A 72,089-nucleotide genomic window follows, 5' to 3' on the forward strand; every position below is an offset into this window, starting at 1 on the left:
AATATAGGGCTTTAAATATTATTTTCTTATTTAAGTATTTTTAATGTTAGAAAACCCATAAAACATAGCACATTTATTATATTGTGTTTACTTTTAAAGAAATTTTATATATGAATAAGACGTTTTGTAATTTTTCAAAAGTAGTAATGGTACAGTCACAAATTATTTTACAACATTTTTATAAACTATTGATGTGACAAATTCTTATTAGTTCTAATATGGGTTCACCACTAACATCACATTTTTACTTACCAATAACTATTTGGAAAATATTAAAACTATATCAACAGTTTATAAAAAAATTGTAAAATAGTTTGTGTTTGCAGTATTACTCATTTTTCATAGTCAAAATTCAATGTACAATTCTCATGAAGCAATTTTTTTATAATTAGATAACCTCAAAGTAATACTAATGTTGATTTCTATTAAACTCATAAAATTATTTATAATAATTTTAAATTATAGATTAATCATTTGCATCACTTAAACCGTAAAGGTTAACTTGAAAATAATATCAAATTATAGGCCCTTTTAGATATACACCATTATCGGTTTCTTTAAAACCTTCTCCCCTCTCCCCCGTGTGTGTGTTAAAATACTTAGTATTCAAAAAAAAAAAAAAATCAAATTATATAATTTATTATATAAGTTTTTCAAAATTTATTCTATATACATGCATTTTTATGAAAAATAATCAATTGTTACTTAAAGACTTTGCCTCCTTAATACTTTTGAAAGGTAACATTTTATTTTTTGTTGTAATTTTTCTCTTCAACTGAAACTTGTACTTATATAATTCATTTTTTTATTATTGTTTTTCTTTTATAACCTTTGAACTTAAAAAAAAAATGATAAAATAGGAAAATTTTTCTTTCTATTTTACAATGAAGATTATAACATATAAAAGAAATATATCAATAGTATATATATAAATAAACATAGAAAAATAAAATAAAGTACGAAACAAGGACAATTTATAAAAAAAATTTTAAAAAAGAATCTCTGGCAAGGTAGAGGTATTCCTAGAATCATCGCATTTTATGAGAATTTAGATATTAATAAAAATTATAATTCACGAAAAAATTTGTTATAGGAATAAGTAAATTTTCATGATTTTTATAGAATTATTAGTTCAAATTTCAACTTTTTACATAATATACACCTCCTTCCAAGAAAGGATTGGAAAATATAATTATGTAATAATTTTTTATTTATAATTCAATAATTAGAATAAATAAAAATAATAGATTCAAACTCTGGTTTTTCTAATACAAAGAGGTGGATTATGTTACTAGACTATAAGACTCTTGACATGTAATAAACTATAATTCCCACAACGTGTCAAGTTACCAATGTCATGAAAACAAAATAACAATTGTTTCATTAATAAATCTAGATCAAATTTCTAAATAAACAATAAGGTATATATACAGAGAAAATACACCCTATTACGTGTATATATTTCTCCCCTCTCACAACTGATGGGATCTATTAACTATAGGTCCCACCAACTTATGAAAGAAAAGAAGCACACTTGCGTGATAGAGTATACTTCCTTGTATCGGGAACCTTTACACGGTTTCCTAATTTGAATTATTCTTCACATTCCAATTTTCAATAAACAATCTAATCTTCTCAATGGTGATTGAGATAAATCCATGTAAAATAATTGCCCCTTTAATAAATGAAAAAGACGTTAAGAACAAAGTCTCATGTAAGATAATTGCCCCTACAATAAATGAAAAAGACGTTAAGAACAAAAAAATAAAAAAAAATAAAAACTAATATTACTTACTACTTTTATTAAATTCTTGGTTTTCAACACCCTTAAAATATCTGGCTAAGAAACATCAAATTATCCGAAGATAAGAAAAAAATGCAGTAACTTCCAAAATCCTACGTATACATCATTCGTCCTTATCCGAATATTTTAACAAGTAACCGACACGTGCCATCAACCCACAGGATAATACGCCAATGCCCCTTGTTTCTTTGCAGACTTTTGCCCAAAACATATCCATCACCGCCAGCTGTTTATCACAAAATCAAGAGGCTTTATTACAAAACCTGAGGCTTTGGTAATGGTTCACCTTTATAAATATTTTTGGGTCCCCTAAAAAGTTTGAGAAAACCCATCATATTTTCTGCAAAACCTTCATAGTTCATGTTGTGTTTTATTTTGGAAAAGCCAGGCTTTGAATATTTGTGAATTTTTGGGCATGAGTAGGTCATTGTATCAGTCAGGAATGAGAGTGATACAGGGGATGAAAGACCAGGTTTCTAAGTGTGATTCCACTGTTAATTCTCTAAGAGATTCAGCTTATTCTTCTTCCTCATCCAAGCAGGCAAGGCTTTTCTCTACTGCTTGTGATTCAGCTGCTTACAAAGCTGCAAATAGCGAGAAAATTAAGCAAGCTGAGGAGTCTCTTAGGACTGTCATGTATTTGAGCTGTTGGGGTCCTAATTGAACATCACCAAAGTTGTATTATGAGATGAGAGATTAAGATTTGTATGGCAGTCAGATTGGTGAGGAATATCCGAATATGTTAAGTAGTTTTTGTTTTTCCTTTTTTTGCTTAGACTTTTTAAATACATAGCTTCTATAATTTGTAAATATGGTTTTGTATATATTTTTAATCAGATACATGAACCAGGCTTTGTTGATTCAGAGCCCTTTCTTCTTCGTTTTGTTTAATATTGTGTTTGGTCCAAGTAAAGATCTTTTTTTCCCCCTCTGTTGAAATATGTTCGCTTTACGTAGTCATTACAATAAGGTTTATCATACTGAGCAAGATCAAGATGACAAGGTGTCCAACATGTCCACTTGTCCATTCGCTAACAATTTTTTTAAGCCATCTCATATATGATATTTGAATTAGAGGTTTAATGTTGGATTTTTACTATACTAAAAATTGATCGGTATCTTGATTTACTGATAAAGAGTTATTATTAAAGGTGTATGTAATAAATTTAAAAAATCTTAAGAGAGTTTAGTTTAATTTATCTTGTAGACATTCACTCTAATTTATATAAGAACATAATTTCATAAATATAATGATAAAGAGGGATACATAAAAAACCTCAAACAATCCGTACACCCTTACAACTCATTCATGAACAAATGAGAATTTCAGTTTCACCCCCTAGTACACTGTTTCTCTATGATAAGAGAAACCTGTTGATGTTCCACAAAGTCGTATGACATGTATTGTAGTTTAGATTTAGACCAAAGCTTGCACAAATTCAAGTACTCCACCCTTGGTCTTTACTCTTTATCACTTTAAGCCATGGCAATGTAACGAAGCACTCTAAGGTATGTGAAATTGGTGTAAATAAGTGCAGTATATCCCTCACGTGGTCATATAAAATCAAAACCATCATATATCATTAGTTCTTTATTTAAGGAGAGGAGATATATATCATTCAATCCAAAAATCATTAACTAATTAATATTTTAATCACAATGTTAACTTTGTGATGATAATAACTTTGTTATTATATTGAGTTTCTGGCTCGTAAAGACTCCACACAAAACAACACATGGGATGGAGGAAAATCCAAAATCCTGAAATTAAGGGATTAATTGGCCAGGCCTTTTTAGAGGTTTGAAGTGGAGATGGGCAAAACATTTTGTTTTTGTTTTTTTTTTTTTTTTTTTTTTTTGCTTTTTTTGTTTTTGTTTTTGTTTTTTTTGCTTTTTTTGGTTTTTGTTTTTTGTGTGTGTGGATAAAATATAGTTTTAGAGTTGTTTACAATGCAACTAGCCACCTGCATGCCAAATTGTCACGTGTTAAAAAGATGGAAGCTTGTTTTGGGGGCTTGCAAGGTCGGAAGACTTGATCATCAAACAAAGTCAGAACTCCCCTTAGTTAAAAACTTAAAATTAAAATGGGGGGCAACATAATTTGGACACGTATAAAATATGGAAGGAGCAAAATTTTCTCCTCTGAATCATATAAATTCATATCTAAAGAAGGTTTACAATAAATTCTTTCAAAATTGACTATTTATTTCTTAATCTGATAAGTTTTTATTACCTTTTATCATTAGTTGTTGTTACCAATGGATGAAGGAATTGAGTAAAGAAAGGCAAACATAATTATAACACTCTCTTCATATCCCTCACTCACGTATTATACTCACCTCAAAGATAGGATAGTATTTGATCGGTTTTTATTACCTTTATTAGTTGTTGTTACCAATGGATGGAGGAATTGAATAAAGAAAGACAAATATAATTATAACACTCTCTTCATTTCCCTGACTCACGCATTATACTCACCTCAAATTTGATTATCTTTCCATTATAAAGTCTAAAAAAAAAAAAAAAAAAAAAAAAAAAAAAAAAAAAAAAAAACTCTCTCAAGTTGATATACATTTTCATTTATTTTTATATAATTTACATCTATCTATTTTTGTATTTGCATGAGTTTGCATATATGAATGTATGTAAATGTTTATATTTATGTTTATGTATATGTACGAAGAAGTATAACTTAGTTTATTATAATTTCATTAAACGAGACTTCCTCTTTGAGATTTGTATAAATATAAAGACAAATAAGTTCCTTTCACTCTATGATTTTTCATATAGAATATGCGATTTTCAAAAAAGATTCGTACTCAAACTATAGACAAAAGGACACCGTCTCTTGAGGTTTGTACACAAGTAATAATAATTTTTATTTTTAAAAGAATATCCTTGATAAAATGATACTCCTTTATGTAGAATTATATGTTTCTTGATAGCAATATTTTCTCAGTTTCTTTATAACACAACTGCAATTGCCTTGTTTTATATGGCAATCACCTTAAGTCAAAGTTCGTTCAACTTTTTGAAATTGATATGCATTCCAACTTTTGTGGCTGTAGATAAGAAGTGTGACTTTGGAAACAACTGAAAAATCAATCTAAAAACAATCCTCAACAAGTTAATGGGCTTGATTAGCTTAGGAATAGTTAAATCTTTTGTTTAAACAGATGCGCACTACAATTCGGGAATATTGTGATGGCTACCACAAGTGATGCAGACAATTCCACTATAGCGCAACAATTGTTCATATAGTCCAAATTAGTAGATTGATCTCAGTTGATTAAGGTTCTTTATATGTATTAATTGAAATACCCTTATCTCGATAAGGCATGAACCGATCCGCTTACATGAATTGTCACCCCGAACCTTAGGATCAGTTGTAATAGAAGAATATTTTTGTAAATGCAAATCTCAAAGATGGAGGGAGATGGAGCAAGTCTCCCTCCATTCCAAACAAGCCCTTAATTTCCAATTTTCACTCATATCATACCAATCAAAGTACTATTATTTTATGGAATCAAACCAATTATAAAATACAATTGGATGACACACTCATGCATTGGGAGAGGGTATGCAGTCTTAACACAAAGACATCCAACAAACTTCACGTAGAAACCACGGTCACACACATATTTATGTTTTTGTTTATGTATAAAGTATAAACAAGCATAACAAAATGTGGGAATTATAACTGATATTCTGGTATTTAATTTTAGTGGCATTTTTAGAGTTTCCTATTATCAAGATTCAAATTTATAAAATAATAAATAAATAAAAGCCTCAGGAGAAAAAAGAAAAAAATAACATGTATTACCCCAAATCTAGCACCTAGCACTATGATTTGACCATCACAATAAACCTTAAGTTAATAATGTATGACAAAAATTGTCCAATAGAAAATGAGAAACAATTAAGGACAAGTAGCATGCTCTTGATTTTATGCTACTTAACTTCATTGACATCCTTCATTATGTTATACTATTGACATTCATAAAAAAATTTATTTTAAGAGGAGTAACAGTATAATACTAATATGTATTACACCCAAATTACACATAGAAACAGTAGCAGAGTTAGGATTTGACTTCAGGGGTGGAAAAACTTATATATGCTATGAGCGTGCACTGAAACATGTATGTATGTATATTACTTGATATAAAAAGTAATTCATATGTATTTTAGTGATATTTAATAAAATAAGAGCTACATAATAATAGCATATTCTCTATATTTTGTTTTTAAGTAAAGCGTATCCGTCAAAGCCAGTTGTTTCTCACAAAATCTAGAGGCTTTATTGCAAAACCTTTGGCTTTTGGTAATGGTTCACCTCTATAAATATTTAGGGTCCCCAAAAAAGTTTGAGAAAACCCAACATTTTTGTTGCAAAACCTTCATAGTTCATATTGTACTTTTATTTTGGAAAAGCTAGGCTTTGAATGTTTGTGAATTTTTGGGCATGAGTAGGGTATTGTATCAGTCAGGAATGAGGGTGATATAGGGGATGAAAGACCGGGTTTCTAAGTGTGATTCCACTGTTAATTCTCTAAGAGATTCAGCTTATTCTTCATCTTCATCTAAACAGGCAAGGCTTTCCTCCACTGCTTGTGATTCAGCTGCTTTCAAAGCTGCTAATAGTGAGAAAATTAAGCAAGCTGAGGAGTCTCTTAGGACTGTCGTGTAGTTGAGCCCTTGGGGTCCTAATTGAACATCACCAAATTAAGTTGTATTATGAGATGAGAGATTAAGATGTGCATTATGGCAGTCAGATTGACGAGGAATTAATTAGTTTTTGTTTTTCCTTTTTTTTTTTTTTGGCTAAGAGTTTTATATATATATAGCTTCTAAAATTTGTATATATGGCTTTTGTATATATTTTTAATCAAATACATGAACATACAAGCTTTGTTGATTCAGAGCTAGCTCTTCTTCTTCGTTTTGTTTAATATTGTGTTTGGTCCAAGTAAAGATCTCTTTTTCCCTTTGTTGAAATATGCTCGCTTTACGTAGTCATTACAATAAGGTTTATTATCATACTGAACAAGATCAAGATGACAAGGTGTCCAACATGTCCACTTGTCCATTCGCCAACAATTATTTTAAGCCATCTCACATAAGATGTTTGCTCAAATCTTAAGAGTGTTTAGTATAATTTATCTTGTAGACAGTTAAATATTAGCTATGATATATATTTCATGTTGAATATGCTTGAACAGATGCGGAAGAGTGAAGCATAAAATAGAAACACAAGAATGCAAAGATTACGTGGTTCAGCCTTACGGCCTACGTCCACGGAGGAAACCCTTAAGGATTACAACTTTATTGTCGACGCACGGCCTCGAAACGGAGAACCGTCGGGCCTTCGTTTGACCACTTGTCGTGGCAATGCTCCCGCGCGCATGGGGCTTGTTGGAGGGCCTTCTCGATGTTGGCGTGTGATGGGTTTTCGCAAAGTTTCGGGTGCTCTCTCTCTCTCGATGGAGAAAGGTAGATCTACCTTTGGAAGTGTGACAGGACTATTGGCCAAATTTTAAGGGAATTACTAAAGGTAAGTGAAGTTGCTACCAATCAATGGGTTTTTCTAAGGTGTGATTGGTTACCTGTTTCTAGTTGATTTTATTACTAATCTTAGGCTAAGAAAAATGACATTTTTCCTAATCTAATGTGGATGGCAAAAAATCTTGATTTTTGAGTCTAGAAGTTTGGTTACATGTGGGGAAGGCGTTAGGCACCCCACAACGCCTGTTCAAGGACAGTATTTTGTTTTGATAAAACCTTAATTTTCGGAGATTGGCAGTAAAAACATAATTTTGGCATTGACTTTTGGGGTTTTGCATACATGGGGGCTTTGAGGTTTGGCTTTTGAATGGGTTTGGTCCCAATCCATGCTTTCCTAAGGCATTCTGGCAAAATATCAGAATTCCACGGCGAAAATCCAGCGACATGTCACCTTACTTTTGCGGCGAAAATTAGGCATCGCTTTGCCTTAAGTGACATGGACTGTGACAATCACACCAGAAGGGGCAAGCAGGTATATATATATACATCACGCATAGTGCAAGCACACAGAGCAAGAAAGTAAATGCCTACATCTGTAGAGCATGACCCAAAATATAGGTGTAGGAAAGTAACCAGGTATCACCATACTCTAGAGATGAGGACGAATGGTACATGACATGATATACCTAATACAACCCATCTAAGAGAGAAAGGAGGGAGGAAGGAAGAGAATTTAAAAGAGTACATAACCAAATGAGAGAGGCCTAAAACTACTGAACATTGCTGCTTGGCTTATATCAACATGCTTGCATCCATGCCCTTTTTGCTTGTGCTTGGAAGACCAGAAGGGACGAGTAGGTATATATATATATATATATATATATACATCATGCACAATGCAAGCACACAGAGTAAGAAAGTAAATGCCTACATTCCTAGAGCATGACCCAAAATATAGGTGCAAGAAAGTAAACAGGTATCGCCATACTCTAGAGATGAGGACGAATGGTACATGACATGATACACCTAATACAACCCATCTAAGAGAGAAAGGGGGGAGGAAGGAAGAGGATTTAAAAGAGTACATAACCAAATGAGAGAGGCCTAAAACTACTGAACATTGCCGCTTGGCTTATATCGACATGCTTGCATCCACGCCCTTTTTGCTTATGCTTGGAAGACCGTGCCCTAGCTCCATGCGTCCTCGCTCCATATGTGTACATGTTAAGGCAAAGACAAGAATCGGCAAACAAGCAATGGAAAGAAAAGATGCAAAGAGCATATGAAGGAAGTATAAAGCAAATAAGCAAGATAGACATGGCAAGCAAAGAAACAAGAAAGTAAGTGAAGAAGTGAGAAGGCAAAGGAGCAAGAAAGCAAACAAAAGGTGGTGTCTGCGAGGGAAAAATGTAGGTTTGGATTGAATGTCCATAATTTCATTGTGTTGAAGCATGGACGGCACACTAGCAAGCAAGACTCATGCATGGACATGTAAGCAAGAATGTAAAGATGCATAGAAGGCCAACAGGTGGCATAAACAAGTATGGTAAGCATATCATTGCATGGAATGGAAAAGGGGAAATGTATGCACGAAGCAATCGGCACCATAGCGATGCATCCCGAATTATTACATCCAAACAAGACCTCATGGGCGTCGAATGTAACTACACAACCATAAACCCGCTAAAGGCGTCAAGCGTGGCAAAGCCTAGAACAAGAGAGGCTAACACAAGTATAAAGCATAGAAGCAAGCAAGCATAGACATGCAAATAGGCCAAAACATAAGAAAGAAACACAAAAGCGACAAAAGGGATACAATAGCACATGACATGACAAACATAGCCTAGGTCTAGGCACATAAACATGGCATGGAGCACACAAGCACATGAAAGATAGCATAAAGCATGTAGAGAACATAGATTCAAGCACATAGGCATGTGAAAACATAGATCTAGACATATGGGCATAGAAACATGCATGTAAACATGTAGAAGCCTAGCACATAGACATGGAAGAACATGGATCCAGGCATATAAGCATGTAAAGACAAGGATCTAACCATATAGCATGGAAATAAACACATAGACACATAGATCCAAGCAAGGCATAGCCGACAACGTCATATAAGCATGTGAGAATGTAACCCCAACATCAACCTAGAACAAAAAGAGGAACAAAGCATAGGAAAACATGGTATAAAGCATAAAGCATGTAGATCTAAACATATAAGCATGTAAGGATGTAGATTTAAGCATGAAACATGGTATAAAGCATAAAAAGGAAGGAGATTTAAGCTAGAAGCACAAATAAAGCAAGAAACATGCTAAAGAAAACAATAAATCATGTTATTCAAGCAAAAAGAGTAAGGTAAATACTAGAACAAGATCTAGAAAGTTAGAGGTGTGGATAGTAGCTAAAAGCTACATTCACACCCCTAAACTCCAAATCCTAAAGTGTAGAACCAAGGAAAAGAAGATTGGGCATAAGGACAACACCGTGTGTTTTTGGTGAAGAGAAGAATCAAGAGGTTTTTGATGTGTTTTTGTGTGTTTGGAAGAGAGGAAAAATGTGAAGAAGACGTCTAGGCAGAGAGCAGGTAGCCAAGAAGTCCCTTCTTTTCTTTTGGTTTGGAGGTGCTTGGGGCCTTTTGTAGCCCCGTCACGCTTTACAAGGCCACCGCCTTCAAATGGCCACAGATTAGTTGATCTTGATACTCCTAGAAAGATCTTGACTTCTTGTTTCTAAAAAGGTATGGAACTTGAAAATCCAACGGTCGGATCAAAAGTAATGGCTCTCGGAATTTATTGGCGCATCGATTGGTGCATTATCCCGGTTTTTGCAATATCTCGGCCGTTCTAACTCTAATTTCGACCCATGAATAGTCGTTGGAAAGAGAATTTGATAATTTTCACAATGGCGTTGGCTTTAACTTGTTCTAACAACCGAATCAAAATTAAGGTTTTTGGGTCCACTCGGATTCAACTTCGGGTCAAACTTGGTTAAAGTGGCCAAAAATCTCCGAGAAGCTCGGGTTTGATGAAAAATTATGAAAAGTGTTGTTTTGTGAGGATTTTGGCCTCGTTTAACCTTCGGTCAACCCAAGGTTGATCGGGGGTATTTTGGTCATTTTAGCTAAAAAGACACTTTGCGTGCTCTGGTGTTCGAATGGGTTGGACCATGTCATTTTGGATGTTCTCGTGGCTCCATGGAGAGAAAATAATATTTCTGGATTTTTCAGGGTCCGGCACGCAAATCGAGGGCAGACAAAATATGGTATCAACATTTATTATATAAGAGTGTAGTACAACTTGTGTTATAATGAATCATAACATGGATATATATTGTAGGCTAAACCCTAAACAAGAAGGATTGGGCTTAGGTCTATTACATTAGGCTAACATATCTCTAACATAGACATTCACTCTAATTTAAAAACATAATTTTATAAAAAAAAAATTATCATAAGAAAAAAAAAAAAAAAAAAAAAAAAAAAAACCCTCAAACAATTTGTATGCTCTTACAACTCATTCATGAACAAATGAGAATTTCACCCCCTAGTACATTGTTTCATAAGAGAAACCTGTTGATGTTCCACAAAGTTGTATGACATATATTGCAGTTTAGATTTAGACCAAAGCTTACACAAATTCAAGCAAGCTGGTCAATATCGTACTAGTCGTATTGGCTAGTAAATTCAAGTTATATCTTCTATTGTTATCACTTTGTGAAAAAATTGTTTGGTATGAATATAGTAGATACCTGTAATTTGATTGGTGAAAATTGTGAAATAGTATCTCTCCAAAAAAAAAAAACCATGTTTTGTTTTTGACCGCCATGCAAATAAACCAATTGTGCTGAAACTTGGAAGAGTGAACAAGTTAAAAAAAAAAAAAAAAACATGGTGGAAATTGATGTGGTCCTCAAGTGTAATTTTGATCATCAAAAACATGGTTGGCTTTGATCAGAATTGGTTAGGTTATGTTTGGTAACAGTTTTTGTTTTCTATTTTCAAAAACTTGTTTTTGGGAATATAAAGAAAAAACAATTTTTTTGTATTTTTTAAATCAAAAATATGTTTGGTTAGTTGAAATTAAAAAAAAAAAAGTTTTTTTGAAGAAAAAAATTGAAAATACTAAAATATGCTGTTACTAAGATTTGAACTCTAATGTTAACTCATTAAATGTGACATATTCATTAAATTAAATGCATGTTTTCATTGACTTTTGAAAATTAGAAATTGAAAACAACCTTTTGCATGTTTTTAGTTTCCTTCACAAATTGAGTTTTGAGAATAGTTTTTGTTTTCTGTCTATTTTGGGTTGTCAAACAAGTTTTTTAGTCTCAAAAATAGAAAATTATTTTTGGAAATAGAAAATAATGGGAAAAAACCGTTACCAAACATACCCTTAGCTTTTAGAAACATATTGACTATCCTGCATGATACATCCCTCCTAAGCCTAACCATTTATATTCCTTTTAACCAAAAATAAATAATAAATATAAACACTACCATACATAATAACTTTCCTTTTGTTCCTCCTCATTTGATTCCCATATCCGATATTAATCTTCACATAAGGAAAATTGCCATATAATTTGGGATTAATTGCTATGCATAAGCACGACCAAAGACCAATCTCTATTCTCTGCCAAATGAAAAAAATCTTGTATATGTCCAGTGTATACAATTTATGTGAGACTGACATGTGAGCCTTAGCTGTAGGAGCTACATATCAATCTTACATAAGTCTTATACATCGGACGTAACTCACATGTCAATTTCACATAAATCTTATATGCCAGACGTAACTCACATTAGGATTGAAATTAGCCCCCAATCTACCTGACAGTGCATTCCCAAGGACCCACTTGGTCCAATCATAAAATTGGATGTGTTCCAAATATATGATATTTACACACCCATCTCCACCACATAATGGTAACTAGCAATCAAACAAAGCCGATAAGCCTTTCTCTTCCTCATCTTCTTCTTTCCTCTACATAATCATTAGCTCCAAAAAACCAAGACAGTTTTGCTTTTAAGTGCAAAGTATGATTCTCCTGAGACCATGTAAGGGCTTCTATAACTCACCATTGCTACCCAACCCTTCCAAGCTCCAAAAACGAACAATAGCACAAACCAAGTTCGCACCCAGCAATAAGGTAGTGGCTGATGACAGAAGAAAACTTGCGGTGACAAGATGTAGCGGACAAGAAGGAGAAAAGAAGACTGAAAGGCGAACTTTCTTGAGCCTTGAGGAAGCTGGGTTGGTGGAAATTTCTGGCTTGAGCACTCACGAACGCTTCCTTTGCCGTTTAACAGTACAATCTCCCCCTCTACACAATACGAATGCAAATTTTTTATGCAGTTTTTTTGTTGAAAGTTCGTAAATGTGTAGTTGTATTTAGATAAAAGTTAAGGTTTTAAAAGAAAATATTGTTGACAAAGTATGTTTGAATAGTACTTTGAGGTGAAATTTAAATACAGTTTATTAGGTGTTGTATTTAGTGACTTTAGGTTGTCTAATAAAATTTAATTATATCTTTACATTGGCCAATGTAGAATAAAAGATATTATCTTCCCCCAAAGATAATTAAACTCAACCATGGCATAAGGCTCATTGATTAATACAATCACATAATTGAATTTTTATTCTTTACTTAACGAGTGTTTCGGAAATATAATACGGTTGGCAAACGTTTAGGCTCTTTATCCTGTTTGTAAATCTATACGGAGAAATGCAGGATAGTGTCACTTGCTAAATGGTCATATTTTACCAAACTTTCCTTGCTAAATGGTAGGATTTGAATCATAAGTATGAGACACCATAAAAAATATCATTACTGCAAAACTATCACTTAAACATGAAAACCCCTCCTTGTACTTGACTTTATGATATTTAGATTTAAAATGCTTGTTCTATGCAGATATCGTCACTGAACTTACTAAGAGTGATTTCGGAGCAAGAAGGATGCCCAATTGAGGAACTGAATGCTGGGAGAGTATGTGATTGGTTTTTGAAGGATAAGCTGAAAAGAGAGCAAAATCTGGATTCCGCAGTACTTCAATGGGATGATTCTGAGTTGCAATTTTGAGCCTTTTATTTTCTATGAGTTAAAAATGGTCTTGATCTTTCATGAAATACTTTGAATTAAGTGTACACTGTAAGTATTGGTTCGATTCAAAGCCACTAATCAATATACTTTTCCCCCATTTGAAAAGGGTAGGGAAGGATATCAGTCCGTGTGCAAGATTTTACTTGGGCATAACCATAGCTTCCTTTACTTAAAAATGGCTTGACTAGTTATTATTCATTTTGAGATGTTTCACATTGGGAAAATGACATTTCTCACAATCAGGTTTAGATGGAAGATTCATTCTCAAAAAAAAAAAAAAAAAGGTTTAGATGGAAGATGTACCACTAGATATTATCTTTGTTTTACAGGCTGATTTTCATGGCCTAGTTGAATGAAATGCAAAGTCTAGTTTTTCAAAAAAAAAAAGAAAAAAGAAAAAAAAAAAGAAGGGAAAAATGGCATATAATGCATGTTTTCGTGATAATGCTTAGTGTATAAATATGGTGGAATAAACAAGTATTAACTACTATTTTAATGGATTAGTATTAAATATTAAATACTTAAAGGGAAAAAAAGTTAATTAGAAAATGTTATTTGCATAATAAATTTAAGGAAATATCTCATGGTAATCTTGCCATACTTCAATTAGTTTAATTAATTTATATAAAATCTTGAGTTTCATGTCCGAGGGAATGTTGTTATTAAAAAAAAAAAAAGGTTAGAATATACAAAAATTTAGTAAATTTCAGTCACCTTCTCATCTCTTAACTCCCATTCCACTCCGTCCAAACGTAAGGGATAGTTACATAATTGTCATCTTTATTATATAAAAAAAAACTGCAATTAGTTTTAAATTAATATTAACGATTTGAGTTTTTATTTGGTTTTGTTTTGTTTTTGTTCATCTAGAAAGAAAATGAACAATTTTTAAAACTTTATATATTTTTTTAGTGCAATTGTACTTTTATCCAACTTATTTTAAAGTACAATAAGCCAATAAAAATAAGTTGTACCAAACAAAACTACTTAATTTCTTATATACTAAATTATTACATAGCATTGGATTTCAACGACAACAAGTACATCACCCAACTTATTCAAATCAAGTTTTGGCCCTTTTGGGTATTGAGACAAACTATTATAATGAACTAATCAAGCAAAGATAGTGGTTGATAAATATAAAGAATTCATGAAATTCTAGAAGGAGGGTTTCACTTGTGTCAAATAAATGATGATGTTGCTTCCAAGTTTCTTGCTCCAATTAGTCTCTTCAAGTGAGTATAAGTGTCTTCTAAAAAAAAGTGAGTATAAGTGTGTCAAAACCCTTGTAATTTAATGGCATTGATTGGTCTCATTTATAATGAGAATTGTGATTCAAATCTATCTACCCATTTATTGTAACAATTAGTAATTTAAAAAAAAAAAAAACCATAAATGTTAAAGGCTCATATTTTTGCAAAAGAAATGACTATTGCAACAACAAAAAAATATTGGCTTGACTACTATCAAGCGAAAATTATATTTTCTTATGAGTATGTGAGTCTCGCATAATTTATATATTTGTAAGTGATCCGCTCCATAGAACAGGCTTCAAATATACTTTCTTACTTTATACAACGAGTAAGTCCTCACGAGTATGTGTTTGTTTGTTTGTTTGTTTGGCTTCAACTTATAAGTTCAACTCTTAGTTTTTAGCTTTTATTTACAACTTTTTAAAACTACAATTTTTCCCACTTTTCTCACTTTTTCTAGGTATAAGTATGGTTTAACACACTTTTAGAAAAAACCTAGATAACTTTGTAAGTGACCCAAATCATGGAATGGTCTTAAAAGATATAAATATATATATATATATATATATTTATATATATAATAATTATTATTATTTTTCCTTTCTAGGAGACACACCGATAGAAAGAGGCTATAGTGAAGGAGCAAGAAGGCCCAATCTTCTGTTGTGTGTGGATGCTGGTAAACATGCCCTTGAAAGTTGAAACAGTCTTTCCCACAGCAAATATTTATTAATGAGATATATACATTCTTGTTCCCCCAATGGCTAGTGAAAGCATTGAGTCCACCAATTTTCACCACACCCACTTTCAAAATTTCAAAATTGATTTCTAGTGACACTTTAGTGGATGCCTTGGGCCCCTGTTTGGTCTTGCACCTGCTCTCTAATAGCCTCTAATTTTGGACATAAACAATGATTTGGTATTCTTTCAATTAATATATCATCAATTTTGCACATTATTCACAAATCTCACCTCTAATTTAGCCGTGATTGATTGCCATTAGTGAAATTGGTGTAGTATGCCTCATATTTTGCATCAGCTTGGAAATTAAATGGTGAAGCCTCTTCGTTGAGTTGTAGTGACCTTTGCACTACTTTCTTCTGTTCACATTCAATCCAGTTCTTAATCAATGACTTGAAAACGCGTAGGTAAACTAACACTACAATTCCTACCATAAAAAAAAAATTAAAAAAAAACCCCACCTTTGATTTGAACTGCTCTTATTTTTTATTCGCCCAATAAATTACATTTGTTGTCTCTCAAATTCAAATATGGGGTCAATCATTAACCCAACCCTCAATTATTGAACTATATATATGACAAAAGTTTTAAATTCTCTCAAATCACTCATTCTTAAATGGTCAAAAACACACTTTTAATTATAAAATCTATTATCACCCATCTATAAAATATACTGATTACTAAATTATTTTATTCTAAAAAATTAAAAAAAATGAAAATATAATAAGTTTAAAACTAAATAAAAACAACTTTTAAATTTTTATTTATATTTTCCAAATTAAGAGTTTTAAAGTTTGCGAGTCTATTTGGATTAAGGGAGAGAGATGGAGAGTAGACATGGTAGGGTAGAGTTGATCTCTACTTCCTTCTATTCCCCTTTTACTCTCCTTCTCTCTTTTTCTCTCAATCCAAACAAATATTGACAACTTTTATCATCCGTTTAGACTGGGAAAAAGAGAGAGAAATTGAAGAAAAGTAAAGTAGAATTAACTCAAATTTAACATATCTATTGAGTAGAGTAGAGTTGGTCAACTCCACTTTAGTGAGTCTACTTTCTCCTTTCTCTCAATGCAAACAAAAAATTGACAATTTTTATGGTTTGTTTAAATTGAGAAAGATGAATGATCTTCTTCTTCTTCTCCTTTTTTTTTTTCCTAATCCAACAAAAACATAGAGATTCAAATACTTCATCCCCAAATAGGGATTTAGGAAAGAAAAAAAAAAAAGGACAAAAATCCAATTATCCCAAGTCAACACCTCACGTCAACGACTCGTCTTTAATACCACCTACTTGCGGAAAACACCACCAACAGTTTTTGATTCCTTCAACCCACCACAAACCAGACGTCGTCGTTTCATAACCCCACATCGGGTCCACCCAATCAAATACTGCCAAAAAGCGAACAGCAAGAAAGCACAATCACACAAACCACGCGGACTTCAAACCTCATCACTTAAATACGCTTAAATCCTCTCCTCTTGAATCCGACTCTCACCTCTCTGCAAAAACACCGAAACTTCCATTTCTTACAATTCCAATTTCTGACTGCGACCTAGTCAGTTAGTCAGTCAATCAAACAAAAACGGCACCGTTTTCCCCCTCCTCATGCTCTAGAAAACCCAAAACCACTACTACATGGCCATAGCAGAAGAGCAGCAGCAGCAGCAGAAATCTCCATCAGACGGAAAAGTCTGGAACTTCTTCAAGCTACCTTTCCGTCACTCCAATACGACGCCGTCTTCTTCTTCTTCGTCTCACAACGCTCCTCCGCATCATACGAATAGCAATTACAGTGCTAATCATAGCACCGTTTCACATAGTAACAACAGTAATATTATTAACATGAGTAACATCAGTAATAATAACCATCATCTTCAGGTTGAAGGATCCAACCCACACGGTTCGAACTCGGTTTCTTCGGTTGCCAGGTCGCTTCTTCCGGCTCGGCGTCGACTCAAGCTCGATCCTTCTAATAAGCTCTACTTTCCCTGTACGTTTTTTTTCTTTTTTCTTTTTTTTCTTTTTTGTTTATATTTGTTCGATCTAATTATTAATCGTTTGATTTGATCTTGATCTATTTTGGCTTTGGTGATTTTTGTTTGACCAAGAAAAGGAAAAAAAGAAAAAAAAAAAAAAAAAGCTAGTGAGTATTGACTATAAAAATTGACCGCAAAAATAGCAAGATAATTTTGGTAAGAAAGTTATTGTGTTGTTATACCTGGTTGTTGTTCAATCTAACGTGGCATTTTTTTTTTACTAATTATAGAATCTTTTTCTCTTCAATTGATAATTAAGAAGAAGTGGCATAGAAATCTTGAATCTAATTGGGTTATGTGAAGTACAAATACAATGTAGGGAGAATTAACTGTAAAGCTAGGTGGGTTGCAGTTAGCTTAATTGGTAAAGTTTTTGTCATTTAATTAGGGAACTAGTTTCGAATGGCGTTGTATGCATAAAATTAGGCTGTTTGGGTGTCTTGGGTTCATAGTAAAGAGCTAATATTATGGAGCAGATGCCATGGTTTTGAATCCAGGTCAATTTAATAATTGAGTGAGTTTTAAGGGTAGGGGCCGACCCGTCTGTGGAAGACCCTGCCTTGGCATGAAGTAATAACACGTTAAGGAGGTGGGGTTTGATATAATAACATGTTATGACAGTACATTAAGCCAATGCACGTCAACCTATGCTATATCAACCACTCGCTCTTATGATTACTGCTTGATGTACTCCAACAATTTTGATAATGCAAGATCAAATGTGTTGGGACCTTACACTGAAATGTTTGTGTGATGAATCATGTTCTGATAATAGTACCTGCTCGCTGGATTCACTTATTCTTGCCTGATGATTTTTTTTTTTTTTTTTTTTGTTGGAAATAATTTCTTTTGAAGATGAACCTGGCAAACAGGTAAGGAGTGCTGTTAGGATTAAAAACACAAGCAAGTCCAATGTAGCCTTTAAGGTAAGGAAATTTCGTTTTCTCCTTATGTTTATGTTTTTGTGGTTTTTACCTGTGATGGATTATAGGCTCTTAGATTATGCGTTGAAATTAGGAGAATGTCATAGACATTCACGGTCTCTGTACAAGACTATTTCCCATAATAGCATATTTTAGTTGATTGTGTCATTATAAGGAGTGCTTGAGCAAACCTTTTAAATTTCTAATGAGTTTTTATTTTTATTTTTCCTTGCTTTAGTTCCAAACAACTGCACCAAAAAGCTGTTTCATGCGTCCTCCTGGGGCTATTCTTTCTCCTGGTGAGAGTATCATAGCTACTGGTAATAACCACTTTACCTCTCATGCATTTCTTTCATTTTAATGATATTGAGCCTTCAGGAAGATGATATAACAATTTGGTCATCTGTCTGTTTGTTGAATATATTTCCAAGTTTATCCTTTTGATTTGGATATATATGCCAGTGTTCAAGTTCGTGGAGCAGCCAGAAAACAATGAAAAACCAGAAAAGAGCAAGCTTAAGTTTAAAATAATGAGCCTTAAGGTCAAAGGAGTAACAGATTACATACCTGAGCTGGTGGGTTTCACTTTCTGAATAGCTATTATATTATCATGTGAATTTGATGAACATATTCATTATGGACATGAACGTGTATATTCTTGGTGGCCAGACCATGATTGGGTAAAATTATCCTAAATTGTTGCATTCATAATTTCTTTCTGTTGGTGGCATAAGTATAATTAGAGCTGTTCAAAAACCTGATCCACCCAAAAAAAACTTACTGATCTGATCCGACCCAGCCCATTTTGGTCTGTTTTGCAGATTAACTTGGTCAGAATTGGGTTCTGTAACTCGCTAACCCCAAACCCAACTTGTTCCTGTTGGTTTTTGGGCCGACTCCTTTCAATTTGATTAGCCCAAACTTTCTGAATCCCATCTCTCAAGTCCTATTGCTGTCCCTCACCATCCTCGTCCACCATGCCTCACCCCCCTTCTTGATTCTCACTGTCCCTCCCTCCTTGCTCACCTCTTCATTTCAATCCACTCGCCCTCGACACTGTTTTACTCTTGCTGTTGTCGTTGATGAGGCAAGCTGATGGGACTGACTGTTTCTGACCAGCAACTCAAAAAGGAAGTTTGGTTAACCCGATCCTTTTCCAACAGTGTCGATTGCAACTTTCAAACCCAATGCGATCAAGTTAGGTGGTGGGTTGATCTTCAACCCAACCAAACCCTACCCGTGAACACGCTTAAGTGCAAACTATCATTAGATTGATAGGTACTGAAGGACAGTATATATACAAGCTTTTTTATTAAATTTCTTTCAGATTCTAATGGGATGTTTGAGCAATTAGAAAACTGAATGCTATTAGTCTTCCTAGTAGATCAGATGTCTTCTTCTTCTTTTGGCTAGGGCCTTGAGGATGTCCTTGTACCAATGAATTGTGAAATGCTGTAGTTACTAAAATATGTTTTATAAGTTTATTGCAGATCAACCTGCAGCTCCAAATAGAATTGCTCTGTGTAATCATGATGTACCTCTTGATAGGGCTTTGAACCATTTTATTATTCAGTCTTAATCAAATTCTGAGTTGCTCGCCACCTCTATTGGATGATTACTTTTCCTGCATGTTCTATTCCTTACTCATTGCCTCTGTAATAATTGTTGTACTGCACAAAAACATTTTTCTTAACTGTTCTTGGTGATCTAATCTTTGTTGTTGTATTTCCCGTCTGCCCTTTCTTTTTCTTCAGTTTGATGAGCAGAAGGATCAAGTAGCAGTAGAGCAGATATTGCGGGTTGTCTTTCTAGATCCAGAGCGTTCAAGCCCTGTAAGTACTATTGTCATTAATTTTAAATTTCAGTATGGTTGCTTCTGCATCTGCAGTGTATTTACTATTAACATGCATAAAATACATATGTAGAGCATTCCTGTTATGAAGTTTAATTTTTTTGTTTTCTTTAAGGCCATGGAAAAATTGAAGCGCCAGTTGGCTGATGCTGATGCTGCAGTTGAGAATCGCAAAAAGCCTCCAGAAGAGGCAGGTCCAAGAATTATTGGGGAAGGTCTTGTCATAGATGAATGGGTGAGTTTCCTGTCTCATAACATTTTTTGAAGATTTTCTTGTAAACTTTTACTTATACGGTGGACTTCATTTATTTTTATGCTATTTTTGTCTCAGAAAGAGCGAAGGGAAAGATACCTTGCTCGACAGCAGGTTGAAGGGGAAGTCTCTGTATAGAGTGGTGCTTGCAGTTCTTCCAAGTAATTACTTCGATATGGTGGAAAATTGTATAATCTTCTGTTAAGTATCATTTCAACCCTACCAAAGATTTTATGTAATGAGAAAGATGTTTTATTTATAGAATTGATTAGAAAAATTTTAGACATCTTTTGGTGAAAAAAGACAGGTGTGAATCTCCTATACTTGGAGTGACTTATTAATGATCAGCTAGACACTACTGCCTGTAGATAATGTGATTTTTGTTTTGTTCTCCTCAAGGAATAAAATGGTCTTTCTTGATGTGTTCCAGTAAATTGTTCACTGCATGTTTAGTAGCTCTGTTATGGATTAACAATTATTTTGATGATGTTAACAACTTAGCATGGCCTTCTTGGTTATTTGCGGTGCCTTATCCCATATATTTTATTAAACAACACTGCACACATTTCTGAGACGGCATATCATCATGGGTAATCTTTTGCAATAAATAGAATAGTGAAGTATTTACTTCTTGAAGGGTACTAATGTTGCAAATTCCCACAATTGTGGTTGACAAAGAAGTCTGTTCCTGTTACTAGTCGAATACTCGAATCTGTTATTCTTGTTACCAATATTATGTAACAGATATGACTTCCCTCTGCTCTGTATCTTTTACTCTTATTTTTCTTCTCTTTTTTGAGCGATGATCTAGTAGTCAATTTTGTGCTGTTGTTCATGGTTATATATTAAGAATGGGATGGAGAAAATTCATTAACCCTTGTTGTGCCAATAATTTACATGTATATCCGATATGTATTTTCTCTCTCATAGCATATGGGCTCTACAGTTAGGTGGGACTCGTGCTGTGAGGAGGTTGCATATACCGAATGCATGAGATACTTTCATCTTTCATCTGCTACACAAGTGGTCAATTCATCTTAATCATAAACCACGTTGCCTTCAGCATGCAAACTGATTATATAAATGATGATTGATTTGAGCGAGTGATAGAGGGGTAAACAATTCAAACGGGGGACCAATTGAAGGTCTTCTCAACCAGCTCATGTTAACTGTAGTAGGACAAGTTCATTGGGACAACCCGGCAATGATGAGACAATAGGACAGGCCTACATTGAAACCTATTGGCGCCCCAACTGGCAACGATGGGCGTATAAATGAACTTGTGCCAAGATAAGCTCTTGTTAGCCGCTACCTATGATCATTGTTGTTAGTAATGGTTATTGCATTACCTTCTCTTTTTGTTGTGGTCCTTGTGGGCACCACAACAAGCCTCTCTCTCTCTCTCTCTTTTTGGCTGGAAAGCACCATGAACCTTTCATTTTTACAGCTCTATTTTGATTTATATATGATGTGACAATAAATGGATGTGTTCATGTATATATAATTTAACTAACCAAAACTCTATCTATTTGCCGCTTAACATGAGGGGTCCCTACTAGGGATGGCCATACCCATTAGGTAATGGATATCCAACCCTACCCGATCCAATTATTCTAGGTAATACCCAGTTCTTAATGGGTAGAAGGTAATTGGGTAGGGTTTGGATATTATCCAAATATTTTGGGTAGGGTTTGGATATTATCCATTTACCCATTATTACCCATTTAACTAATTAGATCTAACTCAAACCAAACTCAACCAAATTATTATGGGTAAACCTCAACCCACCCAATTAACCAATAATCAAAATTACCAAATTGCCCCTAAAACTTGAAAATGACCAAATTATTCATAAAATCCTCTAAAATTGCCGAAATGCACTCCAAACCTAAAAAATGACCAAAATATCCCCGAAACATAAAAAAAATGACCGAAACACCCCCAAAACCTAAAATATGACCAAAATACCCCCGAAAACTAAAAATTACCAAAATATCCCATAAACCTAAAAAATGACCAAAAGACCACTGAAACCTAAAAATTACCAAAATACCCTCTAAACCTAAAAAATGACCGAAATACCCTCAAAATATAAAAAATTACCGAAATACTCTCTAAACCTAAAAAATGACCGAAATACCTCCGAAACTTAAAAATTAGCAAAAAACCCCCGAAACATTAAAAAAAATGATTGAAACACCCACGAAACCTAAAAATGACCAAAATACCCCCGAAACTAAAAATTACCAAAATAACCCCTAAACCTAAAAAATGACTGAAAGGCCACTGAAACCTAAAAAATGACCAAAATACCCCCCGAAACCTAAAAATTACCAAAATACCCTCAAAACCTAAAAAATGACCAAATACCCTCGAAACATAAAAAAAATTACTGAAATACCCCCCTAAATCTAAAAAATGACCGAAATACTCTTGAGACCTATAAAATTACCAAAATACCCCGAAACCTATAAAATGACAAAAATGCCCCTAAAACCTATAAGATGATAAAAATACACCCAACCCTAAAAAATGACTGAAATAACTTCGAAACCTAAAAAATGACCAAAAGATCCCAAAACCTAAAAAATAACTGAAATACCCCCAAAGCTTAAAGAATAACCAAAATACCCCCAAAACCTAAAAAATGACCAAAATACCCCTGAAACATAAAAAATTACCCCTGAAACCTTGAAATTACCAAAATACCTCCGAAATCTATAAAATTAACAAAATAGCCCCAAAATATAAAAATTACCGAAATACCCCTAAAACCTAAAAAATGAAAAAAAATTCCCCCGTAATCTAAAAAATTACTGAAATGCCCTTAGAATCTAAAAAAATGACCAAAATAACCCCGAAACCAAAAAAAATTACCATAATTCCCTCAAAACCTAAAAAATGACTGAAATATTCTTAAAACCTTTAATCTTGACAAAAATACCCTTGAAACATCCAAAATACCCCAAACCTCTATTTTCGTAATTTAAAAGGTTACAAATGTATTTTGGTCATTTATAGGTTAAGGGGTACTTTAGTCACTTTAAAGTTTTCAAGGGTGTTTTGGTCATTTTAGATATTTTCTGGGGGTATTTGGTTGTTTTAGAGGTTTAGGGCTATTTTGGTCGATTTATAGGTTTCGGGGTATTTTTGGTAATTTTAGAGGTTTGGGGTTATTTTTGGTCATTTTAGAGGTTTTGGGCATATTTGGTCATTTTACAAGTTTAGGGCTTATTTTGGTCATTTTATAGGTTTGAGGGTATTTTAGACATTTTATAGGTTTTAGGGGCATTTTTGTCATTTTATAGATTTCGGGGGTATTTTGGTCATTTTTCAGGTTTACGGAGTATTTCGGTCAATTTTTAGGTTTCAAGGGTATTTTGGTAATTTTCAAGTTTCAGCGGTGTTTTAGTAAGTTTTTAGGTTTCGGGGATATTTCAGTCATTTTTTAGGTTTAGGAGTTATTTCGGTCATTTTTTAGGTTTCGGGGGTATTTTGGTAATTTTTAAGTTTCTGGGGTATTTCAGTCAAATTTTAGGTTTCGGGGGTATTTCGGTCATTTTTTAGGTTTAGGGGGTATTTTTGATAATTTTTGGGTTTCGGGGGTATTTTGGACATTTTTAGGTTTCGTGGGTATTTAGTCATTTTTTAGGTTTCGGGGGTATTTTGTCATTTTTTTAGATTTAGGGGGTATTTTGGTAATTTTAAGTGGTTTTTGAGCATATTTGGTAATTTTGGGGGTATATTGGTCATTTTAGAGATTTAATGGGTATTTTGCTCATTTTAGAGATTTTGAGATATTTTGGCCATTTTAGTGGTTTTTGAGCATAATTGGTGATTTTAGAGAATCAGGAGTATTTTGGCCATTTTAGAGGTTTCATGGGTATTTTCCTCATTTTAGAGATTTTGAGAATATTTTGGTCTTTTTAGTGATTTTTGAGCATATTTGGTGATTTTATAAAAATTGGGTTTGGGTAGGGTATGGATATCCATGGATAAACAAACTGGGTAACAATTGGGTATGGATACTAATTGGGTAAGGTAATTGGATATCCATGGATAAATTAATTGGGTTGGGTGTGGGTATACCCTACCCATACCCTACCCATGGCCATCCCTAGTCCCTACATACCAAGAGAAATATCCCATCAAGGTAGAAGTGAAGACGGGGAGGGTATTATAAAAAAATTCTCGTGCCTAGTGTACAAAGTTCCTACTTTTACATGACCGTTTGATAGAATTAATCGATAGATATATTTACCTAAATTTTGAAGAGGCCACGACAATTTGCTTGAATGGAGGGCATTTATGAATATGGTTGGATCCGAGGAGTGTTATTGAAACATTAAACTAACTTGGCCATTTTGCTTTACTTAACAAAGAAAAAGTCTTGTTTATGTGCTAAAGCTACAACGTTTTTTGTACTTGTCTTGTTATGTTTATGAGGATAAACTAGTGAGAAATTGCCAAGACAGTTTCTCTGTACGTTATCCCATATTAAATCCATACAATACAAAACCCCGCCAATGGTAAAACCAGAAACCATGGTCCTCACCAGTGGTTTTGCTATCAAATTTTCAACTCCCCAAAACCACTCCCTCAGCCAACTGATAGTGCTTCATTGCTTTGTATATATATATATATAGAAGTGTACCTAAGAAAGAAATAAGTCAATTAACATCAACACAAGCAAGGAACTTTATTGAGAAGCAAAACTAGGATGAGTTATTTGAGCAGAGCTTGTATGGCAGCTAGCGTAGCTGTGATTGAAGGAAGCACAGGCCATAGTTCTCAGATGAATTCTGGCTTTCAACCTCTTAATGCTGTTAAGCAGAGACATTTCTCCCCCATTAATTTACCTAATGATGGACTTCATGTCCAGGGCAGCAATGAAGACAATAGAAGAAAAGAGGCTGAAGAGTCCCTTCAGAAAGTGATGTACTTGAATTGTTGGGCATAAAGCTAGCCAGCTGATTGGGGAAAGAAACTCAAGAGAGTCAGAATTTGCATCACAGATTGGATGCTTTGCTTGGGGCTTACCAAATGAAAGAAAGTATATGATTCATTGAGGGAAGGGCAAAGTTTGGGTCTAATGCTCTTGTGCACTCGACCTAAGGCAAATCTTCAAGCATCACAGCACAAAATGGGCTGTCGATCATTTAATATTCAATGAAAAATTGTTGGCTATTTTGGTTATATATATGTGCAATAATATGACTATAAATTTATAATGGATGATTGTTCAGAGATTTTGTTTGCTTCTCATGTTTGACAATATGATATGTAACAATTTGTTGAACGTTTTAGTAGGATCTTTATTTATTTTTTTTGTGATGAAGAATCATTCTCTAAGATATCCCGAACCATTCTGTTTTGATGGGCTGCATATGGATATTGGTCTAGTGTGTTGGTTATGCTGGGATTTGACTTGTGAGGGCTGGGTAGCCTAGTCCCCAATTGAACAAAAGTAATGTCCACATAATTTTTGTTTTTATTTTTAAATGGGAATGTCCATATAATTAGTATAATTATTGCTGTTAATTCTGACAACATTTTAAATGCCCTAGTTGCTATATTGTAATTTGTGTAGCCCAAGTATTAGGATAGTGTCCAGTAACTCCTGTAGCATCATCTATAATAATAAACAGCTTTAAAAATTTTGTGTAGAGAGGATTTGTATTCATGTACACATCACACCATTGAATTTGAAACAAGCACACTTCAATACCAAATAAATTGTCATGTTTTTTTGATTAAAAAGGAACTCATATATATAGATGATCAAATTGATAGTAGCACTACCTTTTATTGTACCGGGGGTGTTTGGTCTAGTAGTCATGGGCTCAATCCAGGGCTGGCCCAAGGCGTAGGCAAGTTAGGCCTAGGACTAAGGCCCCACCAAAAAAAAAAAAAAAAAAAAAATCCCTTTAGGTAAAAAGGCTTTATTTCCAATGGTTAAATACTCAAATTTTTATAAAATCATATTTATTTTTCAAAGGTTGTGCATTTTTTTTTAGTGATGTTAAGAATACTACAAATTTTACTATTAGCTTATCAATTGTTATGTTACTAATCACAAAAAAGTAATTTAAACATTCATTAGTTAGATTAATAAATTTTATCAATGAAAGTCAATGTCACATCATATTGTGAACATTTTATAATGCTTTTAATGCATTTTTCCTTTTCATTTCTATAAAGACTCTCAATGTACGAGACCAATAGAACCCTAATCCAATTGAAACTCTAAGATGTTGCAAAAATATATTGCAAATATGTTAAATCATTAATTATAGATTAATCTCCTTAATAGTTTGAGACTTTAATTTTTGTAAACTAATATCCTACAAAGCCACACACCAAATAATATCTATCTCCTCTCTTAAAAACAAGATATAAAATTAAAAATTAGATTTTAACTTTACTTAACTATGTTTCGTTGTATATCCAAAATAAAGTTTTTTTTTTTTAATCATAATATATTTTTATTTCTTTTTATTAATATTTATAGTTCAACTATGATATTTAATTCTCTATATGAAATTAATATTAGTTTAGTTGGTATTATTCATCAAATTATATATTTAATGTATCAAATTAACCTTAATTTGATTAGTATTAAATAATTTTGTTTAATTAATATTTACATATTAAAAGCTCCGCATAAGTTTTTTGCCTTAGGCCCCAAATAATGTTGGGCCGCCCCTGGCTCAATCCTATGGGTTTGAGAGATGAAGGTCCCATGTTCAAATCCAGTAACGGAAAGCGTCTAGGAAAAAACTTCACATCTTAGCTCATACTTACTAGCGTTCTTGATGGAGCTTAACGCATAATTATGGCTCATCCGGATCTCCTGCTTTTGTAGGCTCAACTCGGACCCAGTGAATAGAGTACCAATATGATTACATTTAAATGGAAGAAGTCAACTCAGGTCTTCTTCCATCCATTTTTTGGTTGTCAAAAAAACAACCTTTTGTTGATGTAGGATGGCTCGATTTAGAGGTTCACTCAATGGGTGTAGAGCGACTCCCCCTAGCCCTATGTAAAAGAAGATTTTTTCTACCTTCATATTGATTATCATGTTCTGTCCCCTATCATTGCTAACGGCCATAAAAAAAGGATAAAAACAGAAAAAACAAGAAAACGAAAAACATTGTTGTCCAATGTTTTGTGCAATCCGCCATATAATTTTTGAAGGGCAACAACTTAATATTTAGAAGTTAGAACCAAGAATTCAGCTGCATAGAGAACGCAAATGACAACTAGTATTTTGGCTACTCTCTGTTGGTCTTTTCACAGATTTTCTACTATAAATTGGAGTTTCTTTGAAGACCAAAACCCACAACAAAGTTTCTATTAGAAATTGAAAAAGAGAAGCAAATGAAAAAACATGGCAAAGTCTACCAACGCAACAGCCATAATTCGTAACTTGGTTTTGATGCTTGCTCTTCTTCACATCTTCTCAGTGGCTGAAAGTCAATTTTTTGGCAGTAAGTGTTTATTGAGCTAGGATAACATCGCTCATTAACGTGGATAAAATTTATTTTTCAAAACTCATTAACGTGGTAAGCTATGATAACATGTCTTTTACATAATTTATATGAGAAAGTTTTGTTGAACATATGCGTGTATTTACATTCTGCCAAAATATAATTGAAAACGTAATTTTAAGTCACGTTTTTAAGTTTAAAATGTGACTTAAAATTATGATTTCAGTTATTTTGAGTCGTGTGTAAATGGGCACAATATGTGCAACAAATATTGTCCATCTTTTTTTTTTTTTTTTTTTTTTTTAATTACGTATCAATTACAATATTCAACATTAAAAAAAGAAAAAGAAAAAACAATTATATGATTAGACTTATTGTTATATGTTTTCTTATTTTGACATGTTATCACCTTGGGAGGCAACATTAATGTTTTCATCACTATGATTTGACGGTCTAGTTCTTTTGACAACTTAAGTTGAAAATTAACATGATCTATAAAAAGTCTAAATGGAAAAATTGACATGTTCTTCGTTTTTCTTCTTTGAATTGAGATAAGCAGATGGGTTATTCACGCTCACGCCAATCCACGTCCCAGTTTGTGACCAAGTCTAAAGAGACACTTGCTTTGCCGTTGCAAAGAATTTCAATTTGCCTACTGATCTTTTTGATTCGATCAATCCCAACCTCAACTGCAGTGCACTCTTCATCGGTCAATGGCTTTGTGTTGATGAGACTGTAACTTAATGGTCTAAATGAAGTAAATATGAATTCATGTTATTCTAAAAAATGTTTGGAAACAAATCCATGAATAAGGAGAGAAGAACTGTTTATTTCTCCATGTACATCTGTTTTTATCAATTGGCTATTGGATTATGTGTAAATAGCCATTTGCATTGTTTTTGTTTTTATTTTTTATTTATGTGAAATAAATATTTTTCTCTCTCATCAGATTCATGGTCTCTTTAGTTGAATTTAATTACTTAACAATTATTTCAATATTACTTTTTCAGGCTTTCCCCCATTAAGATGAAATTTAGTGGGATTTAAACAAGTAGAATTTTTAATTTTTAATTGAGAGTAGTACGGAAATAGAGTTCTAATTCCTAACCGTAAACTAGTACTTGTCTAAAAAACATTAGTGGATAAGATGTGATAAATTTATAATTTAATCATTATTTCAACAAACTTAGATAGCATATATCGTACCAAATGGTAAGATTGCATAATGCGTGAAAGCGTGCATAAGGATGTGCAGGAAATGTTACAATACCCCCAACTAGGACAAAATGGGCTTTTGCCCTTTTCCACAAAACTAATTAGCCTTTTGCTCTTTTTCCCAAACTAAATAGGGAAATGCCCCTCTTTTGAAACTCGACTTTCTCAAAATCGAGTTAAAAAAAAAAAAAAATTCTAAAGCCCTATAGTGACGTTTTTAAGGACCTATAGTGACGTTTGAAAAACCTATAGTGACGTTTTATAACTTGATATTCACAAAATCGAGTTATAGGCAATAAAATTGCCTATAACTCGATTTTATGGATATCAAGTTATGAAACGCCACTATAGGTCCTTAAAAACGTCATTATAGGTCCTTAAAAACGTCACTATAGGGTTTAACTCGATTTTGAAAAAGTCGAGTTTCAAAAGAGGGGCATTTCCCTATTTAGTTTGGGAAGAAGGACAAAAGGCTAATTAGTTTTGTGGAAAAGGGCAGAAGCCCATTTTGTCCCCCCCAACTAAGTAGATTATATTGAATTGAATTGTGTGAGAGTCTTCAAAGTCCCAAATCAAAAAATTATATCGATTATAAGCCAAAGTGTGTATTTCTCAAGTCATGATAAATAATATTAAAAAATCATTGTGTTGTGCGGGTATATGCGAAGTTATACACAAGGGAAGATACTAGATCAGTCTGTATTATAAAATCAATTATAGGGAGCTTTAGTTTGAAGTAATTCTTTTGAGGCATATAGCTAGGGCTTTGTTGAGTCATAACATTGAGAACTAAAACATGTCATCTTTGATGTAAGCTTTCCTTGATTTAAATAAAATAAAAGCAATATCTCATTTGAACCAAACCTTTTAGCACGTAAGACAAACTTGGATAGCTGTTTGTGAAAGGGAATCAATTGCAAACTTGCAATGGACAAAATTAATGAATTGGTATGATATAAACAATGTGAGTAGACCCAGAATTGCTTGCAATTTGTAAGATTTCGATAAGAAAAATATTACATGTACAATATTTTTATAACAAATTCTATATAACAAATTAATATTGTTGAGAAAAAAGTAATTTTAATGATGGACCCAAATTAGAACCAGTAACGACTTGACACATAAGATTTGATGTGAAAAATGTTGCCAAGATAATCATGATTCAAAGATTATCGGTTACTGTGAGATTGAAAATGGATTTGATGCACTACTTTCTGATTGCGCCCAGGGGCCTAGGCATATAGATTGCCTTCAACAGCGTTGTTTTTGCCTTCTCGAGGTTCAATTGGGCTGTGAATTATAACCTTACAAACTCAAATGAAAACCCGGATCAGGCCCAACCATTTTTTTTGTAAGATTAAGATGTTGAGCTCCCGAAGACAACGAACAAAATAAATAAAATAAAAAAAAATCATGGAGGCCATGGTTTTTTTTTTTTTTTATTGACATGGAGGCCATGTTAATCATATTTATTTTGAAATAATTTTTTGGGTTTATTTGTGTTAATGAAGATATTTTTCTAAAGAATTTGTATTAGGAATAATATTTGTGTAATATGAAATTTCCAGTACATTAAAAAAAAAAAAAAAAAAAAAACTCCAGTTTGGCATGTTTTTGGTGGTAAGTGGAAAAAATTAAAGGATTCATTTCACAACGAACACTTCCATGGGCCAGTTTGTTCGAACTTTATTGAAATTCATTCATACAATAGAAAAGAAGTGTTTGGTAAGTGAGAAAACTTTGCTATGCCTATGTGCAATTGTATAAAGCCTAGAAGAAAAAAAAAATACATATACTCTTGTTCTTTATATAAGAGAATCAGAGATAAGTGGGAAAGAAAACTAACTCCTAACAGACAGTACACGTGGCTAAAAAACTAACTAATTTACACCTTTTAAGCTTTATCATATTTACATACAACAACTTGTCGTTTAGTTCCTCTATCTACGGAACGACTTGTAGTTTAGATAGAAACTCCAGCTGTAACTTTTGCAAGTATTCAATCTTGGTCTGCACTGATCTTTACCATCTATAATAAACTTATTAAAATCTATTACAACTTTCAATGAAAGATACCGGATTCTCCTCGTAAAGAAAAAAAAAAAAAAATGAGAACAATTAATGTCACAGAGTTATAAGGCTCTTAATAACAATGTATATAAAATCAAATTAGGCTAGTTGAGCAAATTTTCTAGTGCAAAACCTTATAGCGATGAAGTAAATCTAATTCCTTTTTATAACAATAATAAATCTAGGGATATAAAAAATTTCACAAATTTTTTCATAATTTAGTGCATAAAAAAATGAAATATCAACGTTGGATTAGATGAAAGTGATGTTTCTCCAATTACAAGTCACAACTTACCACCTTATTGATTTATAGTGTTTTTAGGGTGTGTTAATTATAAGTAGTATCCTAAATTGTTTAATCTCAGCCCAAATAATGATTGAGCAGTATCCTAAAAAAAACTTCTAATTTTATTAGTAAATTACACATATCTCTAGTGGCATAGATATACAAGTTTATTTTCTACCATTATTTTACAAGAGAAAGAAGTATCATTTGAAAATTTTGAATTTACAACTCATTACTGAAGAAAATTTTAACATTTTAATTAAATATGTTTGCATTAAAAAATTTCACAAGCAAAAAAGTTGTGTACTAGGTAAAAACAATGATGATTGATGAAAGGTTGTTGTATTGGCTACAATTTATTGAATTACCCGTGGGAGGGGGGTGGTTGTGAAAGTCCCATGTGAGACGAAATTATAAGGACTATGCTTGAAACTAAAAGTATTAATATTTAAATGGATAACGTTTTTGTTCATTGTATTGGGGCATTGGATAAGATTCAAGATTAATACGAGGTTAATTTTGAATACAAGTCATTCCCATATCATGTCCAGTATCATAATTCACTCGACGCGAGCCAAACCCGTAAGTCATAATAAATGATTTTAATACCAATTTCAAGAGAGAGAGAAACCAGCCAGAAATAAATTCCACTTGTCGAATTCTATCTTATCTAAAAACATATCTGTTAAGGCCAAAATGCCCCAATTTCCAATATTATTAAAATGTGTAGTCATGCGATTCTCCTTTGCCTCAGAGCAAGAACGTGAACAAATTGACTAATAACAACCTTTCCTGATATGATATCTGATTCGTATAATTGGTTTTAATTCAACTTCACGTTTGTCACCGAATGGCCTTACACTCTCATTATTACATAAGAAGAAAAGGAAATGCTTCTTCGAAAGCATGTGAATTTGATTCCCCCAACTTGTGATAAAGTTGAAAATGTTGCATATATTCATAATTCAATTTATGGATTATGTTTTCCTTTTCTGGGAAAATGCCTTCCACATTCCCATATCAATTATCAAGGCCACGTTATGCATCATATATTATCTATTTTCTATTTTACTCTTTGAGAATCCATTATATGGGTGATGCTCCTTAAAATATGTAGAGAAGTATCTAAATAAGTTTTATCTACTGCTATACAGTTCTAGAGCTTGTGTTGTGTATCCAAGAGTTAGATTTTTTAGATATATACCACTGTCAGTTTCTTCAAGACCTTCTCATCTCTCTCTATGTGTATGTGTTAAAATACTTAGTATTATTAAAAAAAAAAAAAAACAAACTTGGAGAGTTATGGGCCCAAGCATGTATATATCCATTTGGCATTCAATAATTGGATTGACACAACAAATTTCACAATATTTTTCATAACGGTTGAGGTAATACGTTGTGATTGGTATATATTTAAAGTGATATAAATAATAACCCCAATGAAAATGATTGAGTACTAATCATAATTTTTTATCTCAACAAGTTGTGAAATTTGTTGTATAATGACTATATGTGACATTGTTATTCACAATTTATACCAAGAGCATTTCAAAATTTTGGCAGTTGGTATCCAAACATTTGACAAATTAATGCACAATAGAAGAATAGCAAGACTAAGTAATCAAGTTATTGTTTATATGGTTTTGAAGTTTGATCATGTTTGTTCAAGGCCAACCTCATGCCTCTTTTGTTTTTTGTGTAATTAAGGTTGTAAATAAATTAAGTTGTTTATTAATAGCTCGAGCTTGGTTCGAGAAAAGACATGTTTATGTTTGTTTGTTAAACAAACAAGTCAACCTCAAGCTCATGTTTAAACTCGACTATTAAACGTGCTAAGATTCAAAAAAAAAAAAAAATCGTTCTTGAACATGAGGATTGAATTACCTGTATATAATATTATATTTTTATATTTATATTTGTTTAAAAATATACTTATATAGACTTAAAATTAGATTAGTAATATTTTACATAAGTTTATATGATATCATATTATTATTTATAATTTATTGATAATATAAATAGTTCATTCATAGTAAAAATTCATAGATTTGTGAAAAGAATTATAAAAAAATTACTCATGTTTTTACTATATATGAGAAATGAGTTAATTAGGTAGCTTGTGAGCAAATTGGAGTTTGTTCGACTAGAAAATGAACCAAGTTTGAACTTGCAATATTAATTGATGATAAATTCGAGCTTGACTTGTGTTCAAAATAAAATAAAATGAATAAGTTAGAACTTGTGATATTCAGCTTGTTTATGACCCTAAATTTCTCAAAGAGTTGGATATGACAGAAGATTGAAAAAAAAAAAAAAAAAAAGAACTACATAAAAAATTTCAGCTCCAACTCAAGAAGAAAATTTTAGTAGGTTTGTAGCCAACTAATGCAATTATTCTCTGAAATAGGCACAAAAACTAACACAGTAAGCTTTATCAAGTAAATATACACCGCTTTCTCAAAAAAAAAAAAAAAAAAAAAAAGTAAATATACACCGAAAAAGGAATTAGTGTTTAATTCTTGTTGAGGTGTGAAGATAATCCAAACTTGGAAAATAGACAGAGGTCAAGGATAAATTAAGATCCTAATTAAATTTTTTTATGGGGAAGTTTGATTCCTTCAAAAATCAAGATGGAGAGAGAAAGGTATTTATTTGTTCTTGCGTCTTTTAGAGAGTCATTATTTATCTCTAGGAAAAGTTGGGAACAAGTATTAAATAGGTATCTTTGGGTATGGGAGAGTGTTAAATTTTACACTTTTTAATCACTGAAGACTCCACATGTGATCGCTGCCAAACTGATGTCGAAGACCCTCTTCATGCATTATGGACTTGCACCAAGCTCGATGTCGTCTGGAATGACCACGCAGAATGGGATTTCAGAAACTCTACTGGTTTTCTGGACTTCAAACAACTGGTTTCGTGGGTAATCACGGAAGGGAAGAACTTGAATCTTTTTGCACTCACGGCTTGGTCAGTTTGGAACCAACGGAACCGGGCTCGGATACAAGAACCTGCCACTGATCTTCAGCAGATAGCAGTTGCTGCAAAATCCAGGCTGGATGATTTTCACAGGTCAATACAGAGGCGGGATTCTCAGGGGCGACGGGCTACTCATACAGCCCAAACCCACTGGCGTCCTCCTCCAAGGGAAGTGGTTAAAGTAAATTTTGATGGGGCGACTTGTTCACAGGAGAAAACGTCTGGAGTCGGAGTGGTTGTTCGAGACATGAACGGTTTGGTTCTAGCTTCATGTGCGAAGAGAATACATCAATCCGTTAAGGCAGTGGAGATAGAGGCTATGGCAGCTGCTACGGCTCTAACATTTGCAAAAGATCTTGGCATTCAGCGCCTTATACTGGAGGGTGACTCACTGGAAGTGATACAAGCACTATTGGAAAGAACAGAGACATTAACACCTACAGGTTTACTGCTTGAGGATGTCAGAAGTTTGTCCCAAAATTTTGATTTATTGCTATATTCTCATACAAAAAGAGATGGCAATGCTGTAGCTCATAGTCTGGCAAAATATGCTCTACGCATACCAGATTTTTTAACTTGGATGGAGGATGTTCCAACGCATATTCAATCTATTGTACAAGCTGATTTGGCTCTTTTTCATTAATAAAGTTTCAGCTATTTTCCCCCTCAAAAAAAAAAAAAAAAAAAAAAAAACAGCATATAGAGTGCACATAGTATTCAAAGACTGTAATTTTTTTAGTAAAAAAAAAATAAATAAATAAAAAACTTTTATTGATTGAAATTTTTTGGGGCAATGCATTTTAGGGGACATATTTTATTTTATGGGTCAGACTTAGGTTCAGTGTCCAGTAGTATTGAATCTGTTGAGATGATGATATATGTTTACTTTTAAACACGTGTCACAATTAGGGGTGTTCGCGATGCGGTTTTGGGTCATTTTTAGCACTACACTTTGCGATGTGGTTTAACTAAAATTATAACTGCACTGCACCTTATTTTTGCAGTCACATGTGTGGTGCAGTACGGTGTGGTATGGTTTAGAGTTTAACCAAAATCATAACCACACCGCATCTCATTTTTGCAATCACATGTGCGGTGCTATATATAAGATGAGGTTTGAAGTTGGTATATTTTTCAAATTTTGGGCATTTCCTACTCATCCCAAAACTAATTTTTCCCTTTTTTTGGGCCAAGTTTTAAATTATTTAGTTAGTTTTTCTTTATTTTGGGTTGGCTTTTCTTGTCAACACTTGCTAGGGTTATCATTTTTTTTTTTTTTGGAAAACTAGGGTTATTAAACTATTAATAATATATTTAATATTAAAAAAAATAAATATATTAATATATAGAGAGGGTGCAGTATAGTGCGGTTTGTGCGGTTTTCTTATTATAAAACTGCAAACCGCACTGCACCATGCAGTGCGGTGTATTATTACTTGTGGTGCAATGCGGTTATGCTATTTTGCAAAAGGTTTTGGTGCGGTTTTTGCGGTTTGTGCGGTTTGGTGAACACTCCTAGTCACAGTCTAACCGAGTCCAGTGCACTAAATGCATTGGACATACACCAAGTCCTTATTTTATTTGGGAAAGGTAAGAAGATCTAATTATATTCTATTGGGTAATGGAGGAAGTCTTATTTAATTTGGGGTCTTTAGGTCACTACCTTAGTGACCTATAGTGTTGACTTGGCTGTGCCAAAATATTTATGAACAACTCAAACTTGATTTGAGAAAAAGCTTGTTATATGTTTGTTTGTTTAGTAAACAAGTTAAGCTCAAACTCAAATTTAGACTCAACTAATAAATGAGCCAAGCTCAAACATAATAATAAGTTTGTGAAAAAGATTGTAAAAATGAGGTTCAATTTAGCTATATATAATATTATAATTTTATATGTATACTTATCTAATAATATACTTACATAGACTTGAAATTAGATTGTGTAAGTATGTAAATAATTTCATATGATATCAAATTATTATTTGTAATTTATTAATAATATAAACAATTTATTTGTAATACAAATTCATAGATTTGTAAAATATTAAAAAAAAAAAGTCATGATTTTACTATATATAGAAAAATAATGAGTTAATAAAGTAGCTCATGAGCATGTTCGGTGAAAACAAATGAACCAAGTTTTAACATGTAATCTTATTTGGTGATGATGTTGAGCTCAACTTATATTCAAAATAAAATTAAATGAATAATCCTAAACTATTAAACTATTAATAATTTATGGTTTGCTCGTTTAGTGTTGTTAACAAGAGTATACAACAGAAGATTGACAAGAAAGAACTAAATTCAAGAAGCAAAATGGAGTTTGTTTAGAGCACTAGCAATAGTGGTGCTAAGAGCACTTGTAGCAGTAGAACTAAAAAGCTATATAACTATTTTAGCTCCACCAAAAAAAAAAAAAAAAAAAGAGGTTAAACATTTTTTTTTTTTTTTTTAACTTCATTGCTATAGTGCACATCTATCTATGGATGTGCACTGTAGCTTAGAGCTAAAAAAAAAAAAAATTTATTCCCTACCCGGTTGTGTGTGTGGCTGTGATAGTTATATGTAGTAGATATATTATTTTATTATAGTAGATATTTTATTTTATTGTGATGTTTATATTATTTTATTATGTTGAAAGCTAAAATAGATCCACTACTACAACATGTGTGTAGTTAAAATAGATAAAGTAACTTTTTGTAGTGCCAAATAGCTAAATTTTTAGTTCAACTGCTGTGGATGCTCTAAATAGCTATATAGCTATTTTTAGTACCACTAAATATCAAAATGTACCCTACAATAGTAGACCCATTGCTTTTGTCCGTGTCCCTCCCAATGTCCACCATGCATTCACATTACTTTTGGTTGTAGTTGTGGTTGTGTTTTGGTGGTTAAATGAAATATTATTTTATTGTAGTAATTATATTATTTTATTGTGTTAAAAAGCTAAAATAAAACAACTAATGTTGGATGTAAGAAGTTCAAATAGATAAAGTGACTTTTTGTGATACTAAAAACCTAAAAATTTGGCTCTACTACTGTGGATACTCTTAGAGTTATGAACAAGAGTTGGATATGACAGAAGATTGACAAAAAAGAACTAAAAAAACAATTTTAGCTTTGATTCAAGGAACAAAATGAGGATTAGGATCCGGTGCAATACCTAGGGTATTGCATCGAGTGCAATTCATCCGCCTTCTTTCACAACATTTTTTCACTTTTCACTTTTTTTAACTTTAACTTTTTACTTTTTCTAACTTTTTTCTTAATATTTTTTAATCAATGGTTGAGATTGAGAGATGCTTTTTGCAACTATTAATCTCAGCTATTCATAAAATATTGCATTAGGTATGAGTATTGCACTTGTTCTCCATCTGCAAAATGATTAACTCCACTACCTACAATCTCTTGCTTCAGATTCCGTAAAATAGCACTAAGGTTTGTGGCCAACTATAATGCAATTATTCTCTGATTAGACACAAAACCAAAAACTGTAAGCTTTATCATGTACATATGGATCCTCATCGGACTAGTAAGAGTGGCTGCTTATTTTTATCTTACTCAAACGTTGTCTTATCTGATTCTCAAAAAAAAATAAAAAAATAAAAAAATGTCTTATCTTAGCCGACTAAACCAATTTTGTGTATGAAATTACGTTTAACTACAAGATATCACTAAAAAAAGAATTAGTGTTTAATTCTTGTTGAGGTGTGAAGAAAATCCAAACTTTGTAAATAGACAGATGTCATGGATATATTAAGATCCGCATTAAATCTTTTTATCTAAAGTGAAGTATAATCCAAACCATATTTTAAATTTTCATTCCTTTATAGAGGGGAAAAAAGAAAAGAAAAAAAGAAACAAAAGGAAAATGTTACATACTTGATAAAGTATAAAGTAAAACACTAAAAATACTATTGCATTTACTGAGAATTGTTTCTCTCAAAACCAAACAGGATAACTCTCATTGGCATTGTGATTGTTGTTTGTCAAAGCGTGCGTTTGGGAGCTGCGGTTTGCGCGTTTTGGAGGGCTACTATTCATGAGCTGCGGTTTGCGCATTTTGCGTTTTGGAGGGCTACTGTTCATGGACCAGCCATGAAGTGAAAAACGGAAATAGGTTTCGGCAACAGTGTTTTGTCATTTTAAAATTATTTTGTTACAGTGTTTTCAGCAATAAGTTTTTAATTTTCAGCAAATCAGCGGTATTCAAATACACTCAAAAGTCTACTCTTCCATAACGCGTAAGTCTCGAGGGCATTGTAAAAGTAGACCTTAAAGTCAATAAAGAAATCGAGAGAATCACAATAAGTGCAATAATCAATCACATGCAATTATTTGACTAAAACTGCTCGAGATTTCCAACTTAATAATTCAATCCATTTACTTGACAGATCAACATACTATTATTACCCCAAATCGATCACAGTTGAAGGTAACTGAATAGGGCTGGTCTGTTTTTAGTCTTGGACAAGCCGACACAGCCATCTTTATCAACTTTAATCATCACAATACATTTCATGGTATAAAATTCAAAATTTCTAAGCCATTAGTGCCTAATATAATGTGACCTTTTCGCATAAAGAGAAGTTAAATATAAAAAATAAAAAAATAAAAAATTCAAATGAATACCCATAATAATTATCATTAGTATAATTGTAGTTCATCATACAGAATTGAGTAATTGACTCTATTTACCAGAGTTTCATTTGAAATAAAGCATAGGACAACCGTAATTTTTTTTTTTTTTTTTTGAGGAACAAAGTACAATGTTGACACTAACACATAGACAGCCTTGGCATTTGAAATCCGAATAACCAATAGGTATGTACTTGATAAAGCCCAAAAGTTAAGAACTATAAAGCAGAACCAAAAAAATTATTAGATCCAATTAGACATTTTTTAGAGCCTGGCCTCCCTTGAGCATCTCCACGTTTCCATTAGAGAATTCATCAGTCATGAATTTGGACCAGAACCAATGAGACCTCCATACTTGGTTCATCTCTTCAATTGGAATATTCTTTGTCTCAGGCAAGAAGTAGTAGACATATATGGTCATTACCAGCACAAAGAAGGCAAAGAAAAGGAATAGCCCAAACTTCAAATGGCACAGCATATTTAAGAAGACTTGAGCAACAACAAATGTGAAAATCATGTTCACTGACACGTTGATACTTTGAGCAGCTGATCGAATTTCGAGTGGGAAAACTTCACTAGGCACCAACCAGCCAAGAGGACCCCAAGACCATGCAAATGCAGCAACATAGATGCAAATGAAGAGCACCACAACAATTGCATACCACTTGGGCAATTCACCAGGATGACCATCTACTCCAAATTTAGCACCAATGCAAGCTGCAACAATGATCTGTGGACCAAAAAGAACATCAAATTAACTTTGTGTCAACAAAAACTATAACATATTGGATCAAATTACTAGCTAAGAGTTACCTGGCAGACAAGCATTTGACCTCCACCCTCAAGGAAGAGGAATCTCCTTCCCCATTTATCAACACCATAGATTGAAACAAGGGTTGCAACAACATTAACAAGGCCAGTGATCACAGAAGACATCAGTGAAGCATCGTCTCCGAACCCAATGGTGTTAAACAAGACAGGTGCATAGAACATGATCACATTGATGCCAGTGAATTGTTGAAAGAAGGGAATCAGGGTGGCAACAGCCATGTGTGGCCTATATTTTCTTTGTAACAAGTTTCTCCAAGGGTGTTCCACTTGCTTTGATAATTCACTAGCCATGACAAGGTCATTGAATTCCTCATCAACATTTTCAAGACCCCTAATTCTCTTAAGTTTTTCTCTGGCATCCTCCATTTTACCACGTTCAATCAAGGAGTTCGGGGTATCGGGAAGAAACAATGAACCGGCTGTTAATATAATTGCAGGGACAATAGCACCACCCAAACTCAAACGCCATCCCCAACCACCATCAATCTTGGCAAAGAAGTAGTTCAACACATTGGCAATGAGGATACCAACTGTGATTGACAATTGGAACCCAATGTTGAGAGCACCTCTGTATTTGTATGGGGCCGTTTCTGATAGGTAGAGTGGCACAGACTATAATTACAATTTACAAACACCCAAAACAAAAATTTAATTAGATTAAATGTCTGATGATAAAACTGATACTATTTCAATGTGGTTAGTAACAACTAAAAAGTAATAATTAGACTGGAGAAAATAAAAATTGAAAATGTCATTCTCTAGGGTCCACATGGTTGTGTCAAGTTGTCATGTTTCTTGGACTAAAAACAAGTTGAGAAAATCAAATACAAAAACAAAACAAAATCAGATGGAAATAATTTTAATTTGCTTGATTGATTGAGACGCTATCAAATTGCAATGGTTTTCTATTCAAAAAATTGGACTCTTTAAGCAAACAATGGCGGAAGAGTACATAGTCATTTGTGAAGAAAAAGATGGCAATGCTATGACTTTTTCAAATAATAGTCCAAAGTCTTCTCTCATACCTCCTCTTTTTGAGGGAAAATCATTATCATATTTTCTTTTTCCAACTTTTCCCGGCAACCAAACAGAATTCAATTTTACTTACAGAAATTGAACTCTAAAAGGCGCAAATCATGGGGGGGAAAACTGAGAAGAGAGAAGAGAATCAGAGATGAGTAAAAAAAAAAAAAAAAAAAACCCGTATCTCCAAAAGCTAATTAATAAACAAAATATCAAACAAAGGGAGTGTAGAAGCCTATATCGAATCAGAAACAACCTTGTACACAAAATTCCTTTTTGTCATGTTCCAAACAATTGTCTCATCCGGTAAACTTTTTTATTTTTTTTTATTTTTTTAAGATACCATAGCCAAAACTATGAAACAAGATCTAAAAGGTAAAAAAGTCTAAGAAAACAAATACAAAGAGGCATATATAACGACAAAAAACTACCAAAAAAAAAAAAAAAATCACTAAAACCAAAGGAATATCGCATTGTATATGTGCTTCGATTTTGTTTTCAGACAACACAGTATTTTTTTTTTATTCTTTTTTGTTGTTGTTCTTTACCGACAATTTTCTTTATACCAAAATAAAAAACACACCAAAAATAAAAATCATGATCCAAAAACAAAGAACAATACCTGATTAGCGAACCCAATACCGAAACCAAGAAGTATACGGCCAACAATCAACATCCACACAGATTGGGCAAAGCCATTAAGAAGAGCACCGACGAAGAAGAGCAGACCACCAAACAACATAGACGGTTTTCGTCCAAGTTTACGTGTCACAGTGGATGCCACAAGTGATGAAACAAGAGCAGCCAAATACAACGACGATGTGAACATCGTTAAAGTCTCACTGTTATATTGGCAGTACTGGTTGGTCGACGAATCATCATGCTTCGACCGATAAACCTTTGGGAAAAACTTGCGCAAGAAAGGGTCCATAGACGTGACCCCACCTGTTAAAAACATCATAACATAACGTTAAAAAAAATAGAGATATTCATGATTCAAATCTTCCAGTCGAGTCTTGATTATCTTATGATTGACTAGAGAAATACAAAAATATGGAATTCCCATATAATTACCAGAAATTCCAATATCGTAGCCAAAAATCAAACCCCCCATTGCTGCAACGATACATGTTACAAGGACATAAGGAGTAAGGTTTCCGGGGTACTCCTTGCCAGGACCCGTGGGAATTCCTCCAACTGCAGGCATTCTCGCTGTGTTTTTTTGTTCACGTCGAAACTTACAGAAAAGACAATGAACAAAAAAATAGAGGGAAAGATAGACCGACCAAAAACCACCTACTAGGCTAGGCCAAAAGGGAAAAAAAGGATGGTTCTCCTAAACTGGTTTTAGCTAATGTTTATATAGAGCTAGAAAAAGGGAACAAGACTTTCTTTTTTTCTTTCTAAATTTTGTTTTAACTATTTTACTTCAATTAAGGAGAATCGTTGAGCTGTCAACTATAATAGTATGGCTATCTTTTATACAATCCAAGACAATTTTATACAAGGACACGGTGTTTAATTTTAGATAAGGCCAATGAAGTGGCATCTATACATTACTAACTTTCGACCGTTGGATTATCCTACAAATTTAGAAATTTATAACAATCGGACTGTGGGAACATCACTAATTTTTCCAAACTATCGAAGGTCGTTACTAATAGTCAATTTATTTTTGGATGAGGTAGTTGCCTTTACAGTTAATACAGGCTGTAATCTCTGAAGTTGTGCTGTAATTTATCTAAATATATTAAAATATATATATATTTTTACCTTTTATAAATATTATATATGTGTGTGTATATATATATATATATATATAAGTGAATCATTAATAGTATTTGTAGAGGAAAAGGAATTGCCTGTCCAGCTTATACAGGATGTACTTTTAGAGTTTTTTTTTTTTTTGGTTATAATTAAAAAAAATATTAACCACATATTTCTAACCATTAATTTAAAAAGAAGTTGGTCATTATTAACAGTAATTGGAAGATAAGATAAAAAGACATTGATAGTTGACACAGTGACAGGATTTCAAAGTAAAATTTACACGTCAGATATACTTGGAGAGGTTTTTTTTTTTTTTTTTTTTTGATGCATGAACTTCGTATATGAGTCAGCAAAAAGTTTTTCTTGCTTTGCTCACAAAAAATTCGGCTTAGTTCATGGTATTAAGAATTTAGGATATATATATATATATATATATTTTTTTTTTGGTGATGTGAAATGGTATTTGGATTTTTTTTTTTTTATCAAGGTATTAGGATAATGTTTGGTCAATAGTATAGAGTATGTGGATGTGGTAGGTACGTTAGGATATACTATCATGGCGTTGTAATAATAAAGTGGGGGATACGTGACCTAAAAAAAGCCTTTACAGCAAAGTAATAGGAGCATGTGATATCCTATAAAAAAAAATGGAGCATGTGATATTAATGATACACCTATACAATTGTACGTATTTTCCGAGGTCTTAAAAAACTTTTAACTAGCAGAAATTTAAAATGGAAAGCAATCATACACATTGTAAGTAGTGATCGGTAGAATATAAAGTGATACACAAAAAGTGGTACAGAAGATTTGGACTCAACTAGCCCATACGAGCACTTGCACAAAGTGATTGTATAATTGAAAAAAAAAAAAAAATCACATTTTAGTTAATCATGCCACAAATTATCCATATCACTCTATGAGTCTATATATAAAATTGTGTAAAAATATATGGTTGAAACTGTAGGCGCGTAAATTACTAAATTTATACTAACAATATTTATTTTAAATTTAGTTTTTTTTTTTCTTTACATATCTCGATAATGAAGGAAAATAGTAGATCATGGTTGTTGTGTGAAAAAAGAGGGACAATTAAAAAATTAAAATTAATATATTTAACGAAATGTAATGTAAAATAAATAACTTGATGTAGTATGTTTTGAAAAGTAAGTATGTGCAGTAGAAAAAAAAAAGTTCTTATATTGAAATAGACAAAAAAAAAAAAAAAAAAAAAATTGCATGAGCTTATGCAAAATATAATAGAAGAGTTTTTAACAATAAAAATTATTTTACTATAGAAAATTTAATTTTCATAAATTAAAATTTTACATTCTTTCACATCATAAAAATAGTCATTATTGATTATTATTTTTTATTTGGTAACATAATTACATTTATTTTTTATTTTTTAATCGATTTTTCAATGAGAAGTGTTGCATCTACAACATTTTTACAATACTTTCACAACAAATTATAGGTAATATAATTAGTTGTTATTAGTTCTAATTTAAACTTACTACTAAAATTACTTATTTGCCCACTAATAATAACTTGTCACTTACAATTTGTTTCTAAAAATATGATAAAAATGTTGTAAACATAATATTTTTCTTTTAAAATTTATATATTAATCATGAAATAACTTTTATCCATTTCAAAACAAATATTACTACAAAGACAAAGACGAAATATCGATAAATATTTATTCAATCATTGCAAGAAAGTTGGAAGAGTTTTTGGTGTTATTTTTTATTTTTTTGGCGTCTGTTTCTGATAATAACTCTTTATTATCAAACCAAGACACCAATCACTTTTTGGTGTAGGCGGGGATTGAACCCCAGATCTCTTATACCACCATCAGAGACTTTATCAGTTGAGTTAACTGAAACACACAGTTTTTGATGTTATTTAAAAGCCAATAATTTTGTTTCTAGATATGTGTGTGGCCTTGGGAGCATAAATCGATGCTAATTTTCTATTTATGGTTCCATTGTTATCGGAATTCAGTTTATCATCACGCTGGGTCGGACTAAAAAAGACATGACTTTTAAGTTTTAACTTGTAAGTTGACTGTTGTGGTCTTGTCCCTCAATACGCAGAATACAGCGAAGCAGTGAAGACTTTAAAAAAAAAAAAAAAAAACAAGTAATAAGTTTAAAATAAATAAATTTCCTCAAATAAAATTAAATAAAAGAGTAAAAAACAGTGAAGACAGAAAAAGAAATTCTGAATTGATTTTCTTTTTCTCACGATGGTCTGACACAAATTATTATAATTATCTTACGTGAGTGATGTAGAAAAAATAATAAGCATATATAATAGTGTAAGATAATCAATATAAATTTGCTATAAAAGAAAATTGTGACAAAATTTATATAAAATTGTATGGTACTAACATTATTATATGCTATTTAATAATTTAGTTCTGGTTAAGAAAAAAGAATTACCATAAAATTCTATTGGTTTGGGTGGAATTTGTCTCTATGTACTAAGTATATTGTGACCCAATTATAATAAAATGTTTATAAAAAAATTATAATAAAATGACTACCTCAACAACTTAAAAGATATAAGTTTAAAAAATAAGTTCAAAATTTTGTGAGTGGAGGAGCTCAATGACCTTGGCAAGATTGAGCTTTTCATGTTGTGAAGCTTCTTGGAGTAGTTAGAGTGTAACCTGAGGAAAGAGGAATAAAGGAAATCATCGTACGTAGCTCTCCAACTTGTTACTATTACTTTAAGTTATTCGAAGACTACAACTTTATAATAACAACTCTTGACATGATAGACTATGAATAGCTGCTCATCATTTCATCACTTGTATTTTTTTTTTTTTTTTTTGGTGAAGTTGATGATTCTTTGGATATCAGTGGGTTGACAAGACTCGAACGTTGATCTTTGGACTATCTCCTATAATACAAAGAACACAGAATCAGAGGGGACCTGTGGGGACTGGCCAAAAATCCTCCGATGATCAAGTTAGTTACTTTGAACTCTCTGTAACGAAGAAATATTTTCTAAAAAGTGAAATTGTCTCTCTCTCCTTACCCTTCATCGAAGAAGCCTTATATAGTGTGTGTGTGTGGAACGGTTATCTGTTTGGTAACCGTTCCCGATGTCGAGGAGTCCGGAGAATTGGGGGTAACTTCCATAACCGCTGTGGAAGTTACCTAGGGGTTAGACGGGCCGATGAACTCGTCCATCCTTAGTAAAGATGGACGAGACCTCTACGATGAGCTCGTCCACCTTTAGTGGAAGATGGACGAAACCATCTTGGAAGGCTTATCCTTTGTAAATGATAAGTAGATTCCCTAGGTACTGCTCGTCCATATATGGACGAGGTTCGCCATATGTAGCTTCTTTCGTTGGACGAGACATATGGACGAGTTATGGACTTGGCTTATTTGTGACACCATCAGAAGTCATCACTTGTATTTTGCTATGTCAGAGTTGTAATAAAGTTGTGCCCAAAATAATTGTGATTTTACATTTTTTTTTCGTTACTTCTTAATGTAATTCTTGCTTTAATCACCCTACTTCCCTAGAAAGGGGAAAAAAAAGTCAATCCCCCATGGTCTTAAATTTAAAGGGATAAATGAACTTTAAAATTTTGTTGTCAATTATTAGATGGTTATTTTTATTTTTTGATAATTCAATAATTCGATAATTAGGAAATATCAATTGAGCTACAAGTGTTTTATTAGCCATTAATCATTAATTGTTGAGAATAGAGTAAATGATTTCAAAAAAGGTAAGGAAAAACAAATATTATTCTTTTTGCTTTCCTTGGTAAAATCTACATTGTTAGCATTTTAATGGTTTATAATATATATATTTTTTATTTTATAACTTTTCCATGGGATTTACATTGAGTTTAGTGTAATTATGTCTTTAAATACATGGTAAAATTGCAGTAAGATTAGATAATCTGTCACTAGCCTTTCATTACAAGATCTTGAACCAACAACACAATATTACAATAGAAAAGTTGTTTCGTAAATTTATTTATTTATTTTGGTAATAAGAAATACTAATTTGCTTAATGTGACAGTTGTTTCGTACTTATTCATAGGTAATGAGTGCTTTTAGGATATTTGTTAACAAATAATTTTAAAAATGTTTTAATACTATTTTCGTGAAAAATATAAAAAACTATAAAAAAAAAAAAAAAAATCAACTGTTTTTTTGGTTCTCATGAAAAATTTCTATTAGTATTTCCTAATCAAATGTCTTAAGGCATTTGTTAACAAAATCCTTAAATTATATATTTAAAAAAATCCCTCATCTATATATATATATATATATATATAAAACCGAAGTCTTTGCTGGCACCATAATTTTCCACGTCAGCACAATATTTAAAAATTAATTTTCCACGTCAACACAATATTTAAAAATAAATAAAAATTATAACTCCTCAAAACCCTAGCAACCTTACCCCTCTCTCAAGTTAAGAAATATAAAGCTACGGTTTCTGCAAACTCTCTCTCTCTCCAGATGTAGGAAGCCCTAAAGCATTCAAGATCTACAAAACCCTAGCAACCTTACCCCTCTCTCAAGTTAAGAAATATAAAGCCACGGTTTCTGCAAACTCTCTCTCTCCAGACGTAGGAAGCCCTAAAGCATTCAAGATCTACAATGCACAGTATAGATTTTCGCTTATAAAGTTCAACTTTTGTAAGGTTAGTTTTGTTTATATATTAATTAATACACAGTACTTTGTTCACCATTGAATACTCATATAATCAATTTCCAATTTAGTGTTCAAGAATTAAACCAAAATTCTAACTGCACTATCATAAAATATTATTATTAGTATGAATTTTATGGAGTTGCAGTGTTCAAGAATTAAACCAAAATTCTTTTAAATTATCTATAATGTTTTGTCATTTGAAAATTTTATCTCTTTGATTTTAGTATATTGTGTTTCTTAAGCTATAGAGAGATTTTCTTTGGTTTCTGCAAACTCTCTCTCTCTCCAGATGTAGGAAGCCCTAAACGCACGGTATAACATTTAAGATCTACACGCTCACGGTATAGATTTTAACTTATAAAGTTCAGCTTTTGTAAGGTTAGTTTGTTTAAATATTTAGTCCTTATGTTTAGGTTTAGGTTTAGGTTTAGGTTTTAAGAGATTTATATATTACTACTATGTGGCTGAATTTCCCGTGACATCAGTTTTATGTTTTGTTTTGTTTTTTTTTTTTTTTTTTTTTTTTTTATTTTTTTTTTTTTTTTTTTTTATGTAAGGTTAGTTTGTTTACATCAGTTCTTTATCTCAAAGATGAGCCTTTTATTTCTACCGCAAGAACTATTTAGGTATGTATCCCTTGCAAGCACACATGAACTTAAATTGTCTTTTAATATATGCATGCTTTATTATTTTCTAATAATTTTCCCGTGCATCGCACGGGTTAGCGACTAGTTATTATATAAGATTGTGTATGGGAAAGTTTTCTTATAGTTAGCACTATCCATTGTGGTTGTAATGACTAATGAATTAAACTTAAATGGTGGTCATTATCAACCCCATTATGTATGTGATTCTTACAATATACTCATTAATTTCAATAATGGGGGAGTTATAGTCTTTCTCGATCTAATAATTGGTTTCGGTATTTGGACATAATGCTTAATTAGGAGTTAGGATGTTCTGGATTGCTTATTCGATGGATACACCAGTCATAATAACATAATGCAAAAATATCCAACCTCACTTTTTTGGTCCATTTCTACCAAATTGTTCTCAAACCCTCTTTGTTTGTTACTTTCTTGACAGTGTCTATTTTTTCCAAAAAGCCACACGAATATGCTAATAGATTGTGTAAATCAAGGGCTTGCCCCCCATGGAAACTTCCATCCAGCTTTTTCATTGCACAACTAAAGTGAAAAGTTGGATTGGGAAAAGAAAGTGAACTAAAACAAAGAAAAAGTGATTCAAAACAAAGAGCAAAAGAAAATTAGAGAATTTCTTTTACCTCAATTTGTGGTTTTCACTATTCAACACAATTTCCCTTTACGATTTCTTCACTTTAAAAACATTTTTTTGGAATGCTTCAGTGAGAAGGTGACTCTTGAAGTTTTGACTTTTGATTCCTCTTGGAACTGTTGATTTTTTTTTTTTTACTCAAGTAAGTGAAGAAATTAAAAATAATAATACCTAACAAAAGTGAGGTATTAAAAAAATTTATTTAAACAAATAAAGTAAGTTTTTCAAATAAATTCAAACAATAACTTTATTGAATTTTTTTTTTCTTTTTTCTTTTTTTTTGAGAAAAAAAAAAGTAATGCAATCATATGTTTAATTTGAAAAACCTAAGCTACTGCACTTAAATAACTGAATTATATGTCTTTGTGAATCAAAGAGGTTTTCCAATCTAATTATTGTGAAAAATGCTTTGTCATGAGTCATGACAGTCCAAACCCATCAAATTCCAGTGAGTGGCCTGAAAACTCAACAGGCTCAGCCAATTTGTTTGAACTTTGGGCAATTCAGTTCCGTGGCACTGGGGCACTGCTCATCTCTATCAATGAATGATTACAAAAAAATCAAGAATAGGCATTATAGCTCCATGTGTGAAAGGACCATCCACTGGCACGTCTGGCACCCAAAACAGTTTTGTACCGCAACTGAATGAAGTGAAATAATTTCCTACGCTCTCTTTGTTTCATGTTTTTTTTAGAAAATGTGTCATTTAAAAAAAAAAAAATTATACAATTATCTCATTTTTCTATATTTTTTTTTTGAGAATCAACATTTTTCTATATTTGTATTTGGTAGGAACATTAAAAGAATTGAAAAATAATCTTATAACCATGGTTTTAAAAACCGGACTGAAGGCAAAACCGGATTTGCCTCTAGTTCCTGGTTTTTGACTAGGTTTACCTTGGTTTTAGGCCTTTTTTCGAGATTGGATTGGCCTTTGGTTCTCGATCCAACCGGCCAAACCGGCCGGTCCGGTCTGTTTTTAAAACTATACTCATAACTTTCCTTATTTAATTTACGGTGAGATAAAGTTATTTTCCAAATAAAATTAGTGGAAAACAATCTTTAAAAATAAACTTTATTTTTTATGTTAACTAAAGATAGTTTTTCTTTGTCTCATTTTTTCTTATGCTACCAAACATTAGAAAATACAGAAAATTATCTTTACACAAAGTTTTTCATTTAAAAAAAAAAAGTAAGTTTATATAGAAAATATGTGTTATAGTTCTTTACATAATTTTTTAAACCAAATGGTGGAATTGTGGGAGCAGATTACTTTCCACTTAGTGAGATAAACTCTACTCATGCATGGTCTGAACACCCCAATGCTAATGTGTCTTACATTGCTCAAACTCGAGCGCTATGAGCATTAGTATTTGTGGTACTAAAAAGTTATATTGTTATTTTTAGCACTGCCAAATATAAAAATCTAGCTATATTGGTAAAGCCAAAGCCAAATAATTTGGCTCCACAGTTACAAGTGCACAACTACTTTTGGTTGTGCACTATAACTCATAGGTAAAAAATAAATAAATAAATAAAAATAAAATTACGCATTCTCTTCCAATGTTCACGTGTTCATACTGCCAGCTACTTTTATTCACGTGTTCTCCTACATAGGTCAAATTATTTATTGTAGTGGTTGTTGTTTATTGTAATGAATACATTATTTTATTGTATTGAAAGCTAAAACAAAACTACTAATGTTAAGTGTTTTGTAAAATAAAAAAGTAAAATAAATAAAATAGCTTTTTGTGAAACTATATTGGTAAATTTATGACTTCACATGCTCTAAAAACCCTAATGCTAATGTGTCTTGTATTAGAGCATCCACATTGGTGGAGCTATTTTTTTAGCATTTTGGCACCACAAAAAGTTACTTTATTAATTTTACTTACTCACTTTACAAAACATCCAGTATCAGTGAATCTATTTTAACTTTCAACACAATAAAATAATATAAAAATCACAATAAAATAATATAAAAATAAAAGAACAATAACAGTGTGAACGTGCAAACAATATATAACAGTGTGAATGCTATATAAAAAAAGAAAAAAAATGAGTAAAAGAAGTGCGAAGGCACAAACAATAGCAGTGTCAATGCGAAGAAGAGAAATAAGAATAAAAGAAAGAATAAAAATGAGTAAAATAATCAAAAGCAGTGTGAACATGCAAATAGAATTTTTTTTTTTTTTTTTTTTTAAACCTTTCAGCTATAGTACACAGCCAAAAGTAGCTATACACTATAGCTGTGGAGCCAAAATATATAGATTTGGCTCCACCATTGCAGGGCACATTTTGGTATTTGGTGGTGTTAAAAATAGCAATATAGCTATTTAGAGCATTAGTAGCAGTGAAGCTAAATAGCTATATAGCTATTTTAGCTTCACCAAAATACAAAAATGCATGTTACAATAGTGGAGCCATAGCTAAAATTTGTTAGCTTCTTGCTACAGTGCATAACTATTTATGGTTGTGCACTATAGCAAGAAGCTAAAAAATAATAATAATAATATTTTATTAAACTTCTCTCTCTTCTCTCATTAAAAAAATATTTTCTCTTTTTCTTTCCTTCTCTCTCTCTCTCTCTCTCTCTCTCTCTCTGGCATCCCTCATCTCCTCTCTGCTTTGCCAGCCAGCTCGCCGGCAGTGGTATTCATAAAATCCATATAAAAACTCACCAAGTCAGACACCCAACCACCAGAAAAACACCAGATTGGACCATTGCCACCAAAGCAACGCCGATCCACCAAACCCACATCACAAAACACCACAAAACACAAACCCACAGGAGATAGAGTAGAGAGAAAGATCAAAGCAACACCGATCTAAATTCCATACAACCACCACAAAACACTGTAAGGTTAAATTTATTCAATCATATGTTGACTTTATTCCATGCCATATTTGCTTGGAATTTAGCAATTAGATACCCTGTATTTAGGTGAGAATTATGTAAGGGTAGTGTGTGAGAGAATGTGAAGAAAACTCAAGATGTGTGCAATTCAACGGAGTCTTGCGATTGGATCTCGTGACTGGCAAGTCGCCAGAATGGCATACATGTGAAGCATGCAGGGGGAGCTGAAGGGTCACGACAGTTGGAGCACTACAGGATAAAACTTCCTGTCTAGCCAGGCTGTTAGCTCGCAACTCAAACTTGCGACTCGTTCTAAATGCGAGCTTGAGTCGCCAGAATGCCCTATTTGGTTGAAACATGACTTTTCACATTCCTCATACACACCACTATAAATACCCTTATACTCACGAAATGCTGAGAGATTCTAGAGAGAATTTTGAGAGAGAAACTCTAGAGAAAAACAAGATTAACTCATCCACAATCTTCATCACTTGATTCTCCAAATTCCTCTACTCTCACCCTCTCCATTGATATATCATTGAGAGGTACATTTGCCAAATCCTTATCTCACCATATCCATATCAGTGAGGAGGTATTTTGGTGCTTGAAAAGTAGTTTAGAAGGGAACAATTCATTTGGTTGATGTAATGGGCTATTGTAGGATCCGGTAAGCTAGAGAAGACAAGGTTCGGCGTAACCCAGTTGGAACAAGAAGCTTGGAAGGCTTAGGTGTACTAGGTAGATTAGGCTTGAAGAATCTTTTACTATTCATGTATCCCAACTTTATTCTCTAGTGGATTATTGAAAGCTTGGAGGGCGGCGGAGAGGTTTTTCGTCGAGTATTTCGGTTTCCTCTTTGATAACGTATCGCCATGTTATCTTTATGTTTGCATCTCTCTTCCCTTTCTCTTTGCCTTTTAATTGCTGCTGTGTTTGTAATTAATTATGGTTTAGAGTGTGTAACCAATTTGGATATAACTCATATTTCATATTCCGCACATATATTGTTTGATTATAAGCTTGTATTAGTAATTTTGTATTTGGGGGTCTAAATGTTCATTGGTGTTTTATATGCTATTTGAACTTTCAAACACAAACCCACATCACAAATCACAAACCCATGGCAGATTGGTTAGAGTAGAGAGCAAGATCACAAACCCATGCACAACCTACAAACCCATGCTAACACAACCCGCAAGATCCTCAAGAGCTTTGACGATTTCGTCTTCGGCACCGGCAATGAAGGTTTCGGGATGGTGATGGGTGGGAAGGAGAGAGCGGCGACGAGATAGAGAGAAGTGAGAATGGAAAGTGGAGAGGAGAGAAATGAGAAGTTTTTTTTTTACAGTGGAAAGTGAGGCACGACACTTGCAGAGATAGAGAGAAAGAAAGATTTTTTTTTTTTTTTTTGAGAAAGAGAAAGAAAGAAATTAATAAAATAATGTAGTAGATATATTATTTTATTATAATGTTAATATTATTTTATTGTGTTAAAAACTAAAATAGATCTACCATTGCAAGATGTTTTGTAAAATGCATAAGTAAAATAGATAAAATAACTTTTTATGGTATCAAATAGTTAAATTTTTAACTACTTTACTGTAAATGCTCTTAGCATGCTCTTATTCGAACTCAAGTGTTAAAAACGAGGTAAAAAAGGTGTATATATATTTTTTATTTAGATAAAAAAAAAGGTGTATATAATTTGTTGTAATTGGTGTAATGTTGTTAATTTATTTCTATATGAGCTAGCATTACTTTATTACGCAAGACTTACGATATGCCTTAGCATCACTTGTGGAAAAATATTGTGTCAAATTTAAATAGGTAGCTAGGTTAGTTGTTTCCAAGTCACCAAAACACAAAAAGAGCTCTGCAGAAATTACAGGAAATTTTTTTTTTTGAAGTTTTCAAAAAAGGTCGGCTTGGCCATATATTCCACATATGAAAGCAGCAATGAAGAGGGGCCCTCATTGCTTTTTATATAGTATAATAGTATATAGTCTGTCCTCATTATCCAGGATTCGCCTGAACTCTTATTCTTCAGTAAAGTTTAGAGATTGGGTGGGTCCATATGTAGTGTACCCATGACTTTTTTCACTCGTGTGAAGGATGATTCGGCTCATTCCCACGGATTGTGATTTGGACGTACAAACGACTATACGTACTTTTTAACAGTCTCGTCACGCTCACATTCACACTATGTATTGATATGGTGTAGTGTAAAAATAAGTATATGGCTATCAATTTTGCCTACACTATTAATTAATTGATGTTTTGGTAATCCGTGTTTTGATCTAATAATAAAGTATAGGATTATCAAAAATGTACACGGTAAGTTAAAATTCTATAAATTAATAAAAAAAACTATATTCTTCTTTTATCTTTTGTTATTAGCCAAAGAAATACTATATTCTTATATTATTCCCTTTATGTCATCAATTTTTAATATTTAGAATCTAGAACATTTTAAATCTTATAATTAAATTGATGATTATATATAGATTTTTAATATTTAGAATCTAGAACATTTTAAATCTTATAATTAAATTGATGATTATATATAGATAAAGATTAGGTTAAGTGATCCCAATTAATGCGCCAATCCACACACTATCTATTTCCAACCCCATAATGGAAGTGTGCATTAATCTTTTTGTGTGACTTCCTCTAATCTCTATCCTAATTCATAACATTCTCTAAAACAAATGCTAAAACTATTGCAGCATTTATTAAGTAAAACTTTCAAACTGATATGATAATAAATATTATTGATGGATTTTAACAAATTTATAAATAAATATTTGAATTATTTATTTATGATTGGTGACGCATCTAGTAAGTTCAAATATAATAAATCTTGTACACACTCCTTATTTCTAAGGCCCACTCCACTTGTACCCCTATAGTGGGTTCACAATGAGCTGTATAAGTTTCCAATGCTCGTAATCCTCTCATTATTCACACTTCCCACCGCCCACTTCTCTGTGGCCTATTAATGGTAAGCATTCACATTTGCATGAAAAGGTGCATAGACTTCTAAGCTAATTTTGTGTAACTGAATTGGTCAAATTGGATAAGCATCCATATATGCATGTATGGCGGTGCAAGCAAAATTAAGCTTGGTCCGGAGTGTTAATTACAGTGCATTGGTTATTTTTTAGATAGATGCACAAAATTTAATTAAAGAGATACTTGTTTATTAATATTTGTTATTTTCAATTAAGATCCTGTTAACGAGGGCTTGAAAGCAATAATCACAATTGAGTTTATTTATTTATTTACTCCCTCTAGTCCAATTTGTTTGTTTTGTTTAAAAAGTCAAATTTTTTAAAAGAATATTATTTATTGTCTTATCTACTTTATAAAAATTTATAAATTTACAAAACTACCCTTAAATAAATTTATAAGTTTTTTTTTTTTTTTTTTTAAAGTGTTATTCTTAATGAGGCAACTAAAAAAGTGTCCCAATTAGATAGATTTTATTTTTTATTTTTTATAAATATTATTTAGTTTTCTTTTCAAATAGTTTTGAAAATAAAGTAGGGGTATAATATGAATATTAGTAAATTAATGACTCTTATTTTTAGATACAGAACAATATTTTGGAGCATCCCAAAATGAAATAAAGGACAAACAAATTGGGACGAAGGGAGTATTTATTATAATCGATCAGTTTTTTGGGTGCAGTCACACGTGGTTCATTTAAAGAAATATTTGTTTATTTGTTTTTATTTAATTTTATTTTTATATAAGATAAAAATTTTAGTCTAACCTAATTTAAGTGTATATGTGTATTAAGCTCTCTCATAGAGAGTAAAAACTTCAGCCCTTACCCTCGCACCCCACAAACACTTATATTTGTGCAGTGACCATCGCACCAAGGAATGCACAGAGACAACATAGCAATCCAAAAAATCATGAAAAGAGTATGTTCTTACAACCATTAACAAGGGCCAAAAATTAATGACATAGTTCAAGAGCTAGCGCGTAAATTGATAACCATTGGCCCATTGTTTATGGATAAGGTTACTAGAAAGAGAGAACTGGTGGTAGTCTTGCATTGTAAGAATTGAAGGAAGTCATTACTCAACGCTCATTAAAAAATAGTAAAAGTCAAACTAACATGCATAAGATTGAGTGGGCCGTCCTGTCTATTCTTTGGCTGAAAGTATGGCTGATTATATGACGTTAACATGGAGGCTGTATCTGGCGAAGTCTGAAACTTGAGACATTTTACGTTGAGTTCGGGTGTATCTTGTTGGCTAGGAATAATATTATTCTGTCTCATTCATAATATAGTTAGCTTTACGATGATAGCATATAATTAACTTTTTAAAGAATTCGAATTTCGTTGTACCTGTTGAACATTAGTTCTAATATCATGTTAAATATGTTAAAATAAATGCGAAAGTATAATAAAAAAACACGAGAGTTATGTTGTTCAACTTGACAATACACTAATAATAGTTACGTGTTACAATAAACCCAACTTGAGAATACATAGGAGACTAAATTCTAGACTAACAATATATTCACTATGATTAATAAATGTGTAATATAAATGGAAGACTTGACTTACACATAACATAAGATTAGGCTTAGACCTACTTTATTGGACTAATATATCTCGAGCACTAATTAGTTATCAATCACATCTTCATTAAAAAAAAAAATTGTCAATTCTTTTGGATGAATTATTAGTTTGTTATCAATATCCAAGCTACGATGAGAATTGACTATTGAGAGGGATTTATTTCGTTCTTTTGTTGGGTATTCTTGAGAGTTGAGCTCATCATGTTATGTCTTTTATTGGGGCAATGACTCTGACTAAGCATTGAAAAGAAGGATGAGGATTAAGAGTTCAATCCTAGCAAGAAAATTTTCTTTTCTTCTAAAAAAGACAACTCAAACATTAATGCAATTGGATGTTAGAACACCAAAATTCAACTTGATTACGCGTTATATAGTTGGAGCTACTACTCTCTAGAGATAAGAAGCTGATGACAAGGCCGTAAATTAATTAATTAATTTAATGTGTGAGAATGTTGTATTCTACGTTCAACATTGTCGCATATTTAGGTACTAAATATAATTTATAAATGGATTTTACTAATGTGTGCCCTAAGGGCACACATTAATTTCCATTTTTTGAAAAAATTTTCTTGAGAATTGAAAAAGTAATGATAGCTTTTTCAATTTCCAAGAAAATGTTTCCAAAAATAGAAAGTTTAGGCACACATTAACCGGACCCTTTATAAATTTGTTGCTTTATCTTATACTCCCTCCGTCTCAGTTGTTTGTCATCTATTCCATTTTATCTCTATTCCATTTTGAGATATCCCAAAATATTTTATGTTTCTAAAAATAAAAGTTATTAATTTACTAATGTTCCGATTATACCCCTACCTTATTTTTAAAACAATTTGAAAAGAAAACTAACAAATATTTAAAAAATCAATCTAATTGAGGTACCTTTTAGTTACCTCATTAAGAGTAACTCTTTAAAAAAAAAAAAACTGATAAATTTATTCAAGGGTAGTTTTGTAAACTTATATATTTTTATAAGACAGACAAAATAATAAATTATATAACCTTAAAAAGTTTGACTTTTCAAACAGAACAAACAAATTGAGATGGAGAGAGTATTGGAGTAATAATTTATCTTTTATATATATATATATATATATATATATAAAATATGTTCAAACTCGTGGGATAGCTAAAGAATATTAGTTTATAAAGCATTCATATTATGCTGTTCTTGTTGCCGTCTATGGCGGTATGGCCAAGGGAAACATCTTGAAATAAGATAAGAATTGACCTGACCTTTGTTTTTTCCTCTCTTCACACGATAAAATTTTCAATTATTAGCGGTGTTCATGGTTTTCTCGATTGGCACATTCATAGCGAAAAGAAATTTTACAATTAATTTTTTACTTTCACGCCAATTGAATCAACATCACATGATATATGCCTTGTGAGACTAAGTACTCCCTCTATCTCAATTTTTTTGTCATGTTTGAAAAGTCAATTTTTTTAAGAGAATATCATTTATTATCTTGTTTACCTTATAAAAATGTACAAGTTTACAAAATTACCCTTAAATAAATTTATCAGTTTTATTTTTTTATTTTTTTTATTTTTTATAAAAGAGTTATTCTTAATGATGCAACTAAAAATGTGCTCCAATTAGATTGATTTTTTAAATATTTGTTAGTTTTCTTTTCAAATAGTTTTGAAAATAAAGTAGGGGTATAATAGGAATATTAGTAAATTAATGACTTTTATTTTTAGAAACAAGAAAATATTTTGGGACATCCTAAAATGGAATATAGGACAAACAAGCTGGGATGGAGGTTGTAACAAATAACAACCATGCATAAATACAATGAAAGGTCTTTGTTTGCTATATAAAAATAAGGATGCTGTTAATGGGTGCTGTACAACACCCGTTAATGTGATAAAAATTCAAATAAAATATTAATGTCTTTTTAGGGATATAGAAAAAGTTGAGTATGCAATAGGTGCATGTCAGTGTAGATGGAGAAAGTCAAATTATTTTGCAACCGGACCAAAATGCCCTTGAACCCAAAATTGAAAAAGCGTGTTTTTTATCTCTAAATTACCATCAGCCTTATTATGAACTCCCAAATTTATCCCTGCTCTATAACCACAAAATACCCACAGAAAAGGCATATAGAGAAAATTATAGCATCATCTGGGTATGGACAAGGACCTCTATCGAACCATCACTGATCTCACTCTAACATCAAATTAAAATTTTCTAACACTGTTAGGTCAAGATGATGAGTCCTCCAATGCATCCATGTAACTTCAATTCCAATTTGGTTTTGGAGATATAGAGTGAGAGAGGAGTTCGTCTTGGGTGAAATTGAGAAAAATTAACTCTTAATGCTTTTTAATTGGCAGGTAAGAGGATGGATGAGAAATTTGAGAGAGTGGGTTCTTTGAAGATGCATGTCTGTGAAGGAAAATGAAAAAAATGTAGAAGAAGAAAGAAGATAAAGGTGTGGAGGAAAGCAGATAAAGGAGATGAAGAAAATGGATATTTGTGAAGAAATGGGTGGATGAGAAAAAAAGAGGAAAAAAAATTTAAAAAAAGAAAGAAAAGAAAACAAAGGGTCATACGTGGGTGGGTGTTGGGTAAGGGTATAAAAAACATTTTATTTAATAAAAAAATATAATTGATTATAATGATTGATGAGACTATGACAGATATACATTTCATGAAATTACCAATGCTAAGATATAATTAAGTACAAGAGATACTACGTTCATAATATTTTTACAACAAATTATAGGTGGTTAGTTGTTATTAGTTTAAATTTGAACATAACACTAAGATTACTTTTTTGCTCTAACAATAATAACCAGTAGCAACCTGCCACTTAGAAATTTGTTGTAAAAATGTTGTGAACATATCGTTTCTCATTAAATATAAAAGGCCTGATATTAAAATTTAAAAAAAAAATTATGAAAGAAACTATAGTCCCTTATTTCATATTATATATAATAAAAGTTGCGCTTAAACACGATGGTTGCGTCAAGTGACTTCATTAAATTGTAATTTTTTTAAAATTTTTAGATTTTAAGAAAAAAAAAAATATATATATATATATAATTTTTCTTCTCCTATCATTTCTAAATGGATAAAAATCTTAAAGAACTAAATAAATTATTTCACATGATACAAATCTTAATTTGATTATAGTTGAATTACACTTGATGTGCTTAATATGTCTCCATGCAGTTTCCTTTAAGAATTATGTATTCAAATTGAAATAAAATTATATTAACCTTAGAATTTTTGTTTAAAGTTGCAACATACCAAACATTTGCATCTATAGATTGAGCTTTGAGATATTTGTTTCCCAGAAAAACAATGCATATGGTCTCAATTTACAATTAATGCTTCTAAAAATAAAATTGCAATTAATGCGGTGACAAATCATAAAGTGGTGATATGGGGTACTGCAATGGGGTGACAATTTATGTTCATGGGTCGGGTTTGTGTCGTGTTAAGCCATGAGTATTCGGCTATATGGGTTGACCCGAATCCGACCTGTTTAGTAAACGTGTCAAGAATTCTTAACCCAAGCACAACCTATTTATTAAATAGGTCAACTTGATCCAACACGTTCAATTCGTTTAATTAACAAGCCATGTAAAGATCAATACAAATGACCTATTTAATAATCTATTTGATTAATAGGTCATACCTAACATATATAATTTTTATCAATTCTCATATATCTAAAATTAAAATAAAATTCTCATAAAAAAATTAAAATTCAATTATAACTACAAATATAGTAATAAACATATAAAAACAAACCATTAATGAAGCAATAATATCAAAATAAATAATAACTTTATAAGCTAAACAGGTCAAACGAGTCAGACAGGTTCGCATATTTATTAAATGGGTCAGACAGGTTCGCATGTTTAACAATAACCCATGACTTGTTTATAAACGGGTTAATCGTGTTGGGTTCACGGGTTGTGTCGGATTTTGCCACCACTAGTATTGCTTAGTGCTTATATGCTCATATGTAATAGGTTCCGTAACAATCAAATATACTTGACGTCTATGTATTATAAAAAAAAAAAAAAAAAGAGTCTGATATAAAATTCCATTAGACTAATATTATATTAATATTAGACATATATATATATATACACACACTAGTCTTTAAGCACGCATTCACGTGTGTGCTCAAAAACTCTTTTTTTTTTTTTTTTTTTTTTTGGGAGGGAGGGGGGGGATAAAAGTTATGATTTGCATCTATTATAATTTAGAATTTTTTTAAAATTTTTTCAAAAAAATAAAAAATGATAAAATTTAGAGATAAGCAGTAACTGTAATTTTTTTTTTGAACTTGAAGGGAATAAATCCTAAATTTTAGGAATTCTCTTTGTGAATTCAAAATGAAATTTGTTATTTGACATTTATGACCCTATTTATAAATGAAGTCACCCTTCATTAATGAGGGTATTTTTGAACCACGTAAAAATCTAATTGAAAGAGGGGAATCCTCTTATATATAGTATAGATATATCATATAATTCATAATTTGATTACAATTCAAATTCTTCTCCTATAATTTCTAAGTTGATACAAATCTTAATTTGATTACAATCCAAATTCTTCATCTAATCCGTCTACTATAATTTCTAAGTTGATAAAAATCTTAATTTAATTACAATCCAAATTCTTTATCTAATCCATCTAATCCTTAATTTTTAAGTGTAGTGTATTATAATCCAAATTCTTCATCTGATCCATCTAATCCTTATTTTTACATGTAGTGAATTAAAAAAGAGATTAAATTTAGTTGTTTTTCATCTTTGAGAAGTAAATTCAGTTGGTTGGTGCCATACAACTACAACCTACAAATGTATCTATCTAAATATTATCAACAAAGCCTAAAATAATAGGTAACATTAAAATGGCTATGGCTAGTAATTTATAGGTAAACTTCTACATTTATATTATAGTCTAGATACTTATATTTTCGTAATTTATAGAATTTTTTTGGTTGTATATGCAAAAAATTTTTATATGGTTAACACTTCTCCTACTCTACATGTTAGCAAGTATAATTAAAAGATTTTTTGTTTTGCTACTCATTTTTCAAGAATATTAACCATAATTAGTATAATTTAAAATATCATGATCTCAACTGGTCAAAATCAATAAGAGTACTTAGCTAACCAAAAAATTTAAGTACAATGCCATAATATTCTCAAAATAAAAATATAACACCCAAAAAAGAAAAACAAAAAACACAAGAGAAGCATCAATTAAAAACTCAAAAATAACAAAATATTGGATTCAATCCCAATTCAAAAATACAAGTTCAAGAACTTTTACCTAACATTTCAAACAAAATATCGGATTCAATCCCATTTCACTTGAAGTACATGTTTTCCTCTTTTTTTTTGCACCATTTGAGGAAGTACAAGTCTCTTTCTTCGGACACGTAGAGATGTTATGACCAACATACTTGCAAAGCCCACAAGTCTTCTTTTGCTTTCCTAATTCTCTTCCGCCTTTCATTCATTTTTGTTTTGGATGACCTTTTGTCTTTGATAGCGGAGGACAATTAATGAGACAATCTCCATCAATCACACCATTAACATTGGCATCAACCACATTTTCCTTGCCTACTAAATTTTCATCATCCAACACTAGCAATTCTTTTTCACTTAATGAGGTGGTAAATACAATGGTGGAATATGGTAACAATCTTTGTGAAGGAATACACTAAGAATGTGATGACAAAGTATACCCCAAAATTCAAAATGTTTGCAACTACAATCAATCACCTCACCATCCCATAAGACCTTCTGCTTTTGACTAGTTTCATCTTTATAATATTGTAGCACAAATTCAATATGGTTTTCTTGATGAGCTGAATATTGTGTTGCTCTCTCAAACTCCTTTTGAAAATTTTTGAAAGTATAAGGTGTCAAAACATTGTGTGCTTGGTCTTCTAATGGTGACAATGTTCTTAAAGAAGAACCTCTAAATGTCTCCAACATTGTATCATGTCCTCAATATCTTCAATGGCAATATCAACCTAATATTATAAATAATAAAAAAAATTAAAAACTTTTATATGACATATAAAGACTACAAATATTAAAAAAAAAACAAAACAAATTATACAACAAAAGAAATCAATGGTAAGTATTAACTTACTTGTTTAATGAGTTGGATCAAGTTTATGTGAGAGCTAACAAACTGTTTGATAAAGGCATTTATACTTTACGATCTTCTGGTTGTTGTCATTCCACCAAAAAAATGTCAACGAAGGTAACATGGTACCCAAAAGTGCTTGATTTGATATAAACCAATTACATGCTTATTAGTAAGCATGTCATACTTTTCCATAACTTGAGTCCATTGACACTCAAATTCTTCACATGAGTCTAACTTGTATAATTTGTAGAACTCTATGCACCAATTTGAATATTGATTATAAAGAATATATGTAAACCAACCACTAAACTTAGCGGTAATATGCCATATACAAAAGGCATGTTTTGTGAGTGGTAATTCTTTTGATATTACCTCCATAATCCATGGATCTTGATCTGTCAAAATTGTCGTGGGTTGTTTCTTTATTAAACATACAAAATTCTACTAATAAAAAAATTTGTATTAGAACATGTTAACATTTCAAATGATAATTATTAATATTATTCCACTAATTAATTAAATAAAATGGAAAAACAATTGTACAAAGTTATAAGATAAATAGAGTACTTTCATTAGCCATTGAAAAGCACTAGTTGTTTCATTTTGAAGAATTGCACAACTAAAGAGAATTGTCTTTCCATGATTATTGACATCAACAAAAATACCAAAAGGCATATCATAAGCATTTATCTTGTAAGTAGTATAAAAAAAAAAAACCAAATCTCCATATTTTTTGTATTAATCAAAACTATGAGGGTGCAACCAAAAAATATGCTCTAACCTTTTCTCTTCATCAGTTGTTAATGCATATTAAAACTTAGAATTCCTTTCTTTAACAACTTTACAAAATTGTAAGAGATCCATAGCATCATTCACAACATGCATCTTTCTCATTTTCACATAAAGATTACGAATGCCCCGTTGAAAAAATGGAAGATGTCCATTTTTCACATTTTTCTTAAGTTCCATAACACGTATTATTTCTCTAATTGAAAGTCCAGCTTCTTTGTATAAGAGAATGCAAATTTTATCATCTTCAGTGATAACTCGATTGGCTGGAAGAAATTGTACACTTGAAGGGGACAACAATTCATGATTGTGATCTACAACAAAAATAGTGACATGCCATTCTTTTGGAAAAATGTCTATTGACTTTCACAATACAATAGCTAGCCGAGTTTTGCATTCACATTTTAAAGACATTCTATTTTGTTGCTCCTTATATGGATCCACCATTTTTAGTGGTTGCCTACCTTCCCAATGACAAAAGAAATTACGTCTTCCTATTTCTCCATTTTTTTTCTCTGAACAACCTTTTTGAATTGTAAAACCATTTCGATTTGCATAATTTTTATAAAAAATGAAAGCTTCTTCTTCACTAAGAAAACATTGACCAACAAAAGGCTCAAATTCATTTTCTATTGAATGTATATCCTCATATTCTTCAATAACCCTTGTCTCATCTATTGGACACTCATTCCATTCAACTATTTCCCCTCCACGTGTGTTATTATTTTTTCCATCTTTTGGAAACTCATTTAGCTGAACACAATTCCCTGAAACACTTCTATGAATCTCACTTGCAATTAAATCATCATTGATTTGTGCTATATTAAAACAAGAATTAAAAAAAAAAATCAATATCATATTATACGTTAAATGAAATATGGATTACAAACAAAATAAAAGATAATAGTACCTTCTTGAGGTAGTTCATTTAAGTCAAAGTAATTCAATGGAACAAGTTGATGAGTCTCACTTGCAACTAAATTGTCATCCATTTATGCTACATTAAAACAAGATTAAAACAATCAATATTCAATATCATATTTTAGGATAAATGAAAAAAATAAAATGATACAAAAAAAAATAAAATATTAGTTCATTCTTGAAGTAATTCATTTAAGTTAAAGCAATTCATTTTAACAACTTGATGAGTCTCACTTATAACTAAATTCTCATCCAACTAGACGAGTCTCAACTTGGTGCTTTATTAAAACAAGATTAAAACAATCCACATCATATTTTAGGATAAATGAAAAAAAAAACAATCCACAAATAAAAAAAGATTAACCTCATATTCCAATATATTTAAAAATAAATATGAATTTAATAAAATAAAATTATTGTACCTTGCAAAATAATTGCTTAATCCTTCATTGAACATTTGAACTTTTTTTTTTTTTTTTTTGAAGTGGGTTTGATAATGGTAAAGTGAATGAAAGTAAGTTTGATATTGGTAAAATGAAAGAAGATGAAGAGTAAAATATTGATAAAGTGAAATTTGGTGGGAAATAAAAAGTGAAATGGAGGGAAATGTGTTAAAGGGGCATTCTTGTCCTATAATTACTGAAGAAACCAAAATACACGTTTTACCCAAACAAAAGCTGAAAAGTTAATTTTTGCCCTTTTTATTGTCTTGTTTGCCTTATAAAAATGTACAAGTTTACAAAATTACCCTTAAATAAATTTGTAAGGGTAAAATTCCCAAGTCAAACAACGGGCCTTGGGCCTTATACAGAGTCCAACTACGACCAAAAGGAAAATGGGCTGCCAAAGCAACTGTCAACCCAACCCTAATAAGCCCAAACTTATTTAAAGGAGACGTCCGAGTGTCTCTTCGGACGCGCCAAATATGAGCCCAACATGCACCCTATCCATAATAAGGAGTCATTCCAAACAAATATTGGTTATAAGGATAAGCCTCACAAAGCAGGGAGAAGAACAAAAGCATAGGATGTCCAAGGAGAGACCACAACTGCCGCATTAAATGCAGGGAAGCTACTTTTCCAGCCGCATTAATGTGGAGAAGACAGGCGAACAGTGTTACATTGGCCAATGCAACTCACAGAAAGATAAGGTGGATGTAAAATGGGACAGGCACTCAAGTGAAGGTCCAGATGGTTAACAAGTGTAAGACTCTTATCAATTTAAGGAGGCTATATAAGGGAAGGAAATCCCCATGAAGAAGGGATCGAAAATTGAAAAACAGAAAGGAGAGAGGAAGAAAGAGCAAGGCAATAGTCTTTGATCAGAACCAGAGGTGCACCCATACGGTTCCTCGGACTAAGTATCCTGTGGACATTAAGGAGATATTCTTACGTTCAAACAGCTGCATGGCATGCAATTAACTAACGTTCACTTCGTCCAGCCCTAGTTCTGTTACTCGCTCTCTACAAATTCATTGTCTAGGGTTCTTTGGGCCTGAATCACTTACCTGTTAGGCCTGGGCCCCAAAGACCGACCCTACAATTGGCGCCGTCTATGGGGAGAACTTGTGTCTCGACAAGTGAAACTGTAAGAAAGGGAAGGATCAGGTCCGCACCAAGCCGGACGTGCAGATTCCCAACGGCAGAACAATTTTTTGAATCTCGAACGGGAGAAAGACCAAGACAAGCAACGAGAGGGCAATGTGAACACCTCTCACACGAGCAGAAGCCGCTCGAAAGGGAAAGGTCATGCATCCCATAAGCAAAACGATCGAAAGGCTTTACAGAAAGAAATTGATGATTTGAAGAAGAAGATGCGCTGAGCGCAGTGAAAACGTCCTTCACCCAGTTCGGACATTAGTAGTGATGAGGATAATGAATACAGACGGAGATCAAAAACCCCTCCAAGCGAGACTTTTTCCTACGAGGAAGAGCGACCTCACAAACGCGGCCACAAAAGCCCATCTTACCAAGGCTTGGCAAATGATGCCATGAGCAAGGCCCTGGATCGCATCTCCCAGTCACCTTTCACGCGTAGAATAGAGAGGGCAGAGCTTCCTCGGCGGTTCCATCAAACAACATTTGCCATATACAATGGTCGGACTGACCCAGTAGAGCATGTAAGCCAATTTAATCAGAGGATGGCCGTCCATTCCAGGGACGAGGCCTTAATGTGTAAGGTGTTCCCGTCCAGCTTGGGACCTATGGCGATGAGATGGTTTGATGCCCTTAAACCAAATTCCATAGATTCCTTTAAACAGCTGACACAGGCTTTTTGTTCCCGCTTCATTACCAGCAGCAGAGTCCCTCGGCCCCTAGATTCCCTCCTATCCTTGTCCATGCGGGAAGGGGAGACACTAAAGGTCTACTCAGACAGGTACTGGGAAATGTATAATGAGATAGAAGGAAATTACGATGATGTCGCCATTAGTACATTCAAGAGGGGCCTGCCGACAAAGCACGACTTAAGAAAGTCCCTCACTGGGAAGCCAGTCACCAGCGTGCGCCAACTCATGGACAGAATCGACAAGTACAAAAGGGTTGAGGAAGACCAGCAGACGGGAAAGGGAAAAACTAAGGTTGTCCCTCAGGAGAGGAGGGACTTCAGGTCGGACCGCATTATTAATAGGCCGAGGAGAGATTACTCGGAACAGTCTGGTTCCACTGGGGCACCAGCGGTCCATGCTGTGTTCCGAGAACCACTGCACAAGATCCTAGAGAAGGTAAAGGGCGAACCGTTCTTTCAATGGCCGAATAGGATGGCAGGTGACCCCTCGAAATGTAATCAGAATCTATATTGCGCGTACCACCAAGAGCCAGGCCACACCACCGATGATTGCAGGAATCTAAAAAACCACTTGGACCGGCTAGTCCGAGAGGGGAAGTTGAGACATTTATTGCATCACCCTGTCGGATGGCAAGAACAGTCAAACATCAAAACCAGGCAAAGCGCATTGAGGCCGCCCATTGGCACAATAAATGTCATCCTCGCCGCACCTGGAAGGACCGGATCCAATCCTCTTAGAGTAATGTCAGTGGGTAGGCTCCCATCTGAAGCCGATGGTAGGGAATCTAAAAGGGCCAGAGTGAGTCCCACACCCCTAATCGGATTCTCGGATGAGGACAAACTGGGAACCCTTCAACCCCACGACGACGCCCTAGTCGTCACGCTCAGAATTGGGGGTTATGACGTCAAGAAGGTGCTAGTTGATCAAGGTAGCGCCGTGGAAGTAATGTATCCCAACTTGTATAAAGGACTGAACCTGAAGCCAGAGGACCTGTTGGCATACGACTCCCCTTTGGTCAGTTTCGAAGGAAAAACGGTCACCCCGAAAGGCATGATTAGGCTGCCTGTACAAACAGACTCTGACGTGGTGGAAGTGAACTTCATTGTGGTAGATGTGTACTCCCCCTACATAGCTATTGTGGCCCGACCATGGCTTCATGCACTAGGGGCTATGCCATCAACCCTACACCAAAAAGTGAAGTACCCGTCAGGAGGCCAAGTCAAAGAAATAATAGGGAACCAGGCGATGGCCAAGCAATGCATGGTGTCCGCAATCTCACGACGACCAAATAGTGAACCTTCCACCTCAGTCGAGAACGACTTATAGCAATCAATGACCCCGGTCCCAGCTTCGGGTGGTGGAGGACCAGCTATGGAGGTGAGCTGTGAGGATCTGGAGAAAGTACTCGTCGGATCAGACCCCGAGAGGTTTTTTCAGGTCGGCACAGAATTACCACCCCAAGAGAAGTCAACACTAATTGAATTTCTCCGACGGAACGTGTACGTATTCGCCTGGGACCCCTACGAGGCCCCTGGGGTTGACTCAGATTTCATCTGCCATCACCTTAATGTTAACCCGGCTATAATGCCTAAGAAGCAGCCTCCTTGGCGACCGTCGAAAGAACATGCAGACACTGTGAGAGAGGAGGTCACAAAATTGAAGAAAGCAGGGGCTATCAAGGAGGTATTCTACCCCGAATGGTTAGCCAACACAGTCGTGGTAAAGAAGAAGAACGGGAAATGACGGGTCTGCGTAGACTTCACGGACCTAAACAAGGCCTGCTCGAAGGATCCCTTCCCCATACCACGGATAGACCGATTGGTAGATTCGACCATCGGACACCCCCGAATGAGTTTTTTGGACGCCTTCCAGGGCTACCATCAGATACCCCTGGCTGTTGAGGACCAAGAAAAAAAAGCTTTTGTCACCCCCGTTAGAAATTATCATTATAAGGTGATGCCCTTTGGCTTAAAGAATGTCGGGTCAACCTACCAAAGGATGATGACCAGGATGTTTGAACAGCAGATGGGAAAGATCATTGAAGTGTATATAGATGACATGGTGGTAAAAAGCAAATTGGTAGCCGACCACGTCAGAGACCTCGGCGACATCTTTCGAATTCTGAGAAAGTACAAGCTGCGACTAAACGCATCCAAATGTTCATTTGGGGTTGGATCAGGGAAATTCTTAGGTTACATGGTGACCCACAGAGGTATAGAAGTTAACCTTGACCAAATAAGAGGTATTCAAAACCTGCAGCCTCCTCGGAATCCCAAAGAGGTTCAGAAGCTCACTGGTATGATAGCTGCTTTAAACCGTTTCATCTCCCGCTCAGCGGACAGATGCAGGCCTTTCTTCCTCCTATTGCACAAGTGGAAGGGATTCGAGTGGACTGAGGAGTGTGCTTTAGCTTTCCAACAGCTCAAAGAATATCTCGCCCGACCACCAATTATGTCTAGTCCTGATGCCGACGAGGTGTTGTTCGCCTACATCGTAGTAGCCTCTCATACAGTGAGCTTAGTACTGATCCAAGAAGACAATGGCACACAACGGCCTGTCTACTACGTGAGCAAATCGTTGCACGAGGCAGAGATCCGCTACCTCCCTCTCGAAAAGGCCGTTTTGGCAATCGTACAAGCCACGCGAAAGCTCCCCCACTATTTCCAGGCTCATACTGTGGTTGTACTAACTCAACTTCCGCTAAAGTCCATTCTCCGGAGTGCTGACTACACGGGCAGAATTGCAAAATGGGGAACGATCCTGGGTGCCTTTGACATTAGGTACATGCCTCACACTGCTGTGAAGGGTCAGGTCCTCACAGATTTAGTAGCCGAATTTGCGGAGCCCATACTGGAAGGAGGGGGAGGGTCACTGAACTCAGACGGGAAACTGATAAGTGCAATCGCTCAGTAAGAGCCCAGCTGGTGGAAAGCGCACGTCGACGGCGCAGCCAACCAAAGGGGCTCAGGTGTGGGGCTCGTTCTGGTCTCCCCCAAAGGTATTGCCATCGAAAAATCGTTAAGGCTTGGTTTCTCGGCCACGAATAACGAGGCAGAGTATGAGGCACTATTGGAACGAATGTCAATGATCCAAAAACTGGGTGGAAGATCCGCGAGCATATTTTCGGACTCAAGACTCGTCGTCGGACAAGTAAACAGGGAGTTGGAGGCGAAGGATGAAAGAATGCAGGAGTACCTAGCTTAGGTTAAACGCCTACAGACCCAATTTTGTCACTTCCATCTGGCGTATGTGTCAAGAAGCGGGAACACCCATGCTGATTCTCTTGCAACACTAGCCACCTCCTCGGCTCAGCCACTTCCCCGGGTTATTCTAGTAGAAGATCTCTACCGCCCAACGACGACAAAGGCCAATGAAATACGAGTCCACAACGTCAGGGCTGGGCCTAGTTGGATGGATCCTCTAGTGCTTTTCTTAAAGCACGACACCTTACCAGATGATAAGAATGAGGCTGACAAGATTAGAAGAAAGGCCTCTTGATTCTGGTTGTCCGAGGACTCAAAACTGTACAGGCGCTTATTCTCAGGGCCATACTTGCTGTGTGTGCACCCAGAGGCCATTGAACTCATCTAGGAGGAACTACACGAAGGAATTTGTGGAATTCATACGGGGGGTAGGTCCCTATCCCATAGGGCCATAACGCAGGGTTATTGGTGGCCGAGCATGCAAAAAGAGGCGCAGGAATATGTGAAGAAGTGCGACTAGTGTCAAAGGTTCGCTCCGAATATACACCAGCCTGGAGGAAACCTTAACCCACTGTCCAGCCCTTGGCCATTCGCACAGTGGGGCCTAGACATCTTGTGACCATTCCCCAAAGCAGCAGGGAACAAGAGATTTATCCTCGTCGGTACGGATTATTTCACGAAATGGGTCGAAGCTGAGGCGTTGGCGAATATTAGGGACGTTGATGCCAAGAAATTTATTTGGAAAAATATCGTCACTAGATTCGGGATACCTCACACACTGATCTCGGACAACAGCCTCCAGTTTAATAGTAAAGCTTTCAGAAGGTACTGCCGTGAGCTGGGAATTACCAACAGATACTCCACACCAGCTTACCCGCAGGGTAATGGGCAGGCAGAGGCCGTCAACAAAACTATTGTGTATGGGCTGAAAAAGAGGTTAGATGACGCGAAAGGGAGGTGGGTTGAAGAGTTGGGCCATGTCTTGTGGACATACCACACCACACCCCGCAGGTCCACAGTGGAAACCCCCTTTTCGATGACCTATGGGGCTGAGGCTGTCATTCCACTGGAGGTAAACTTCCCAACACAAAGGACCACTGCATTCTGCCCCAGTGTCAACAACGGACTTCTGGAAAAAAGCTTGGACCTCATCAAGGAAAGGAGGGAAAGCGCAATGGTCCAGCTCGCCCACTATCAGCAAAAGCTCAAGCAAGGTTACGATGCCAAGGTGAAATTGAGGCCTTTGGCGCCTGGGGATCTGGTACTGAGGAAAGTTCTTGGCACTACGAGAAACCCTGCGTGGGGGAAGCTCGGACCAAATTGGGAAGGCCCATATCGTATCACTTCTATAGCCGGCATAGGAGCCTACTTTTTGGAAGATTTGGATGAACATGTAGTGCCACGTCCTTGGAATGTAAATAACCTAAAAATGTACTGTTATTAATGAAAGACATAATTCTTGGCGCCACATTATTGTACAGCTACTCGATCTAAGTGTTAAACAAAACCCAAGTCCTACCTGGCTCCTCGGACCACAGACTTGGGGGAAATTAACCTTGAAGCATTTTTAATAAGTGTTAAACAGAACCCAAGTCCTGTCTGGCTCCTCGGACCACAGACTTAGGGGAAATTAACCTCGAAGCATTTTCAATAAGTGTTAAACAGAACCCAAGTCCTGCCTGGCTCCTCGAACCACAGACTTAGGGGAAATTAACCTCGAAGCATTTTCACTAAGTGTTAAACAGAACTCAAGTCCTGCCTGGCTCCTCGAACCACAGACTTGGGGGAAATTAACCTCGAAGCATTTTGCAATAAGTGTTAAACAGAACCCAAGTCCTGCCTGGCTCCTCGGACCACAGACTTGGGGGAAATTAATCTCGAAGCATTTTCACTAAGTGTTAAACAGAACCCAAGTCCTGCTTGGCTCCTCGAACCACAGACTTGGGGGAAATTAACCTCGAAGAATTTTCAATAAGTGTTAAACAGAACCCAAGTCCTGCTTGGCTCCTCGGACCACAGACTTGGGGGAAATTAATCTCGAAGCATTTTCACTAAGTGTTAAACAGAACCCAAGTCCTGTCTGGCTCCTCGGACCACAGACTTGGGGGAAATTAGCCTCAAAGCATTTTCACTAAGTGTTAAACAGATCCCAAGTCTTTCTTGGCTCCTCGGACCACAGACTTGGGGGAAATTAACCTCGAAGCATTTTGCAATAAGTGTTAAATAGAACCCAAGTCCTGCCTGGCTCCTCGGACCACAAACTTGGGGGAAATTAACCTCGAATCAGTCTTATATGATTATCGACTATCATTTTTTACATATTCGTTCATTCACGCTTGGTTTTTAACAGTTAGTGGCAGAATAGACATTCATTCATGATGAAAGTAGGAAAGACAGTAGAACAACATTTAAAGGAAAACGACACCTTTCATTGAAATCCAAAAGTATTGTCTTACAAACATTAATAGAACAAAATATAAAAGGGCAGCTATAAGTAAAATCCTACACTACTACACTATTTGCCT

General features: G+C 33.5%; 3 protein-coding genes across 3 annotated transcripts; 2 read left to right on the top strand and 1 right to left on the bottom strand.

Annotated features, from left to right (window-relative positions):
• The first annotated feature begins 12,262 nt into the window (after nucleotides 1-12,262).
• Nucleotides 12,263-13,549, top strand: LOC126727401 (uncharacterized). The gene is made up of 2 exons (XM_050433072.1): nucleotides 12,263-12,631; nucleotides 13,238-13,549. The coding sequence occupies exons 1-2, from the start codon at nucleotides 12,362-12,364 to the stop codon at nucleotides 13,403-13,405; spliced, it is 438 nt and encodes a 145-aa protein (XP_050289029.1). The 5' UTR covers nucleotides 12,263-12,361; the 3' UTR covers nucleotides 13,406-13,549.
• A 3,320-nt stretch (nucleotides 13,550-16,869) lies between these two features.
• LOC126727402 (vesicle-associated protein 4-2-like) lies at nucleotides 16,870-20,919 on the top strand. Its single transcript, XM_050433073.1, has 7 exons — nucleotides 16,870-17,411; nucleotides 18,313-18,383; nucleotides 18,619-18,700; nucleotides 18,843-18,955; nucleotides 20,135-20,212; nucleotides 20,348-20,467; nucleotides 20,564-20,919. The coding sequence occupies exons 1-7, from the start codon at nucleotides 17,057-17,059 to the stop codon at nucleotides 20,621-20,623; spliced, it is 879 nt and encodes a 292-aa protein (XP_050289030.1). The 5' UTR covers nucleotides 16,870-17,056; the 3' UTR covers nucleotides 20,624-20,919.
• Nucleotides 20,920-39,156: 18,237 nt separating this feature from the next.
• Nucleotides 39,157-42,434, bottom strand: LOC126727404 (sugar carrier protein C-like). Its single transcript, XM_050433075.1, has 4 exons — nucleotides 42,094-42,434; nucleotides 41,642-41,964; nucleotides 39,979-40,608; nucleotides 39,157-39,895 (listed from the first exon to the last, which is right to left on the bottom strand). Exons 1-4 carry the CDS (start codon nucleotides 42,224-42,226, stop codon nucleotides 39,419-39,421), a joined length of 1,563 nt encoding a protein of 520 aa, XP_050289032.1. The 5' UTR covers nucleotides 42,227-42,434; the 3' UTR covers nucleotides 39,157-39,418.
• Nucleotides 42,435-72,089: the final 29,655 nt, after the last annotated feature.

This window comes from Quercus robur, chromosome 5 (assembly GCF_932294415.1).
Source record: "Quercus robur chromosome 5, dhQueRobu3.1, whole genome shotgun sequence".
NCBI lineage: Eukaryota > Viridiplantae > Streptophyta > Magnoliopsida > Fagales > Fagaceae > Quercus > Quercus robur.

Coding starts and splice junctions, on each gene's coding strand:
- LOC126727401 (XM_050433072.1), top strand. CDS start 12,362: ATGATTCTCCTGAGACCATGTAAGGGCTTCTATAACTCACCATTGCTA. Junction 12,632..13,237: donor GCTTCCTTTGCCGTTTAACA/GTACAATCTCCC, acceptor TGTTCTATGCAG/ATATCGTCACTGAACTTACT.
- LOC126727402 (XM_050433073.1), top strand. CDS start 17,057: ATGGCCATAGCAGAAGAGCAGCAGCAGCAGCAGAAATCTCCATCAGAC. Junction 18,956..20,134: donor CAGATTACATACCTGAGCTG/GTGGGTTTCACT, acceptor CTTTTTCTTCAG/TTTGATGAGCAGAAGGATCA. Junction 20,213..20,347: donor ATCCAGAGCGTTCAAGCCCT/GTAAGTACTATT, acceptor GTTTTCTTTAAG/GCCATGGAAAAATTGAAGCG.
- LOC126727404 (XM_050433075.1), bottom strand. CDS start 42,226: ATGCCTGCAGTTGGAGGAATTCCCACGGGTCCTGGCAAGGAGTACCCC. Junction 41,965..42,093: donor CTACGATATTGGAATTTCTG/GTAATTATATGG, acceptor TGTTTTTAACAG/GTGGGGTCACGTCTATGGAC. Junction 40,609..41,641: donor GTATTGGGTTCGCTAATCAG/GTATTGTTCTTT, acceptor TTGTAATTATAG/TCTGTGCCACTCTACCTATC.